Source organism: Lolium rigidum, chromosome 3 (assembly GCF_022539505.1).
Source record: "Lolium rigidum isolate FL_2022 chromosome 3, APGP_CSIRO_Lrig_0.1, whole genome shotgun sequence".
In the NCBI taxonomy this organism is placed as follows: domain Eukaryota; kingdom Viridiplantae; phylum Streptophyta; class Magnoliopsida; order Poales; family Poaceae; genus Lolium; species Lolium rigidum.
The window spans coordinates 87,269,867-87,341,955 of record NC_061510.1 but is presented as its reverse complement, the minus strand read 5'-3'; the positions used below and the strand labels follow the sequence as shown (position 1 = coordinate 87,341,955).

Genomic DNA, 72,089 nt, shown 5'->3' with positions numbered 1-72,089 from the left:
AACAGCTTTATGGCAGTGGAAATAGCGAAATAACAAGAGCGGTGAAATAAAGACAGCGAGTAGTGATTATAGTAAACAGCAGGATTAAAATACCGTAGGCACAGGGACGGATTTAACGGGTGTTGCATGGATGAGAGAAACTCATGTAACAATCAAAGCATGGGCATTTGCAGATAATAATAAAACGGTATCCAAGTACTAATCAATCAATAGGCATGTGTTCCATATTTAGTCGTACGTGCTCGCAATGAGAAACTTGCACAACATCTTCGTCCTACCAGCCGGTGGCAGCCGGGCCTCTAGGGAAACTATCTGGATATTAAGGTACTCCTTTTAATAGAGTACCGGAGCAAAGCATTAACACTCCGTGAACACATGTGATCCTCACATCACTACCATCCCCTCCGGTTGTCCCGATTTCGTCACTTCGGGGCCATTGGTTCCGGACAGCGACATGTGTATACAACTTGCAGGTAAGATCATAAACAACGAATATCTTCATGAATCAATAACATGTTCGGATCTGAGATCATGGCACTCGGGCCCTAGTGACAAGCATTAAGCATAACAAGTTGCAACAATATCATAAAAGTGACATCTACGGATACTAGGCACTATGCCCTAACAATCTTATGACTATTACATGACCAATCTCATCCAATCCCTACCATCCCCTTCAGCCTACAGCGGGGGAATTACTCACACATGGATGGGGGAAACATTGCTGGTTGATGGAGAGGCGTTGGCGGTGATGGCGGTGAAGATCTCCTCCAATTCCCCGTCCCGGCGGAGTGCCGTAACGGAGACTTCGGCTCCCGCGACGGAGTTTCGCGATATGGCGGCTCTCCGGAGGGTTTCGGCGACTTCGACTTCTCCCCGTGCGTTTTAGGTCGAACCCGATAAGTAGTCCAAAGGGGGCGTCGGAGGCCAGCCGAGGGGGCCACACCATAGGGCCGCGCGGGCCCCCCGGGCCGCGCCGCCATATGGTGTGGGGCCCTCGGGCCTCCACCTCCTTTGCCCTTCTGGCTCCGTCAATATTTTGGTAAAATAGGGCCATCTGAAGAAATTCCGAGGATTTTTCCGAAAGTTGGATTTCTGCACAAAAACGAGACACCAGAGCAATTCTGCTGAAAACAGCGTTAGTCCGTGTTAGTTGTATCCAAAATACACAAATTAGAGGCAAAACAATAGCAAAAGTGTTCGGGAAAGTAGATACGTTTTGGACGTATCAACTCCCCCAAGCTTAGCTTATTGCTTGTCCTCAAGCAATTCAGCTTAACAACCGAGCGATAAAAGAACTTTCACGAACACATTTGCTCATATGATGTATATATTCTCATGCTATGGCTAATACTCAAGCAGTTCATAACAAGATACATGCAAATAAGATCATCCAACAGCTATGTCAATCATGGAGAGGTACCAACAATTAATAATAAGCACCATGAATCATGTATATAAGCAGGATTGCAATGTTCATAAGAGAATATGATAAAGTGGTATCTCGCTTGCTCGTATTTGATCGGCAAAACATAAATGCCGAGGCACCTCTTGAGTTCATAGAAGGACTAGAAGCGATGATTGTCAAAGATAAAAGTATCAAAGTTATACCACAATCAATCATATTTTGAGACAAGCATATTATACTAAGAATGACAAGCTTGTGCTCTCAAGATAGTACTCAAAGAAAGAATGGAGACACAACATAAAAGTAAAAGATTGACCCTTCGCAGAGGGAAGCAGGGATTAACATGCGCTAGAGCTTTTCATTTGTAAAGCAGGAGTAAAATTATTTTGAGAGGTGTTTGTTGTTGTCAACGAATGGTAATGGGTACACTAACTACCTCATCAACCGGACTCACAAGAGCGGCTCCCATTTATTTATATTTGGGTGGCACTCCTTCCCACCTTTCTTTCACAAACCATGGCTAACCGAATCCTCGGGTGCCAGCCAACAATCACATACCATGAAGGAGTGCCTTTTTATTTAAGATTTATTATGATGATGACACTCCCCCCAACCTTTGCTTACACAAGCCATGGCTAACCGAATCCTTCGGGTGCCGTCCAACAATCACAAACCATGGAGGAGTGTCTATTTAAATTAATTAATTCGGGACTGGGGAATCCCATTGCCAGCTCTTTTTGCAAAATTATTGGATAAGCGGATGTGCCACTAGTCCATATGAGAGTCCGTCAAAAGTAAATGACAAGGTTGAAAGCTAAACACCACATACTTCCTCATGAGCTATGAAACATTAACACAAATTGAGAAGCATTTCGAAAGTTTTAAAGGTAGCGCATGAGAATTTACTTGGAATGGTTTGAAATGCCATGCATAGGTATTTATGGTGGACACTTATGGAACAACTTGGTTTTCAGGTGTTTGGAAGCACGAGCGGCGTTCCCGCTCAGTACAAGTGAAGGCTAGCAAAAGACTAGGGAGCGACAAATCAAGAGAGCAGTAACTGTCATAATCATGCTTGTGGCAAAATAAATTAACGGAGGCATAAAATTGGTACAAGAACTCTGAAGCAACATAAATCATCGAGGCTTAATTGACTTTTTGTTCAGTCATATGCATGCGTGAGCATGTGCCAAGTCGATATAAATGAATTATTCAGAGGAGGATACCACAATGCCATACTTACTTATGAATAAAACAATGCAAGCAAATATCCATGACATGCTACTCATATTAATAAATTGGAACTAAACATGAGAGATCATGAACTACTAGACTTTCTCAAATAACATATACCTCACATGAACCAACTAAGCATGCTCATATGGATGAGTATATGTACAAAAATGAAAGCAAATAGAGTTCATACCAGCCTCTCACCACAATCGGATTGTCGTAGATCGTCATTATTGCCTTTTCACTTGTGTAGCTTGGATAATATGAAATGAAAACCACGCTCCAGCCACCGAAGACCATTGAACTCATGATGAACTTTACAAACCAAAGAAGAACAGCAAATATTTTTGGTGTTTTCGAATTAGAAACAAGCACGAAAGAAAACAAGCAAACAAAGCAAAATCTTTTTGGGTTTTCTTATAGCAAACTAACGATAGCAAATAAAGCAAACTAAGAGCAAGGAACCAAATAAATAAATGGTGAAGAGAAACAACAGAAATATTTTTGGTCTTTTTGCGTTTTAGGAAAGAAACAAAGCGAAAACAATAGAATGCAAACTAACAGAAACACAGAAAAGCAGGATGACAGAAATCTGCCAAATCCTGACAGCAGTACAGAAATAGAAATTAACAAAAATCTTCCATTGCTCAGACCAAAAAGTGTTCAACTAATGAAAGTTAGATAACAACCTGGGGAACATGCTCAAAAATTGGCAACTCAAAATAACGTTCTGGCTGTGCGTACGAATTTTTTGGTAACAGCCCAGAATCTGTTTTTGGACAGCACTTCCCCAAATATCATCTCCCTCTCATTAGAAAACCACTCTAAGAGACTAAACAAGTATGTACAAGTATCCAGCAACCATAATATGCAAAGAATGAGTGATGCCGGTATACCTCCCCCAAGCTTAGGCTTTTGGCCTAAGTGGAGTTCATTCCCAACGAGGGTCGGAGTTCCACGCCGGTGGATCATACATGGAGTGGTAATAGGGCCCCTGCGCAGAAGAATATCGTGGAGGTTCCACATGCCCATGATGTTGATATGAGGAGCTTGCTGCATCGGATGAAGAGTCGGGATGCTCCTCGGCCTCCTCCACATCTTCCCTTGCACGACGGCTTTCCCTCTCTATGTATGCGTTTAGCTCATTTTCTGTGATCGACCACCCGTCCCTGGCATCAAGGTTAAACAAAGCGGGTGCAGGCAAGCGTACTAATTTTTCAATTTTCTTAGTTATACTCCAACTTTTCTTATACAAAGTTATCCTATAATGCAGGTTGTTCAAACTAGATGCATCTGAAATAAACTCATGCCTGATCATGGAGAAAACATCAAGTTTCTCTATAGAAAGCGGAATATCTAAATGGTGAGGACCTACACCATGCATAGCTAATAAGCGAGAGGCAATAAGACCTCCACAAATTCCTCCTTTCTCACGGTTAGTAGCAAGTCTACAAGCTATTAAAGCACCCAAATTATAAGTCCTATCCTGTTGCAAAGCAGCAGACTAAGAAAGCCAAGTCTGGGACAGATAATTTACCTCCAGTTCTTCTCGCAAGAACGCACTTTGTAATGAAATAGGCAAAATAGCGGATGGCTGGATGTTGAATGCTACTAATCTTACCACCATCATTGGAGAAGCTCCTCCCATTACAAATCCTTGTATAAAGATCTGAGAGCTCCCGCGGTGTTCCCTCGATCTTCTCGCAGGATCCCCACCGCGGCACTCTAATTGCTCGTGCAAAAATCACTGAAAGGCAAGTCAATAGTTTTGTTATAAATTTTATACCGGACCATGGGGTCAGTTCGAGACCGGTGAAATTCGAAATCCTGCACAACCGACACCGTTAGTTTAGCATATTGGTGAGGTTCACCAACAACAAAATTTCCCAATCCTGCATTGGAAATTAGTGTTTGCACATCTTGCAGGATTCCTGCATTCCGCATAAAGTCCGTGCATGGGTAATAAGAGGGGTATACCCCCTCTTCACGATGGACCCTCATAACTTGTTGTACCTCCAACTCTTCTTGGTTAAGTTGGTGCACACTCCCTTCCATTTTCTGAAATTTTTCAACAATCATTATAAAATTTGATTTCAAGGTGTGTAATTGAAGGGAACTACTATAGGAACTTGCTAGAGTACTAAACATGCATCAAAACTAATTTCTTCCACTTAGAACAAGCATGCAAGCTCACTAAACATGTTATCTACAGCAGCAAAATATTCAAGATATACTCAACCAAATGAAATTCTAATTGGACAATCAAAGGAGTCACATACCAAGGAGTAAATGTGCCAAATTTCAGACAGAAATCTGGGCTGAGCAAGGAGATCGAAAAATCGCGAGTTCTTGAGCAGAAACGCGAGTGAGAGAAACTTGGTTCGAGCTTTTTCGGGAGAGAGAAGGTGCTGAGAGAAAGAGATGATGAAGTGGGGCAAGGGGTGGCCCACACCACATGGTGGCGCGGCCCCCTTGCTGGCCGCGCCGGCCTATGGTGTGGCACCCCTGGTGCCCCACAGGTCATCCTCTGGTGCTCCCAGGTGCCTCGTCGATAAATAGGACCAACGGTGTAATTTTTGTAATTTTTAGAGAACTTTGAAAAATGCACATTTCTGGGTATTAAATTAATGATTACTGCGCAGGAAAATGATTTCTAAAATCTTAAATGACTAAAGCATATTGCAAAACAAAAGTGCTACAGCAAATAAAATAGGTGGAAGGAGAAAGAAAGAAAGAAGTGTTGTTTAGCTCTTTTATGCAATAAAATATACTTGTTAACAAGGTTGATCAAGTCTTGCTACCAAATAAATTTTATATGACATAAGAAGAAATAAACCTCAAATCAATCATGTTACCTTATATTGAATTGATATGGATCCAATCACAAGAGTTTGATATTCTTCTTTAGGCTCATATATAGGACAATCAATGGATCCCACTTTGATAGTTTTCACATTAAAAATTGTATTGACTCCACATACTTTATCAATCCTCTTGGGAAAATAAACAAGTGTGTTCCTTACCATCAACATTGAAAGTAACCATGCCTTTATTGCAATCAATAACAGCCCCTGCAGTATTAAGAAAGGGTCTTCCAAGAATAATGGACATATTATCATCTTCGGGCATTTCCAACACAACAAAATCAGTTAATATCAAGCAATGCCGAGTAACTTGAACAGGAACATTTTCACATAAACCAACAGGAATAGCGGTAGATTTATCAGCCATTTGCAAAGATATATCAGCTTGGTATCAATTTATCTAAATCAAGTCTCTTATAAAGAGAAAAAGGCATCACACTCACACCTGCTCCCAAATCACATAGAGCAGTTCTAACATAATTATTCTTGATGGAACAAGGAATAGTCGGTATACCTGGGTCTCCAAGCTTCTTTGGAATCTTACCATTGAAGGAGTAATTAGCGAGCATAGTGGAAATTTCCTCATTGGGGACTTTCCTTTTGTTAGTCACAATATCTTTCATATACTTTGAATAAGGAGGCAATTTAATAGCATCAGTCAAAGGAATTTGCAGAAATAAAGGTTTCATCCAATCACAAAATTTATTATAATGTTCCTCCTCCTTTGATTTAAGTTTCTTAGCAGGAAAAGGCATTTGCTTTTGAACCCAAGGTTCTCTTTCATTACCATGTTTCTTTGTAATAAAATCTTCTTTAGTATACTTTTTATTTTTAGCATGCTTTTCAGGTTCTTTTTCAATTTCTTCTTTATCAGGAGTATCATTCTTATCATTATCTTCCTCATGTTCATTACCACTTTCAGTTTCAAAGCATCGAAATAGAAATACTATTAGGATCATTAACATGTTCAGAGGATTCTACAACATTCTTATGTTTCTTTTTCTTTTTCTTAGATGGAGCACTAGTTTTAATTAGTTGAGAATCTTGTTCAACTCTTTTGGGATGCCCTTCAGGATATAGAGGATCCTGGGTAGAAACACCACCTCTAGTTGTTACTTCACAAGCATGTTTTTCTTTAGAATTATTTCCCAACAAGTCATTTTGCACTTTGGTAAGTTGATCAATTTGAGTTTGAACCATTTGAAAATGTTTAACAAGTATCTTAACATCATTGGAGGTTCTCTCCACAATACCATGCAATTCACTAATAGCTCGGGAATTTTCCATTAAATGATTCTCTACTCTCATATTAAAGTTTTCTTGCTTAACAATATAATTATCAAATTCATCTAAGCATTGAGCAGGAGATTTTGAATACGGAATATCTTCTCTAGTAAAGTGTTGAAGCGAGTGTACCTCAATCATGGATGAAGGGGGAATTGTCTCACATATATCTTCTATAGGAGGTAAATTCTTCACATCTTCGGGTTTAATACCCTTCTCTTTAAGAGACTTCTTGGCTTCCCTCATATCTTCATCATTCAATTTAATCATACCCTCTTCTTCACTATCGGTGTCGGGGTTGGTTCGGGTGTAGACCAATCATCATGATTCCGTCCTATTTTAGCCAATAATTCTTCAGCGTCGTCCGGAGTTCTTTTCCCGAAAACACAACCAGCACAACTATCCAGGTATGCCCTAGACTCAATAGTTAGTCCACTATAAAATATATCAAGTAAATCATGCTTTTCCAAATCATGGTCAGCTGAGCTCTAATAAGAGAACAAAATCTCGCCCAAGCCTCGGGCAATTTCTCTCCATCTTCCTGGTCAAAATTATAAATTCTTCGCAAAGCGACATGTTGAGCACTAGCAGGAAAGTATTTTCGAAAGAAAACATCACGTAAGTCGGTTGGACTTTTAATAGAACCAGGAGGCAAATTATTATACCAAGTTTTAGCATCATCCTTTAATGAGAAAGGAAAAATTTTAGCGACAAAATAAGTACGCATCTTGACATCATCAGAAAACACGCCACTAAGAGTAGATAACTCAGTCAAGTGTTCAACAACACTTTCTTTTTCAGTACCACAAAAGGGTGTTTTCTCAACAATAGCTATATGAGATAGATCAAGAGAAAAATCATAATCTTTATCCCTAATGTTTATAGGAGATGTGGCAAATTTAGGATCGGGAGATGGTGTATATCTAACGACGATGTTCGCAAGTAACTTTTTAATTTTTCTTACATCAGTAGTAGCCTTGCATTTTTCAATAAAATCATTATCAAGCTCTACATAATCTTCATCAAGATCATCACTAGAATATTCAACGGACTCGAGTGAATTAACAGGTGTAGCAAGCATTAGGAGTTTCGGTATTTTCAATTTGTCTAGACTTAGCAATTGTAGCATCTAGAAAAGATCCCAATGAACCACTATCATCAAGCACAAGCGGAAACATTATCAGTATTATGAGAATTTTCAGATTCAGCAGAAGTACCAAGACGCGAAGCATGTGGCGGTGAAACAAGTTTATCAATCACGAGAGGGTGAATCAAGAGCAAGCAGAGGTACTCGCAGTTGTACCTTTTCTTGTAGTGGATGGTAATATGGCGATCTTAGTATCGCGAGGTTTACCCATAATGGAGAATTTGCAGCGAACAATATCAATCCAAGTGAACTTCCAAATAAAGCTATGCTCCCCGGCAACGGCGCCAGAAAATAGTCTTGATGACCCACAAGTATAGGGGATCGCAACAGTCTTCGAGGGAAGTATTACCCAATTTATTGATTCGACACAAGGGGAGACAAAGAATACTTGTAAGCCTTAACAATGGAGTTGTCAATTCAGCTGCACCTGGAAACGGACTTGCTCGCAAGAGTTTATCGATAATAACAGCTTTATGGCAAGTGGAAATAGCGAAATAACGACAGACGGTGAAATAAAGACAGCAGTAGTGATTATAGTAAACAGCAGGATTAAAATACCGTAGGCACAGGGACGGATTTAACGGGCGTTGCATGGATGAGAGAAACTCATGTAACAATCAAAGCATGGGCATTTGCGGATAATAATAAAACGGTATCCAAGTACTAATCAATCAATAGGCATGTGTTCCATATTTAGTCGTACGTGCTCGCAATGAGAAACTTGCACAACATCTTCGTCCTACCAGCCGGTGGCAGCCGGGCCTCTAGGGAAACTACTCGGATATTAAGGTACTCCTTTTAATAGAGTACCGGAGCAAAGCATTAACACTCCGTGAACACATGTGATCCTCACATCACTACCATCCCTCCGGTTGTCCCGATTTCGTCACTTCGGGGCCATTGGTTCCGGACAGCGACATGTGTATACAACTTGCAGGTAAGATCATAAACAACGAATATCTTCATGAATCAATAACATGTTCAGATCTGAGATCATGGCACTCGGGCCCTAGTGACAAGCATTAAGCATAACAAGTTGCAACAATATCATAAAAGTGACATCTACGGATACTAGGCACTATGCCCTAACAATCTTATGACTATTACATGACCAATCTCATCCAATCCCTACCATCCCCTTCAGCCTACAGTGGGGGAATTACTCACACATGGATGGGGGAAACATTGCTGGTTGATGGAGAGGCGTTGGCGGTGATGGCGGTGAAGATCTCCTCCAATTCCCCGTCCCGGCGGAGTGCCAGAACGGAGACTTCTGGCTCCCGCGACGGAGTTTCGCGATATGGCGGCTCTCTGGAGGGTTTCTGGCGACTTCGACTTCTCCCCGTGCGTTTTTAGGTCGAACCCGATAAGTAGTCCAAAGGGGGGCGTCGGAGGCCGGCCGAGGGGCCACACCATAGGGCCGCGCGGGCCCCCCGGGCCGCGCCGCCATATGGTGTGGGGCCCTCGGGCCTCCACCTCCTTTGCCCTTCCGGCTCCGTCAATATTTTGGTAAAATAGGGCCATCCGAAGAAATTCCGAGGATTTTCCCGAAAGTTGGATTTCGCACAAAAACGAGACACCAGAGCAATTCTGCTGAAAACAGCGTTAGTCCGTGTTAGTTGTATCCAAAATACACAAATTAGAGGCAAAACAATAGCAAAAGTGTTCGGGAAAGTAGATACGTTTTGGACGTATCAGCCCCCAATGCCAGCCCATTCTTCATCAGCCTCCAAACATGCACCTTCACTTTACCCGGGATATTGGCGCCCCATAGTTTGAGCCATCCTCTATGTGCTTCCACCGTCGACGAACTCTCCATACGCCCCTTTTTTCCTCTCATGATCTACATCTGCAAATGGTAGGCAGACTTGACCGAGAACAGTCCATTAAGTGGTAGGCAGACTTGACCGAGAACAGTCCATTTTTTGTGAAATTCCAGGCAGCCACATCTTGTTTCATTGGGCCTCCAATCATGATCTTTTTGATATCTGCCACATCAAACTCTGCCACATCAAACTCGAAGAAGACTTGATTCAGTTTTGCTTCATCCCATCCTGTACCATCCAAATTCAAAAGATCCGACACTTTCCGGACCATGTTCGCCGGACTATCTGGTCTACGACCCAGTGGTCGCTGCGTCCCAGCTCTTGGGATCCAATTGCTCAACCAAACGTCCACATGCGTGCCATCCCCTATGCGCCAAATTAATCATTTCTTAAGCAGGTCCCGGCCATGCAAGATGCTTAGCCAAGAGAACGAACCCCGCCCAGGACAACCTGCATGAAGGAGATCAGAATGTTTGAAGTATCGGGCCTTGAGGACTCGAGCACACAACGACTCAGGGACTGTAAGAATCCCCCATGCCTACTTCGCGAGCAGCGCCAAATTTAAAGCTTCAAAATTTCTAAAGCCCATGCCACCTGAGCATTTTGGCTGGCACATCTAGTCCCAAGAAATCCAATGCACCTTTCGTGAGCCGTCAGCGTCTCCCCACCAAAAGTTGGCCGAAATAGAACCCAGCTTTTTAAACTGAGTCTTATTGAATTTGAAACAACTCATTGGGTAGGCTGGTGTAGCTTGTAATACTGACTTCACCAGAATTTCCTTGCCCTTTTTTGATTGGCCTTGCCCTTTCCATCCAGACACCTTCAGCCATGACCTTTCATTGATATACTGAAAACAGCCCTCCTTCGACTGCCCTACTGCAGTTGGTAGCCCCAGGTACCTCTCACTAAGAGCTTCCGTGTCCACTTCCAAAACTTGTTTTGCCATATCCTTAGTGTCAGGAACACAACCCTCCCCAAAGAAGATACATGATTTTTGCAAATTAACCTTCTAGCCTGAAGCCGCCTCATAGTCCTGGAGGACTCCTTTCAATGCGGTCATGCTTTCCATCGAAACTTCAAGAAACACAATGTTGTCGTCTACGAAAAGTAGATGGGTGATATGAGGCCCATCCGTTCCAAAATTAACGCCCTTCAGCATACCATCAACCTGAGCTTTCTTAAGCAAGGTAGAAAAGCCTTCCACACAAAAAAGGAATAGGTAAGGAGAAAGAGGGTCGCCCTGGCGCAGCCCCCTCGTGGGCCAAAAATGATATGAATTACCCCCATTTAACCTAATAGAGAATCGCACCGAGCTGACACATCTCATGACCATATCAATCCAGATCTGAGAGAAACCCATCTTTAACATCATCTGTTCTAGAAAAATCCATTCAACCCTATCATAGGCCTTCATCATATCGAGTTTAACCGCACAAAGAGGTTTCTTCTTCTTCCTTGTCCTGATAGAATGAACACATTCATAAGCTATAAAGACGTTGTCGGTGATCATCCTACCAGGCACAAAAGCACTCTGCTCCTCTGAGATCAGAATAGGGAGAATTAGCTTTAGTCTATTTGTCATCACCTTTGACGCAATTTTATAAAGAACATTACACAAACTTATTGGTCTGAACTGAGTGAGAAGCTCCGGTGAATTGACTTTTGGAATCAACACAATAACTGTGTCATTGAAATCCTCTGGAATAGCAGCGCCATTTAAAAAACCCCGCACAGCGCGGCAGACCTCCTCCTTCAAAAACGACCAGTGTCGTTGATAGAACAAAGCGGGCAGTCCATCAGGCCTAGGCGCCCTTGTTGGACCCATCTGAAACAGGGCTTTTTCGATTTCCGAATCAGAGACGGGAGCCAGTAGTTTACTATTCATTCCATCTGAGACCAGTGTCTCGACGTTGTCCAGAATCTCCTGCATATTGTTGGCACCCTCTGAAGCATACAGATTGGAATAGAAAGATTGGAACCTTTTGAGGATGAGCTCCATTTTAAACAATTCATGTTTTTACAGATTCATATATGAGATATTGCTCCCATCGTTGTGCCATCTTATTGGTATTACCATCTTTTATCCGATTTTCAATTGTGCCTCAATGTTCTATGTAATGCAAAATCGATATCAGCAAGAGCACACGCCTAAGCATAGTGATCTTCCATGTTTAAGTTTAATTTGTTGCACGTCTTCATTAGTCCATCGTCGGTTATGTAGTCATATGTGTCTTCTGCTTACGTCTTCTATTTTCCAATCGACTACTTTAAGGGTATTACGATACGGAGGAGCCATTCGTGCCTACCAATGGCATATTATATGATGAGATATAGAAGAAACACACCAGTGAGTGCGAACCAGAACCTCTAACTTAAAGGAGCAAAGTCAGGTAACCTACAGTATCCTAACTTTCCTTCCTCATATCCATATAATTAGGAATAATTTGATCTAAATTAGCATGCATAACATAAATATGTGGTATCTATTTAAAATAATTACTTTCAAACAAAATTATGATGTGCTAATTTTTTTGTTTAGAAGATTTACATCAACAATAACTATGCACAGTAATTACTACAGTACTGGACATATATTTCCTACCATGTCCTGACTTTGCTTCTTCAATTTGCATTAGCTCAACACTGAGTTTCCTGACTTTGCTCTTTCGCGTTAGAGGATTAGAATAAAAACTTCTCTCCATAACTAATGAACTCCATCATCTTTTCAGTTTTTACCATCTCCATCGTTTACTATGATTTGCATTTCATGTGTGTTGACTGTTGTGTCCACATCTTTCAAGTGCATTTCAGACCTGGATCAGAAGAGACTCGCATGCAAGCAAATAAATCTACTGGCCGAATTGTTAGCATTTAGTCGTGAGATAAAAATACAATGACACAAGCAGCTAAGTTTTGAAAAAACGAAGCACACAGCTCTGCATTACCGAAAACAGTAAGTGTAGTTGTTAGACACACTACAAGCCCACAAATATTTAGCACTACCAAAAACTTCATCAGTCAACATCTTACTAGCGCGGCGTGCCGCCGCGCCGATCATTGCTAGTTTCTATAAGCATGGGACGAAATAATCAAATCGTAGCAATCGTCTTGCACATGCCTAGTGACTTACCAATAGAAATAAAAAGCCTGGGAGCTAATCTGGTCCTCTCTCACCGGTAGCCGCCACGCCCCGGCCGGCACGCAGCAGGCAACGCCCCGCCCGTCCATATCTTGCTCATTTGTCTGCCCCTGCCTGCCCCGCTTTGATGGACACTCGTGAGGAACATTATTTGACATTTTTATTGGTCTATCGGCTTATTACACTTGTACTGATATTGCATGTGGCAACAACATCAGTTGAGAGAATTTTCTCGGCCATGAATATTATAAGGAAAACGCTTACGATCCGGTGACCGATTCTCGCTCGCCAGCGATCGTCGTCCGGCATCGCTCCCGCTTCGGCTTAATGGGCCTGTTTTTTCGGCCCAACAATGGTTTCGCTGCAAAATACATAAGTGAGATGAACTTTTTGTTGTAAACAATCCGTAATTTTTGTAGAATTTGTTGTTAACAATTGTTGTAAAGAGACAACATTTTTTTATTTTTTTTTGTTGATGCTAATAAAGTGATTTTTTGTTGTAACCATTTATGACTTTTGGATAAAATAGTAGGTGATTTTTGTTGTAATTCAATCTGTAGCAAATTAAATATCGCTTGACCACTTTGCATCATTTTTGCAAACATATTGATTTTTTATTGTAATCGTTTGTGACTTTTTGTAAAAAAAGTTGGTGACTTTTGTTGTAATTCAATATGTAACAAATTAATATTTTCTTCTTTTTTTGTAAACATATGGATTTTTGTTGTAATAGTCTCCGGTTTTTGTTAATAATAATGGCTACTTTTGTTGTAAATTGATCTCCAACAAAATAATTTGTTGGTTTAACCACTTTATTTGTGACATTACTTTTTAAAAATGTTGCGACTTTTTGTTGTAATAGTATATATTTTTTGTACGCGGAGAGATGATTTTTGTTGTAATACTCTTCACATTAGGGAGGTAGTGCGGGTTGGTTTCCAGAAAAAGGAGGGTGGCAAATGTAAAACTGCATTTAAACTATTATCTGAGAAATATAGTATTGCGGGTTGATTCTCCACAAAACCGGGGGCTATAATGTAAACTTCCTAATGCGACTGATTCTGCCCGTCGGATCGCCATCGGACGGCGCGGAGGACAACCGATTTTTGTCCCCAGATCCACCGCCCGACGCGTAGCGTTGGCCATATTATAAAGCCAAATCCTCGAAACGGAATGGGGGATGATTGGCTCAATGATTTGATGATTTGCTATGTTGAGAAAAATATATTTGCAAAAATTGATGACAAGAAGATTATGATACCTTTCCTTTCGTACAGTAACCGTAGAGGTCATCTTCCTCGACAGTTGATTTGCCAACATTGATACAACTTAATGGTATGCTACTATCTTATCAAAATGTAGCTTTATTTTGTATGTTCTTGTTCTTGATAGTTATTTTGTAAGTCTACTTGATGAAATATGAAAATTGAATCGGTTAGAACTTTTTTTTGGTCGAATACATTTCCTTTTCTATCAAATGTTTTTTAAAGCTTATTACTCCGACCCGATTTAGTTTAATTCCTGGCTCCACCACGGCAGGGAGCGACGTCGTGACCGTGCGCGACGCCACAGCGGGGCAAAACGGAAACTCCAAAGTTTACGTAGGGTAAAAAAAGTTGAACGTAAAACTCCAACGTCTTAGAGCATCTTCACCGGCGGCCCCCCAAATAGGCGCCGGCAGGGGCGCCGGCACCGCCGTATGGGGGCGCCGACAGAGCATCCTCTATTTGGGGATGCTCTTCCCACACCGGAGTGTTGGAGATATGCCCAAGAGGCAATAATAAAATGGTTATTATAATATATCTTTGTGTTTATGATAATGTTTACATACCATGCTATAATTGTATTAACCGAAACATTGATACATGTGTGTTATGTGAACAACAAGGAGTCCCTAGTAAGCCTCTTGTATAAACTAGCTTGTTGATTAATAGATGATCATAGTTTCATGATCATGAACATTGGATGTTATTAATAACAAGGTTATGTCATTATATGAATGATGTAATGGACACACCCATTTAAGCGTAGCATAAGATCACGTCATTAAGTTATTTGCTATAAGCTTTCGATACATAGTTACCTAGTCCTTTCGACCATGAGATCATGTAAATCATTTATACCGGAAAGGTACTTTGATTACATCAAACGCCACTCGCGTAAATGGGTGGTTATAAAGGTGTGATTAAGTATCCGGAAAGTATGAGTTGAGGCATATGGATCAACAGTGGGATTTGTCCATCCCGATGACGGATAGATATACTCTGGGCCCTCTCGGTGGAATGTCGTCTAAATAGCTTGCAAGCATATGAATGGTTCATAAGAGACCACATACCACGGTACGAGTAAAGAGTACTTGTCAGGAGACGAGGTTGAACAAGGTATAGAGTGATACCGATGATCAAACCTCGGAAAAGTAAAATATCGTGTGACAAAGGGAATTGGTATCGTATGTGAATGGTTCATTCGATCACTAAGTCATCGTTGAATATGTGGGAGCCATTATGGATCTCCAGATCCCGCTATTGGTTATTGGTCGGAGAGAAGTCTCAACCATGTCTACATAGTTCGCGAACCGTAGGGTGACACACTTAAGGTTTGATATCGTTTAAGTAGATATGGAATATGGAATGGAGTTCGAAGTTTTGTTCGGAGTCTCGGATGGGATCCAGGACATCACGAGGAGTTCCGGAATGGTCCGGAGAATAAGATTCATATATAGGAAGTCATATTCCAAGTTTGGAAATGATCCGGTGCATTTATGGCAGGTTCTAGAAGGTTCTAGAAAAGTCCGGAAGAAATCACCATGGAAAGTGGAGTCCCGGAGGGACTCCACCTTGCATGGCCAGCCAACCCTAAAGGGGAGGAGTCCAAGGTGGACTCCCCAAGGGTGGTCGGCCAACCCCCCAAGGAAGGGGTGGGAGTCCCACCTTGAGTGGGATTTCCCCCTTGAGTAGGTTTCCCACCTTTGGGAAGTTTTGGTGTTGGGGTCTTATTCGAAGACTTGGACTACAACTCTTGGGGCTTCCACCTATATAATGAGGGGCATAGGGGAGGGGGCCGGCCACCACAAGCCCTCAAGGAGGCCGCACCCCATAGTGGCCGGCCACCCCCTCTCCCAAACCCTAGCCGCCCCTCTCCTCCACCTCTCCCGCAACGCTTAGCGAAGCTCCGCCGGAGTTCTCCATCGCCACCACCACCACGCCGTCGTGCTGCCGGATTCAAGGAGGAGCTACTACTTCCGCTGCCCGCCGGAACGGGGAGAAGGACGTCGTCTTCATCAACACCGAACGTGTGACCGAGTACGGAGGTGCTGCCCGATTGTGGCACCGTCAAGATCTTCTACGCGCTTTTGAAAGCGGCAAGTGATCGTCTACCGCAGCAACAAGAGCCTACTCTCGTAGGCTTTGGAACTCTTCAAGGGTTAGTCCCGTTCATCCCCTCGTTGCTCCCATCTTCTAGATTGCATCTTGGCTTGGATTGCGTTCTCGCGGTAGGAATTTTTTTGTTTTCTATGCAACGAATCCCTTCAGTGGTATCAGAGCCGTGTCTATGCATAGATGGTTGTACGAGTAGAACACAATGGTTTTGTGGGCATTGATGCTCTTGTTGTCTTTAGTTTGATTACTTTGCATCTTTGTGGCATAGTGGGATGAAGCGGCTCGGGCTAACTTTACATGACCGCGTTCATGAGACTTGCTCCTCGTTCGACATGCAACTTGTATTGCATAAGAGGCTTTGCGGGTGTCTGTCTCTCCTACTATAGTGAAGATTCAATTTACTCTTCTATTGACAACACTAGTATCACCGTTGTGGTTCATGTTCGTAGGTAGATTAGATCTCTCTCGAAAACCCTAAACCACATAAAATATGCAAACCAAATTAGAGACGTCTAACTTATTTTTGCAGGGTTTGGTGATGTGATATGGCCATGATATGATGATGAATATGTATGAGATGATCATTATTGTATTGTGGCAACCGGCAGGAGCCTTATGGTTGTCTTTAATTTTCATGTTGAGTAGTTTTTCAAAGTAGTTGTAATAGTTGCTACATGAGGTGAACAACCATGAAGACGGCGCCATGGACCTTGACGCTACGCCAACGATGATGGAGATCATGCCCGTTGATGATGGAGATCATGTCCGTGCTTTGGAGATGAAGATCGAAGGCGCAAAGACTAAAGGGCCATATCATATCACATATGAATTGCATGTGATGTTAATCCTTTATGCATCTTATTTTGCTTAGAACGCGACGGTAGCATTATAAAATGATCCCTCACATTAATATCAAGATAATAAAGTGTTCTCCCCTCGTATGCACCGTTGATATAGTTCGTCGTTTCGAAGCATCTCGTGATGATCGGATGTGATAGACTCAATGTTCACATACAACGGGTGTAAGCCATGTTGCACACGCGGAATACTTGGGTTTGCTTGACGAGCCTAGCATGTACAGACATGGCCTCGGGACAACGGAAACCGAAAGGTTGAACACGAGTCATATGGATGATATGATCAACATGTTGATGTTCACCATTGAAGCTACATCATCTCACGTGATGATCGGTTTTGGTGTAGTGGATGTGGATCGTGTACCACTTAACAACTATGAGGGATGTTGTATTAAGTGGGAGTTCATTAGTAATTAGATTAAAACATGAACTAATTATCATAAACATAGTCTGAGTAGTATTTTGAATTAATTTGTAGTATTGGCATCCGTTTTTCTACCAAGCGCTAGTCTTGTTATTGAGATAGAAATTCTGTTAAAATCTGACAAGAAACTTTACGGACTGGTACCGTATTGTTAAAGAATCAAAATATAACTAAGTCCTATTGCAAATTTTTAGTAAACCTCACATTGTTGATTCAAAGAACTATGGTTTCAATTAGTATCTAAAGTTATCTTGTCTCCGTGAAACTTGAAGTTCAAATCTGTTTGAAAAGTTAGGAGCTGAAAATTTAGTTTTCAGAAATAATCAAGGTACGAGATATATGTGATATCTAAGACCTTATTGCAAGATGATAGAATATAATTTGGTGAGACTACATAAACTCATAAGTTTTATGGGAATGTACGAAGGTTGAAGACGCAAGGTGTCCCAATCCTCCAACTATTGGGGCACTAACGATATTCGCATATCCATGAAGTGATTGTCCTTAGTATGCACCGTTGCTAAGACTCGTTGTTTCGAAGCATCACGTGATGATCGGGTGTTATAGATTCTATGTGTGCTTACAACGGGTGCAAGCCGATTTGCACATGCGAATGCGAGGTTAAACTTTACGAGCCTAGCATGTACAGACATGGTCTCGAAAAGTCGTCATGATATAATGGATAAAATTATGAGTGAAATTATTCATCATATTACAAAGTTACTAATAGTGAAATCTGAAACACTTGTCATATGATGATCAACTTTAAAGTAAGAACCTCAAGGTTATTGGTATTTGACCAACAAACCTAGAAGTTATTGAAGGAGAAATGTTTTCTGAATAATGAGGAAAGCTAAAAGAGAAATTACAAAAGATATTTTGGCAGAAAGAAAAGAAAAGACTAGAAAGTCTAGCTCAGGTGTATATAAATGATATACATGTTATGGATGTATTCCTCGTTTGGTCACACAATGAAATTCTTGGGTGTTTGTACCATATTGGTTGGTATGAAATGTCATACAAAACCACTGTTGGACAAGGCGACGCCTAGGCAGCGCTTAAGCACGCTTAGGCACTAGGCGACGGACAAACGCCTCGCCTAGGGCATAAGCGAAAGTCTAGGCAGTGTAACCAAGAAATTGTCTTCCACAATAACAAACCATGCCATACTTTATGATCGAGCTAGATGGGCATTATTCTAAAGGTAATTATTAGAATTTTCACATTTATATGCTCTAAATTAATATTTATTCACATATAATAACCCACATCCACACTTGATGGTATAAACTATGCCCGCCTAGGCTACGCCTAGGTTGCTTAAGCATCGCCTAGGCACTAGGTGGATGCCAACCGCCTCGCTTACGCCTACCGCTTTTTCCAACCTTGTACAAAACAACGCAATACAAGAATACAATGGCCTAAGTGACTGACAAGGAATATGATAGGAAATGCACGTCTGGAACAAAAATAAAGTGCTATTATGTTCATCGTTGGCATTCTATCTAGCCCTTAGAATTTATAATAAAGAACTTAATAATTGTTATTTTGCTCTTGTCAAATAAAAACAATGAGTTGTTCAAATTATGACATTACTCCATGTACGATGGATAAGTTATTATAAATCTTAATGGTGAAACACACACACATAATACTGACGCTAAAATGCCATAAGGCAAATGATTTGAATACCACTTATTTGTGGAACCGCAATTTAGGTCATGTTGGAAAGGAACGCATGAAGAAACTTCATGCAAATGGATTATTGGAGTCATTTGATTTTTGAATCATTTGGTGCTTGCAAATCTTTTCTAAAAAGAAAATGACTAAAATACCGTTCATAGGCCAAGAGTTGAACGGGCAACTAACTTAGTGAAAACATACATGATGATGTATGTGGTTCACTGGACATAGTTGTGTGCGGGAGATTCTTCTACTTCATGAAAACTTCAAACAATGAATTGAGTATATATATGTGGATATATTCGATAAGGAAGAAGTTTGAAACATTTGAATAGATTCAAATAAATTTTGGCATGAAGTGGAAATCATCATAATAGAAAAGACAAATATCTATGATTAGATCATAGTGGAAATATTTGAATTACTAGTTTTAGCGAACGTCTAAGAGAGTTATGAAATTGTTCTACAACTGTAACACCCCAAATTTCAAAACAAAGCGAAAATGAATTTACTTTTTCCAAAAATGAGAACCAACAAAAACTTTTCAAAAATAGAGTGCTATGCTTGGTGCTCATATCTAATATTTGTGTTTTGCCATGATGAGTGTTATTATGCTTATGTGGTAAACCCTAAAACCCTAAAGTGATCAAGTAAGGATCACAAACCAAATGAAATTAAAAGAGAAAGAAATCAAATAAGAAAAACCCTAAACCCTAACCTTCTCAAAAATCATTTGGATCTATTTTGAGAAACTTAAATTAAAGAAAAAGCCATATGTGGGCCTATAGCCTTAATTTGTAAATCTTGAACCCTACCTTTCCTTATTTTGCTAAATGGTGGTGAACCATTGCAAAACTTATTAAACCCTAAACCTCATCCCTCTTGTCATCAATCTTTGAGAAATAAAATAAAAGGGAAAAATCTTATTTAAGAAAGAGGCATATGTGACACATAGCCATCTTCACCAATTCTTGTCCTATGCACTTCTACCTTGACCAAATGGTGTGAAACCATCTCTAAACCTAATCTAACCCTAAATTGACCCTCAACCTTGCTCAAGTAAAGCAAGGGGAGCACCTTACAAGAATAAGAAGAATTGACATGTCACCTCTCATGTGTTTGGCCAATTTTGCAAATCTTTGAGATAGACCTTTTGGAATGGTTTCAATGGTTGGAAAATGTTTCTAAACTAATAAGAATCACATTAGAGTCAAGAAAAGTCAAGTCAAATGGAGAGAAATCAAATAGTGAGATAATTCCATTTTCACTCACATACACATAGGGCCAATTTATCAAACCTTGACCTAGGCACCAACTTTGTCTCAAAATGGTTGGAACCTTTTATCCCACTCAATCTAACACCAAATAAACCTCACTCTTGTCAAATTGAAGCAAAGAAAAATAAAAGAATAAAAGTTAAAAAATCACAAAACCCTCACATAGGGCTTATGCCATTTTTTATAAATGTTGACCCTAGACCATTTTGATCTTCACCATTAGTTGAATAATGTTACTAAACACTTATTACAACTTTTGGAATCAAAGGAACACAATTCAAATCAAATTCAAACTCAAAATTTGCTCACATACAATAATGGTCAAAACTGCCATTTATATTCTGGTCACTACTTTGAGCCTCTCTATTTCAAGTTTTTCAAACTAAACTTTCCCAACTCTTTGCATGTCATCCAAGAGCACATCAAGGTGAACAACTTTGGTGAAGAGCACCATGCCAAAATCATCTTTGATCAATAACTATGCTCATGCAAAGTTGAGACTTTTTAATATGAACAACAATCTCACTTTGTCAAATTTTGCTATTCTTTGATTTTTAAAATTCCACCACCACACATAGTTGTCTCTGGTCATTTACAACTCAACCAAACCAACCACTCTCAGTTTTTGAAACTATTTGAGCTCAACCAAAATTTGGCAAAGTTTGCAATTTGCAAATAGGGAATATTTTCAAACACTATTTGTATAGTGTTTGGCCTAACTCCACTTGCCCCATTTCACTCCACCTTGCTCCCTGGTCCCCTCTCTCTCTAACCATGCACAGCAACCCTAGAGGAGGAGGCCAACACATGCCTAGACCACACCATGCCGGCCATGTTCCCCTCCCCTTTCTCCCCCTCTTCTACAACCCTGGCCACCATGTCACCTGACGCCACCTCACCCTACTCGACCTACTGGAACGCACCATCGTCGAAGAGGAGCCCTGCCCGCGCCAGACAGCTCGCGCCCATGGCGGCCAAGCCATGCCGCTGGCGTCGCACCACGCGCGCGTCACGGGCAGCACAGAGCACGTGTAGCCTCGCCGCTCGACGCCACCCCTGGACCCCCTGACTACGCGTTGAGCATCACCACCATCCCTGCAACCCGCCAGACACGCTCCAAGGCTCGCGCAAGCCCTGTCGCCGATGACCAGCTCGCCGTTTCCCCGCACCCGTGCCGCCAGAAATCGCCGTCGCTCGCCCTCGCCTGGCCGTCCCCCACCTAGCTAGCAAGCGCTCTAACACCGCCATGATCTCGCCTACCTCGCGCGCCCCCTAGTTTGCCCCTTCGTTCCCTGGAACGACCTCGTCGTCGTCGACCCTTCACAGCACCCGCCGGCCTCCTCGCCCTCCTATAAATAGAGCCGTCCCCGCCCCTTCTTCCTTCACATCATCTGCTCCCCTACCTCTCGTCGACCTCCTCGAGCCCTTACTCCTCCACATTGTCCACTCCACCGCCGGAATTTCACCGGAGCAGCCCGCCAGCACCCTGCACGCTCGCCGACGATCCCGAGCACCTCTGGAGCCGCCACGACCCTCGCTGAGCTCACCGTTGTCTTCCACTTCGATCGCCCGCCTCGCCGAGCCTCGGCGTAGCCCAGGTGAGCCGCCGTCGACCCTCAGTGCCACCGGTAGGGTTTGAGCTCGTCGCCCTTCTGTCGTGGAAGGTGACGACCCTTAGCCGCTCGATTGGCTTTTAATCCAATGGCTCATATCGCTGCGTACCGGTTCGGGTTTTAAAACCCACTGACGCGTGGGGTCCGCTGTCAGGCGGCCCGCTGCGCACTGGAGCACAGCTGGGCCGGCCCGTTTAGTTTCCCGCGCAGCCTTTTCGTTTGAATTTGTTAAAAACAATTAAACCCAAATTTAAATACTGGTGCCTTGCTAGAAATCAAATATCTCCAATTATACTTGGCCAAATTTTACCAATTTTATATATCTGGAAAGCTTAGAGTTTTCTCTACACAATGCCTTTGGATTCAGACCCAGACCTATTGTAGAATTAATGTAGCAAAATAAACAAGACAAGGACTTTTCTGCATTAGAATAATTATTAAAAATCAACCAAAATAGATATAAAGTTAATTCCAACTCCAATAGCTCACATTTGACTTACACTAATTGTTTATGCAAGAAAATGATAGGGTCATTTTGCATGATCATGCCCTAGTTTAATTAAAGGACTATATGGCTATTCTAGTTAGTTGATATTGTCCAAAACTATTATGTAAATTCTATGAAGTGTTCACTTCATTTAAATCTTGTCCCAAATACTTTCATATGAAGTATTGATCCCTGGTCCAATACTCTCAAATGAAATGCTTGGTGAATTTAAATCATAATAGGCACTATTAAATGGTATGAGGTATTCTACCTCATTTAAATCAATTCCTCAAATGATGATGATGAATGGTTGACTTATGTCAACATGATTCATGTAGAATTGTTTGAGGAAATTAAATCTTAAGGGGATTCAATGAGAGGAAATTATTTCTCAAAAACTATATGGAAACTATTATTTACATATGTAAGGAGAGGAAATTATTTTTCCTCAAGCAACACAACCAATGCACCCTAATGGTAGTAATTGTGAGAATAAAATAATTGGTGTAAATACAAGTAATGTTAGAATAGCCAATGAATTGTGGATGATATTAAATCACCTCAATGGTAGTCGTTAAACTAGTTACAACTATGTGTTAAATCATAGGAGAGGTTTTCCTCTCATTTAAATCTTGGTCTCAAGCAATTCAACATGAGGTAGTGACCATGGTCTATATAATCTCATATTGAATATTTGGTGGCATTAAATCACTACCATGTTAGTATTAAATTGCATGAGGTATGGAACCTCATTTAAATCATTTTCTCAGATGATAAGTATGAAGAGGTTGACTTTGGTCAACCTAGGTCATATATTGTTCATGAGAGAAATTAAATCTTAATAAGATAATGAGAGGAAATTATTTCTCTAAGTAATTGAAAGTAACACCTAAGTTAGTATGAGAGGAAATTATTTGTCTTAAAATAAGAAAGGAACACATCCACCCACTTAATAGTAGTGTGTGATGCTAGTTAAGTTGTGTAAAGCTTGTGTGTGCTTAGTTTAGTATGTAAGTTTGGTATGATGATTGTGTACCCCGTATTCGTATTTTAGACGCTAGTACCGGAGACTATCAGGAGGAGGAGGACTTCTACAAAGAGGAAGGAGAAGAGAACTTGGACCCCCACTTCAACCAAGGCAAGCCAATACCAATGCAAGCTAATATTCTTGCAAGCTAATATTCTTGCAAGCTAAACACCAATGCAAGCTAGACTTTTGCAAGTTATATGGTTGCAAGCTAATATTCTTGCAAAGTGCAAAGCCCCTTGGGGCAAGGCACCATGAATCTTACCTTTTCTTACATAAGCCTATCCCAAGTTTATACATTACAAGTTTTTACTTGTTTTCTCAATGAGTTGCTTTTATAGTTAACTTTGGTCAAAGTAAAGAAGTTTACTAGAGTAGTAAAGTTAGCAAGCTATTACCCATGCAAGCTAGATTGATGCAAACCATTTTGGTTGCAAGATAATACTCTTGCAAAGTGCAAAGCTTTCTATGAGCAAGGCATTCCCCTATTTACTTTATGCTTATGATCCTATTTCCCAGTTCTACCTTACCAGCCTTATTTACTTTTGTTTTATCAAAGAACCTTTTTGATTCATGATTCACTTGGTTAGTTTTGGATTAGTACAAAAGTATCGAAGTTAGCCTAGAAGCAAAACAAAGTACTTAGCACCCCATTATACTTAGATGCTAGTGCTAAATTAAAGATGACTAGTCTAGATGGGAACAAGTGTGTATGAAATGACTTTGAAAACCTTGGAATGATGAGTCATTCTATTGAGAGATTTTGAAGGTGAATATGACTGGTGAATGACTTGGTGAATTTTACAAAAACACTGATGGTTGGGTTCGGATGCGATACCATTCCAATTTTACAAGTACCCCCACAATACCTGAATCTGGGTAGGGCTTAACCGGAAGTTTGTGTGTCTTAGTATGGGTTCCCTCTAAACAAGCGTCATCGGGGTTATGCCGAAAGCTGCCTCTACCACAATAGAAATGATATGATATGATGCGAAATGAGGTGAAGGTCCGGCCCAAGCCCTGTGCAGTTCCCAGGTCGACAGTTGGTCTTCACTGGGAGGCCAAGCTCATGGGGAGAGGTGCCTATACTAGGGTATGTAAATGAAAGGTTATGATTGGTAGTTCGCGTACTGCGTACGATAAATCAGGGCCGATTACCCTCGACGAGCTATTGCAATTGTTGTGGCACAAGTGTACAACCTCTGCAGAGTTAAACCTATTCGAATAGCCGCGTCCTCGGTTATGGACAGTTGGAAAGGCCATACTGTTCCGTCATCAGAACTTTTCGAAAACTATGAATGGTGAAGGGTGACTTGTGAATTTGAACTTGAAAGGTGACATTGACTTTGAATCACAACGGAGTTGTGGGAATGACACTAATGTTCCCACTTGAGTTAGTTAGCACAGGAAGAGTTGTTTACAAAAATGTTTGTGAACTAAAATTGGCTTTATGCAAAATAAACTAGAGCTTAGCACCCCTTACTAGAATTGTTAGCACTTACATTAGTATTAGTTTGCGAGTACTTTAAAGTACTCACGTACTGTGTCCCTGGCTATTCAAATGGCCGAGACTATGAAGAGGAGCAGAACTATCAAGATGACGACCAACGGGACGCCTACGACAACTAGGGAATCTTCCGACGTCGGACGTTGGCTCGTGGACTAGCGAGTCCCTTCTACTTTACGCTTCCGCTATGAAACTATGAACTTTGTGTATATTGATCAATAGATCAACTATTTGTGTAATATGGATCATGTGATCTCTATTTGTAAGACGACTATGGTATGTAATGAATGATGACTTATGATATTCAACTGTTATGTCTCGCAACAACAATATTCCTGGGATTGCGATGTATGGCATAACAGGCATCTGGACTTAAAAATCCGGGTGTTGACAACAACTCACGTTTCTTGGAATATCATAGTGATGATGAAGTATCCAAGAGATGTATTCAAACCTTGTTGGGTCAATGATGAAGATAAAATATTAATGCCATTATATTTTTTGTGGATTATGCTTTAGAGACTATCGCTTTTACACTAAATAGAGCATCATCATGATCCGTTGAAATGACACCATACAGGTTATGGCATGGGTATAAACCCTAATAGTTCTTTCTTTAAATTTTGGTCTAAACCAAAATCGGATGAATGTCTTTGTTGGTTATCCCAAAGAATTGATTGGGAATTCTTTCCACTATGAAGTAAACAACAAAAGTGTTTGTTAATGTTACTTGTTTATTTCCAAGAAATTGTTTTCTAGCGAAGTATTTGAGTGGGAGGACAATAGAACTTGATAAGGTTTATGAACCTGAGTATAATGATCAGAGTAGCGCAGCATCGGAAATTGATTCCGGAAGCGGCTGCGACGATCATGGCTCCCATGACTACAAAATGTTTTAGCCATGGAGATCGAAGTTCACATTGAACCTTGTAGGTATGGTTTACTTTGTGATCAAATAAATGATTTGTGGACAAAAGATTGATTTTGAACAATGATAAACCAACTACAAACAAAGAAGTTATGATGGGCCCTGACTCCGTTAAAATGGCTATACGCCATGAAATCCAAGATAGATGAATATTTTTTTTGAAAGTAAATGGATCTACAAAATTGATGGACTTGGATGAAATATCCTTGAAGAAGCTTGACTTGTCAAAAAGTTGTTTACGACAAAGTTCAAAGAGTTGACTACGACAAGATTAGATCTTCCGTAGCAATGCTTATAGTCTATATGGATTATTCTAGTAATCACTACATATTTCTTTTATGAGATATGTTAGTAGGATGGCAAAATACATTACTTATCAGAAGTATGTATTAAAGGTGTATACAAGATACAACCAAGAGTTTAGCTGGTCCATGGAATACTAGATAGGTATACAAACTTCAATTGGATGAAGTGAGTATCACGGAGTTGGAATCTTCACCAGATGAAATAGTCAAAGGTTTTTGATTTCATCAGAGACGATGAAGAGGCTTGTATTTGCAAGAAATTAAGTGGGAGCGCTAAGACATATTTATAATACTTTATGTAGATGACATATAGTTGGTTATAAATAATGTAATTATATACTTGATTAAAAGGTTTCATTGAGAATTAACTTTAATGAAAGGATATGGACTGAAACAAATTTTGTGTCAATATCTATAAAGATAGATTGAAACACATAATAAGTTTAAGTCAAAGTACATAGAATAGATATTGAAATAGTTCAATATAGAAATATTTAGAAAATATTCTTGTCATGTGAAGGTTTAACAAGACTTGAGTGTATCTGACACTCAATGAGTAAAAACACATGAGTGATTATAGATCACGAATAATATGTACACAATCAGATGTCATATGCTATAAAGTGTTATGAGCATATACCAGAATGATTCATATGATGATCATTGGACGACAGTAAGAATATCCTTGAGTACTTTAGAAGAACTAAGGATATATATATAGTTTTGTATGGGGTAATGACAAACAAATCGCTGTAAAGTGTTGCACCGATATTAGTTTGATCACATATAAAAATAAAATTCAAATCTCAAATTAGGCTAAGTATTGTTTAAAAGGTAGCACAATGAGATAGAAGTTGTCTATGCTAGATTTAGAAGAGTTCTAAATATTGTGACGGATTCTACAAACAAAGGCAGAGCATGTCATTGTTTTGACATTGACCGAGGATGTTAAGTCAAAAGGTTCTTTGAGAACTTGGTGTAGTTCCGACAGAGTCAGAACTTTGAAGCTATATTGTGTGTGACAATATTAGTGACATATTTCGGACCGCGGAATTAAGGTTCCACCAGAAGACCAAACATATTTAATGCCGACTCATTTGGAAATGAGTGATGCGTTGAGACGCAAATGAATTACAAAATACATACGTTTATGAGCGTGTCAGATCCGTTGACTAAAACCTCTCCCGTGAGCAAAACATGATAAAGCACCGGAAGGCCAAGGTGTTATATCTTTACAAATGTAAACTAGATTATTGACTCTAGTGCAAGTGGGAGACTGTTGGAGATATGCCCAAGAGGCAATAATAAAATGGTTATTATAATATATCTTTGTGTTTATGATAATGTTTACATACCATGCTATAATTGTATTAACCGAAACATTGATACATGTGTGTTATGTGAACAACAAGGAGTCCCTAGTAAGCCTCTTGTATAAACTAGCTTGTTGATTAATAGATGATCATAGTTTCATGATCATGAACATTGGATGTTATTAATAACAAGGTTATGTCATTATATGAATGATGTAATGGACACACCCATTTAAGCGTAGCATAAGATCACGTCATTAAGTTATTTGCTATAAGCTTTCGATACATAGTTACCTAGTCCTTTCAACCATGAGATCATGTAAATCACTTATACCGGAAAGGTACTTTGATTACATCAAACGCCACTCGCGTAAATGGGTGGTTATAAAGGTGGGATTAAGTATCCGGAAAGTATGAGTTGAGGCATATGGATCAACGAGTGGGATTTGTCCATCCCGATGACGGATAGATATACTCGGGCCCTCTCGGTGGAATGTCGTCTAAATAGCTTGCAAGCATATGAATGGTTCATAAGAGACCACATACCACGGTACGAGTAAAGAGTACTTGTCGGAGACGAGGTTGAACAAGGTATAGAGTGATACCGATGATCAAACCTCGGACAAGTAAAATATCGTGTGACAAAGGGAATTGGTATCGTATGTGAATGGTTCATTCGATCACTAAGTCATCGTTGAATATGTGGGAGCCATTATGGATCTCCGGATCCCGCTATTGGTTATTGGTCGGAGAGAAGTCTCAACCATGTCTACATAGTTCGCGAACCGTAGGGTGACACACTTAAGGTTTGATGTCGTTTAAGTAGATATGGAATATGGAATGGAGTTCGAAGTTTTGTTCGGAGTCTCGGATGGGATCCAGGACATCACGAGGAGTTCCGGAATGGTCCGGAGAATAAGATTCATATATAGGAAGTCATATTCCAAGTTTGGAAATGATCCAGGTGCATTTATGGCAGGTTCTAGAAGGTTCTAGAAAAGTCCGGAAGAAATCACCATGGAAAGTGGAGTCCCGGAGGGACTCCACCTTGCATGGCCAGCCAACCCTAAAGGGGAGGAGTCCAAGGTGGACTCCCCAAGGGTGGCCGACCAAGCCCCCAAGGAAGGGGTGGGAGTCCCACCTTGAGTGGGATTTCCCCCTTGAGTAGGTTTCCCACCTTTGGGAAGTTTTGGTGTTGGGGTCTTATTCGAAGACTTGGACTACAACTCTTGGGGCTTCCACCTATATAATGAGGGGCATAGGGGAGGGGGCCGGCCACCACAAGCCCTCAAGGAGGCCGCACCCCATAGTGGCCGGCCACCCCCTCTCCCAAACCCTAGCCGCCCCTCTCCTCCACCTCTCCCGCAACGCTTAGCGAAGCTCCGCCGGAGTTCTCCATCGCCACCAGCCACCACGCCGTCGTGCTGCCGGATTCAAGGAGGAGCTACTACTTCCGCTGCCCGCTGGAACGGGGAGAAGGACGTCATCTTCATCAACACCGAACGTGTGACCGAGTACGGAGGTGCTGCCCGATTGTGGCACGCTGTCAAGATCTTCTACGCGCTTTTGAAAGCGGCAAGTGATCGTCTACCGCAGCAACGAGAGCCTACTCTCGTAGGCTTTGGAACTCTTCAAGGGTTAGTCTCGTTCATCCCCTCGTTGCTCCCATCTTCTAGATTGCATCTTGGCTTGGATTGCGTTCTCGCGGTAGGAAATTTTTTGTTTTCTATGCAACGAATCCCTTCACGGAGCCCCCGTACGCCAGCCACGATAGAAATTTAAACTTGGAATAACATTTAAAAATGAAATTCATACAAAAGTTGCTAGATTTTAAACTAAAAACTAAAAAAAATCTAGCGGCGTTGTGCGTCGAAGGCGCTGAAGTCGAGGTTGTTGCCGTCATCGCCGTCATCGATGGACGTCCGAAAGGACCAGTCGTCGTCGCCCTCCTCCTCCTCCCTTGGCGTCGGTGGCACGAATGGTCCGGCAAGGTTGACGAAGTTGGCGCCGTGGTCCCTGGCGGACCACACCACCGCCTACCATGGGTCCAGCGTAATCTGCCGGTATTCCTCGTCGACGGAGCGACCGACGATGAAATTTTGGCCAGGGAATTCCACCTCGTCGTCGTCGCTACGGAGGACCGCCAGCGCCTCCACCACCTCCTCCCACCATAGATCCTTCACTGGCGGAAGTGGTGGCGAGGCCGCGACGTCTTCCTCCTTGAGGCGGCGGTGGTGGCTGATACGTCTCCGACGTATCGATAATTTCTTATGTTCCATGCCACATTATTGATGATATCTACATGTTTTATGCATACTTTATGTCATATTTGTGCATTTTCTGGAACTAACCTATTAACAAGATGCCGAAGAGCCGATTCGTTGTTTTATGCTGTTTTTGGTTTCAGAAATCCTAGTAAGGAAATATTCTCGGAATTGGACGAAATCAACGCCCAGGGTCCTATTTTGCCACGAAGCTTCCAGAAGACCGAAGAGTCAACGAAGTGGGGCCACGAGGCGGCCAGACCATAGGGCGGCGCGGCCCAAGCCCTGGCCGCGCCACCCTGTCATCTGGGCCCCTCGTGACGCCCCTTGACCTGCCCTTCCGCCTACAAATAGCCTTCGTCGCGAAACCGCCGATCCGAGAGCCACGATACGGAAAACCTTCCAGAGACGCCGCCGCCGCCAATCCCATCTCGGGGGATTCAGGAGATCGCCTCCGGCACCCTGCCGGAGAGGGGATCCATCTACCGGAGGACTCTACACCGCCATGGTCGCCTCCGGAGTGATGAGTGAGTAGTTCACCCCTGGACTATGGGTCGATAGCAGTAGCTAGATGGTTGTCTTCTCCTTATGTGCTTCATTGTTGGATCTTGTGAGCTGCCGAACATGATCAAGATCATCTATCTGTAATGCTATATGTTGTGTTTGTTGGGATCCGATGAATAGAGAATACCATGTTATGTTGATTATCAATTTATATCTATGTGTTGTTTATGATCTTGCATGCTCTCCGTTATTAGTAGAGGCTCTAGCCAAGTTTTTGCTAGTAACTCCAAGAGGGAGTATTTATGCTCGATAGTGGGTTCATGTCTCCAGTGAATGCGGGGAGTGACGAAACCTCTAAGGTTATGGATGTCTTGTTGCCACTAGGGATAAAACATTGATGCTATGTCCAGAGGATGTAGTTATTGATTACATTACGCGCAATACTTAATGCAATTATCCGTTGTTAGCAACTTAATACCGGAGGGGTTCGGATGATAACTCTGAAGGTGGACTTTTTAGGCATAGATGCATGTCTGGATAGCGGTCTATGTACTTTGTCGTAATGCCCAATTAAATCTCACAATACTCATCATATCATGTATGTGCATGGTCATGCCCTCTTTATTTGTCAATTGCCCAACTGTAATTTGTTCACCCAACATGCTATTTATCTTATGGGAGAGATACCACTAGTGAACTGTGGACCCCGGTCCAATTCTTTACATCTGAAATACAATCTACTGCAATACTTGTTCTACTGTTTTCTGCAAACAATCATCATCCACACTATACATCTAATCCTTTGTTACAGCAAGCCGGTGAGATTGACAACCTCCATTGTTTCGTTGGGGCAAAGTACTTGGTTTGTGTTGTGCGGGTTCCACGTTGGCGCCGGAATCCCTGGTGTTGCGCCGCACTACATCTCGCCGCCATCAACCTTCAACGTGCTTCTTGACTCCTACTGGTTCGATAAACCTTGGTTTCTAACTGAGGGAAACTTACTGCTGTACGCATCACACCTTCCACTTGGGGTTCCCAACGGTCGCGTGCTATACGCGTGTCAAGCTAAATTTCTGGCGCCGTTGCCGGGGAGATCAAGACACGCTGCAAGGGGATTCTCCACATCCCAATCTCTTTACTTTGTTTTTGTCTTGCTTTATTTTATTTACTATTTTGTTTGCTGCACTAAATCAAAATACAAAAAAAATTAGTTGCTAGTTTTACTTTATTTACTGTCTTGCACTCTATATCAAAAACACAAAAAATTAGTTACTTGCATTTTACTTTTGTTACCATGTCTAGTTCTGCACTTGTTACTTCTTCACCTGAAGAATTAGTCTTCACTTTTAAACAAGGGGATGAGGAGAGTTTTAAAGATGCTTGGTCCAGAATTTTTACTTCTTATCGTAAAGCTGAACCTCAAATGACTCTAAGTTTGCTCCTTAGTAATTTTTATTTTGGTCTTATGATTCGCTATAGATATGCCTTGGATGCTTTAGTGGGAGGATATTTCCTCCATTGCAATGGGATCAAGCTTTTAATGCCATAAAGAAGTTGGTTGCATCACATGATTCAGCTAATAACTTTGATTCAGCCCTTATTAGCATTTATAATAGATTAAACAATCTTGAGACAAGTGCATCTCGCTTGAATGACAACTATCGCTACGTTCGTAACCGTCTTGAACAAGTTTTAGTGAACTCTGAACCTTCATTATGGGATCCTACTGTTAAAATTGTTATCGGTGATCAAACTCTTCATGCCAATTGTGATATTAAGTCTGAATTTTGCCTTATGCCTAAGAGTATTCATGAATCTTTGCAACTTTGGGGATTCGTTGAAGGAGGAGAAGAAATAACTCTTATTGATAACTCTGTTATAATTCCAAAGGGAATAGCTGCAGGTGTGCATACAACCATTCTTGGAAGAACAATATCCATTGATTATCTTGTTATTGAATGTGTAGGAACAGGACAAATCACACTCGGAAGATCCCTGCTGAAACTATTGGGAGCAGTCATAGATATGGGAGAAGGCACCCTGAAATTCACCTCTACACCGGGGGGAAGACATGTATTCCCTAAATCAAAGAGTAAGAAAAAGAACAAGAAAGGTAAGGGTAAAGCCCAAGGTAATGTTGATACACCATCTCTTGATAATACTTGATATACACTTTCTGCGCCTAGCTGAAAGGCGTTAAAGAAAAGCGCTTATGGGAGACAACCCATGTTTTTACTACAGTACCGTTGTTTTATTTTGTGTCTTGGAAGTTGTTTACTACTGTAGCAACCTCTCCTTATCTTAGTTTTGTGCATTGCTGTGCCAAGTAAAGTCGTTGATAGTAAGGTTCATACTAGATTTGGATTACTGCGCAGAAACAGATTTCTTTGCTGTAACGAATCTGGGAAAAATTCTCTGTAGGTAACTCAGAAAATTATGCCAATTTACGTGAGTGATCCTCAGATATGTACGCAACTTTCATTCAATTTGAGCATTTTCATTTGAGCAAGTCTAGTGCCTCAATAAAATTCGTTTTTACGAACTGTTCTGTTTTGACAGATTCTGCCTTTTATTTCGCATTGCCTATTTTGATATGCTCGATGGATATTTCGATTCCATTGACTTTCAGTAGCTTTGTGCAATGTCCAGAAGTGTTAAGAATGATTATGTCACCTCTGAACATGTATATTTTGATTGTGCACTAACTCTCTAATGAGTTGTTTTGAGTTTGGTGTGGAGGAAGTTTTCAAGGATCAAGAGAGGAGATGATACAACATGATCAAGGAGAGTGAAAGCTCTAAGCTTGGGGATGCCCCGGTGGTTCACCCTTGCATATATCAAGAAGACTCAAGCTTCTAAGCTTGGGGATGCCCAAGGCATCCCCTTCTTCATCGACAACATTATCAGGTTCCTCCCCTGAAACTATATTTTTATTCCGTCACATCTTATGTGCTTTGCTTGGAGCGTCGGTTTGTTTTTGTTTTTGTTTTGTTTAAATAAAATGGATCCTAGCATTCTTTGTGTGGGAGAGAGACACGCTCCGCTGTTGCATATGGACAAATATGTCCTTAGGCTTTACTCATAGTATTCATGGCGAAAGTTTCTTCTTCGTTAAATTGTTGTATGGTTGGAAACGGGAAATGTTGCATGTGGTAGTGTATAATAAAATACTTGTAGAACATTGAGCTTTGATAACTTGATTCTTTGCAAATGTTTTGAGGTATTTAGATGGTAAGGCTTGCTGGATAAATAAGTTAAAATTAGTAGTGGGTTGTTGTCTTTAAGCTTGTGCCGTACTACAAACTCTATTTAAATAGTTGAAGGCGTAGTTGGACTTGATAGCTTTCCATGTCTGAGAGTTCATCGTAATAACTAAGTTGTGCTGAAGGTCGAGGGAGCTAGCGGGGTACTTGTGCCACCATGAACGGCCCTCCTTGGAGTAAATTTTAATCATGCTCTTAATGATGAACCTGCTAGTTGTTTGCAATAAGCTTGTGAGTTCTTTTTGACTAATGTTAAGCTACGGTTTTTGGCACTTCCACCATCCAAATTTGCTAGCCTCTTCGGTACTTGTGCATTGCCTTTTGCTCATATTGAGAATTGTGCATACTTCGCCAGTACATCCAAACCCGTGGGAGGACTTTCTCTTGTTCTCCTACACATAAGCCCATACATCTCCTCAAAACAGCCACCATACCTACCTACCACAGCATTTTCATAGCTGTTCCGAAATATATTGCCATGCAACATCCATTTTACATTACATGCCATGTTGTCATTTATTATTTATATATTGGTTTGCATGATCATATACAGCTGATGTGTGGTTTACCCATGTTACGCTAGATCATTGCATATCCTGCTACATTGGCAGAGGCATACAGTTTCATACATCATGTTTCATTCATTATGAGTTATTTGTACCAAGAAGTGTGTTGTCATATTAGGATGTTGCCCCTAAAAATGAAAAGAGCCGTGGAGGCCATCAAAAAGAAAAAAAAAAGAAAGAAAAGAAAAATGAAAAGAAAAAAAAGAAAGAAAAAAAAGAAAAAAAAAGAGAAGAAAAAAAAAGAGAATAAAGAAAAAGGAGGCAGCATTACTATCTTTTATCCACACTTGTGCTCATGTTTTAGCACCCGCATTATTCATAGTCATCATTTGTGCTCATATTTAGCACCTACATTCATATGAGAGAGTTTTCATGTTTTACTAGTATAACTATGTGGGGAATTTACATTATAGAACTTGGGTTGTATATTCCAATGATGAGCCTCCTCAAAAGTGCTCTAGGTCTTCATGAGCAACCAAGTTGGATGCACCCCCACTAGTTCCATTGGAGAGCTTTCATACACATATAGCTCTATGTGCATCCGTTGCATGGCAATCACTACTCCTTGCATAGCTTCGATCATAAGGCTTCCTCTTGTCTAATGGTCATTTACAGCTTTGCAAGCCTTTCTTCCATTTGGCCTTCCAAACTCCCATTAACGTTCTTTATGCCATAACATCCTGGTGCTAATATCAAATGCTTGCGCTCACCGGTTGAGTAGACTTCGAAACAGTTGATTCATGACGTTCATGTTTATGTTTACTTGACTGAATTCTTCTTATGTTGTGAAAATTTACTTGATGCTTGGAATGAAGGATAGAACTTCTATGCTGAATACTTAATACATCTTTAATGAACTTTCTACGGTTGCATGTCTTTAAAGCAATAGTTCATGAAAACTTCTAGCTTGTCTAACTCTTGCATTATCATCTCTTATATCAATATAGACACTTGCTTTGAATGATTTGATCTCAGCTCATATGCTTTACAATAGTATGATCAAGGTTATGATGGCATGTCACTCCAGAAATTATCTTTTTTATCGTTTACCTGCTCGGGACGAGCGAAACTAAGCTTGGGGATGCCGATACGTCTCCGACGTATCGATAATTTCTTATGTTCCATGCCACATTATTGATGATATCTACATGTTTTATGCATACTTTATGTCATATTTATGCATTTTCCGGAACTAACCTATTAGCAAGATGCCGAAGAGCCGATTGCTTGTTTCTGCTGTTTTTGGTTTCGAAATCCTAGTAAGGAAATATTCTCGGAATTGGACGAAATCAACGCCCAGGGGCCTATTTTCACACGAAGTTTCCAGAAGACCGAAGAGTCAACGAAGTGGGACCACGAGGCGACCAGAAGGTAGGGCGGCGCGGCCCAAGCCCTGGCCGCGCCACCCGTCTCCCGGGCCCTCGTGACGCCCCTTGACCTGCCCTTCCGCCTACAAATAGCCTTCATCGCGAAACCCCCGCACCGAGAGCCACGATACGGAAAACCTTCCGCAGACGCCGCCGCCGCCAATCCCATCTCGGGGGATTCGGGAGATCGCCTCCGGCACCCTGCCGGAGAGGGGATCCATCTCCCGGAGGACTCTACACCGCCATGGTCGCCTCCGGAGTGATGAGTGAGTAGTTCACCCCTGAACTATGGGTCCATAGCAGTAGCTAGATGGTTGTCTTCTCCTTATGTGCTTCATTGTTGGATCTTGTGAGCTGCCGAACATGATCAAGATCATCTATCTGTAATGCTATATGTTGTGTTTGTTGGGATCCGATGAATAGAGAATACCATGTTATGTTGATTATCAATTTATATCTATGTGTTGTTTATGATCTTGCATGCTCTCCGTTATTAGTAGAGGCTCGGCCAAGTTTTTGCTAGTAACTCCAAGAGGGAGTATTTATGCTCGATAGTGGGTTCATGTCTCCGTGAATCTGGGGGAGTGACAGAAACCTCTAAGGTTATGGATGTGCTGTTGCCACTAGGGATAAAACATTGATGCTATGTCCGAGGATGTAGTTATTGATTACATTACACGCAATACTTAATGCAATTGTTTGTTGTTAGCAACTTAATACTGGAGGGGGTCGGATGATAACTCGAAGGTGGACTTTTTAGGCATAGATGCATGCTTGGATAGCGGTCTATGTACTTTGTCGTAATGCCCAATTAAATCTCACAATACTCATCATATCATGTATGTGCATGGTCATGCCCTCTTTATTTGTCAATTGCCCAACCGTAATTTGTTCACCCAACATGTTATTTATCTTATGGGAGAGACACCACTAGTGAACTGTGGACCCCGGTCCAATTCTTTACATCCGAAATACAATCTCATCGCAATACTTGTTCTCATCGTTTTCCGCAAACAATCATCATCCACACTATACATCTAATCCTTCGTTACGACAAGCCGGTGAGATTGACAACCTCACCGTTTCGTTGGGGCAAAGTACTTGGTTTGTGTTGTGCAGGTTCCACGTTGGCGCCGGAATCCCTGGTGTTGCGTCGCACTACATCTCGCCGCCATCAACCTTCAACGTGCTTCTTGACTCCTACTGGTTCGATAAACCTTGGTTTCTAACTGAGAGAAACTTACTGCTGTACGCATCACACCTTCCACTTGGGGTTCCCAACGGTCGCGTGCTGTACGCGTGTCAGTGGCCCGACCCCATCGTCCGACGTGACAGCCGTGCAGCAGCTTGTATTGTACTGGCACAGGGATGCGCTGCCAGTACCGTACGTCGGCCTCGTCGAGGCTAAGCTGCAATGAGCGGAACACGCCGCCGCTGCTGCTGGCCTCGTGGTTGTGTGCCATCGTCGGTGGGTGCGTGGGAGGTTTGCGCGGCGGTTGCGATGGTGGCAACTAGGGTTGGAAGGCGGTGAAGAAGAGAAGTGCATGCCGGTAGGGTTTTAAGGGAGGCGGGGGACGCACATTGAAGGTGCGTGGGGAAGGTGGGTAGACGTCGCGTGGCTAGTCGCCACCCTCGTCGCCGCTTAGGTTTTCGCGTGGGAGACCATTAACGCTGACGACCAACCTTCCCGCGTCGTTTCTGATGTGAACCGTCGCGTCCTCTCGCTGACAAGGCGTCCCACCCGTGAAAACTGTCGTCTCGCGAGGCACCGACGCACCCGATTCACGCCCTTCGCGTAGGGGCCGGTACGGGGTTGCCGGCGCTTCTATTCGAAAAAACACCGATATTATTTGGGACGCGCCGGTGCGAGCCAATTTTAGATGCCGGACTCCCAAAATGCTATCGGGCGTTATCGGAGCCGACGATGGAGATGCTCTTACAGAACGGAGGTAGTAATCTATATCTTTTATAAAGCAAAACCACGATAAGGTTATTTAAGTTGTCTATCCCAACATGCAAGCTATCCACATCATTCATTCTATTAGCCATCCAATTATCCATGTCGTCCCCCACTAACATTCATTAATACTCTACATGCAAGCCACATCATCTTTTTTTTAAGTCATCCAATTATTCACATCATCAACTTTTAGCCGTCAACTATATAACCATTTTAAGTTGGTTCTTTTAAGTTAGCGTTTTGAATATTTACGCATCCTGCATGTTTCAACAAATAATATCATATTCCAATTAACTTATACTCTTTCACTTTTTTACAAAATAGAGTTATCGAAGAAATTCCCGGTGAAACGGGCGGGGTATGCTTCTGAAATATTCGGAAGAGATGGACAAGGACACTGGACACCAGGTCGAGATGTGCACGGGTAATAAGAAGATTTCTTTCTGCACGGACAAATCTCAACCCTGAAATCCCCATCTCCTCTCCCGTCCCGTCTCCCCTCTCTCTCTCTAGGGTTACGGTCTCTCGCCATGATGCAGCAGCCCCCGCCGTCGCAGCCGCAGCCCGGCATGCCTCCGCAGGGCGCGACCGGGCAGCCGCCGCACTGGGGCGCGATCCCGCCGCCGATGCCGCAGTACGGGCAGCCCCCGCCGCAGTACGCGCAGCCGCCGCCACCGCAGCAGCAGATGTGGGGCCAGCCGCCGCCACAGACGGCGCCCTACGGGCAGGTGCCTGCTCCGCAGCAGTACTATGCCGCGCCGCAGGCTCCTCCGGCCGCCCCGCGTCGGCGGACGAGGTGAAAACGCTCTGGATCGGGGACCTGCAGTACTGGATGGACGAGAACTACATCTACGGCTGCTTCGCGGCCACCGGGGAGGTATGTGTCCCGATCTGATGCGAGATTTCTTCTTCCGTCGCGCCTAATTTTGGTCGCGCTTGTCCCCGAATTAGTGGATGTGCCTGTCCCTGTTTCTAATGCGTCGAACTGTAAGGTTTAGGGTGGTTTTGTTTTGTTAGTAGAACCGCTAAGGAATATTGCTCGAGGAAATTACTTGTTACTCTGTGACGATTTTTTTTTCTAACAAAAAAAAAAAAAACAAAGCTCTAGTTGATTTAGCTGTGATTATTGAGCAGTTAAATGTATCTCAGTACGATTGTATGATGGTATGACTGCAAGTCTCTTCTGAAACATCTCTAGCTAACGCCTAACGTTGGTGTGGAGGTTCTGCAGACCATGTAACATACATGCAAAGTTGCTTAATACGATCTTTGCTTTAACTTCGCAGGTTCAGGCTGTGAAGCTTATCCGTGACAAGCAAACTGGGCAACTTCAGGGTTATGGCTTTGTTGAGTTTGTAAGCCATGCAGCCGCTGAACGAGTTCTTACAACATTCAATGGACAAATGATGCCAAATGTCGAGATGGCATACAGACTCAACTGGGCCAGTGCTGGTGAAAAACGTGATGATACCCCAGATTACACAATTTTTGTTGGGGATCTGGCAGCAGATGTTACAGACTACATGTTACAGGAGACATTTAGGGTCCATTACCCTTCGGTGAAGGGCGCCAAAGTTGTGACTGATAAAATGACAATGCGCTCAAAGGGTTATGGATTTGTCAAGTTTGGTGATCCTACAGAGCAAGCTCGCGCAATGACTGAAATGAATGGAATGCCTTGTTCTTCCCGACCTATGCGCATTGGTCCAGCAGCAAATAGAAAAACAACTGGTGTTCAGGAGAGAGGTAAATATTGTCAATGACATGTCCCTGCAATTGTTATTTGCTATCACATACATTAGTTGCTTCTTATTGGTATCTGATTACTATGCTTGTAGCTGTGGGTGCCTTTACCTTCTGTGATTTTTATCTTGCTGTTTTACTTGTTTGTGTCAGAACAAATTGATATCAAGTCTTAACCTTCTTATGAAAAAGGCAATCTTCATTATTATAATCCCCCTTCGTGAATTTGGATCATTTAATGCAATAGAATTAGAACAATAGAAAACAGTACACTCATGAAACTCATGTTATCTGGAAGCAGGATGTCAACAGGCTCTCTTCATATAGGAACCCTGGAATTGACTTGAGCCGTGACATTTCTTGTGTAATGTGTGGCCTCATTTAGGTCAGTGTAAATCATTTATGTCCTAAATTTGAAATCCATTTCTGGTTCTTCTGTTTATGTCATTCTCCTGGTTACTGCAGGATCTATTGCATTTATATGTATATATCTTTGCAGCACATTTTATTTGTGTGTAATAAACTTTGGTCTGTTTTTTTACTGCTGACTTTATAGTGATTGATTCCCTTTTGCAAAGTGAATTTCATATATAACCAAACAACATGACCTTTTGTCAGTAATTCTTTGTTACCTTTTGGGTTTAATTTGTAATTGCGTTTTGCTAGTAATTTTTTATTTGTCTTCATTGCCATTTTCCAGTCACCATGTCATCTTTATCATTTGAACTAAATGTTTATGCTGCCTTGCAAACTTACTTTTTGCAGTATGACAGTTTTAGCTACATCTTTCCATTTCGCTTGTGATTTCAAATCTTAAGCAGTTCACTATGTTCAATATTTTATGTTATAAACCTAGCCTGTTTTGATGTTTTCTGCACATAGCACTGTAAGTAGGTTTATGCTTATCCTTGCTATGAATATATTAACTTATATTTTGATCTGTATTGACTTATTGTCTTACTAGCAATATTTGGCCACTTTATTGCATTTTTAATTTGGTAATGCAATTTGGCATCTATGTATAGTGTCTATTCGGCTCACGTTCAGCCTGGCGCCTTTTGGCTTCATATTTACTTATTAAATATAATACTACCCTTAAGACATGTTTCTTCTTGTTTGCCAAGCCAATTTTGTTACTCTCAATTTGCTTCTGTGGTGCTTGCTATTCTTCTTAATGATATGATGTAAAATGTATTGGATCCACTTGAATAATACTGTCTAGTGTATTTTAACCTAACCACTTCTTCTTGTTTGTTGAGACAATGTAGTTGCTCCCAGTTTCCTGCTACTGTTCTCATTGTATATGGTGTAAAATGTCTTGATCTGTTTGAATATCACTGTGTAGTGTATGTTACTATTTTGATGAAAACTCCTGCATGATAGCATTCATGTTTACCCTTTGATACTTTACAAGTCTTACATTGTATTTTCTTCACTTTTTGCTTTCATTTACAGTACCAAATACAAATACTCAAGGAGCTCAGTCCGACAATGATCCTAGCAATACCACCGTGCGTTCTTAGTTCTACTTTTCTGTACCATCTTAATTGATTTTCAGTTTTTTGTTGACTTCTTAGTCTGTTTGAGCTCAGATATTTGTTGGTGGCCTTGACCCCAACGTCAGCGAAGATGCCTTGAAACAAGTTTTTACTCCTTATGGGGAAGTTGTCCATGTCAAGATTCCTGTTGGAAAGAGATGTGGTTTTGTCCAGTTTGCTAACAGGTTGATGTTATTTACTGATTCCTTATTTGTTCCCTTCTGCACATGTCTAAAATACTTTATTCTAAGATACTCTTCTCAATACCTATCCAGGCCTTCTGCTGAGCAAGCTCTTCAAATGCTGCAAGGGACCTTGATTGGTGGGCAGAATGCAAGGCTTTCATGGGGACGAAGCCCTTCGAATAAACAGGCTCAGGTCAATTTATCGCATACTGAAAGTTCTTTCCTGTACATGTTGTTTATTCTATCTAAAGTAAGTAACATTGTGATCTTTAAACATCTTCAGCCGCAGCAGGAATCCAACCAGTGGGGGGCAGCTGCTGGTGCTGGTGGTTACTATGGTGGCTATGGACAAGGTTATGAGGCTTATGGTGGCGGTTATGCACAACCTCAAGACCCTAACATGTATGGTTATGGAGCTTATGCAGGGTACCCCAATTACCAGCAACCAGCAGCGGCGCAGCAGCCACCACAACAGCAGGTGAAGTTCCTAGATTGATCTTAGTGCATATCTAGCTCTAGAGAGTTGCAAATTCAACACTGAATTCTATTTCAGCACGATTCCAACATGTCAATAGCAGTGATAACCATGACTTTTACTGACTAATCTAAAGCTGTGCCATGTTTTTGTCATATTTTTTGCAGTGATGTCTGTTGGGTTGTGGAGACACACCGGAACCCATTTCAAGTCACTGTCAAGCTATATCAAGCCCTTGTCAATAGAGAGACGGTACCTAGACTCCAGATTTTGATTGCCCCTGGGCAAGGTTTATTCTCGCTGTATTATGAACTGTTCCATCGTGATTCTGCAGATATGCACCGGAAAACATGCTTTGTTCGCCCTCTCCTTATTTCTATACTTATTATTGTGATCTGCTGTTGAATTATGCTATAATATTGTACCGGCTATTTCCTGTTCCTTCTTTTTTGTTACTTTTGTATTGGATTATCTTTCATTAGACAACCCAGTTTGTTTGAGTTCCCGTCCGTGCTCCTTCGCATTTGGTTCCTCGCCTGGTTTGGTTAACACCTTGGCTCAGGTATTTTAAGTGAAAAATGCCTTGCTCTCGGACAAAACTTGTTTGGGTAATAAATGAAAAGTATATTTGTGAAAAAGGCAAAAGAATTGGTCATTTTTATTATGACGGCAATGAAAGAAAATCTCATCATGATCTGGAGCGGTAATTTGTACTGGCTAGTGGATTAACAGTCTTCTCTCTAGACTGAGCCGCTAGAGCCGTAGCCCCATATATATGATCTTGTAGTACGAAAACACATGCGATGCCCATACCATAGTAATGCCACCGATAGCCAAAGCCATTCGATGCGACACAACAACTGGCAGGGACGTAGACAAGGTGAGACGAGCAGGGGTTGCGCCCCCTATGCTTGTGATTTTCTTAAGAAAAATAAGCACTTAGCGCATCATATATTAATGAAAAGAAAAATAAATTTGTTGGTTTCCGAAGGAAAAATGTTTTGTCATGGATAAAACTTGACTCTCCGATCAGATTATAACAAGCGTAGATATTCCGTATGTCAAAAGCATAACAAAGGCGATGCATGCACTTGGGCCTTTTGGTTGCCTACAAATTTCCAATCAGGTTCCCAACTTTGGCCCATTTGGTTTCGCGTGTAAAAAGATATCTGTACACATAAAGCAATCAAAAGACTCTAATAGGGAGGAACACTCAAACCGGCGATTTTTTCAGGACTAACTTCTAGCGAGTGTAAAAAGGATCTTCCTTGGCAAGTAACTCTATGGAGGTGTTTATGTTTATCTAATCTATTTAAATTTAGTCCCATCTAATCTATCATACAAACCATGCCTTGATGCGAGGTAAGCACTCCTCAAAAAGATGTACATCAATGTTGTAATTTCATTCCCACAATCGGTTCGTAGTTTGGTTGATTTTTCAAAGTTTAGTTTCACGTTGATGTTTGGAGCTTTTTAAGGTGAATCCTAACAAATTCATCGCACATAGTTGATCGTTTAAATTTTTTAAGAAGTACCTTCATCACTATTTTACATAACTTTTGTGTTCTATGTTTTTTGTTATGACATTCAAAGATCAGTAGATCTATATTTCCCTACTATATGCAAAATAAAACTATAACTTTTGCTAATACCATGGTATAAAGTATTGAAGTTTTTCTAAAACTAAACACCGCACCCCCAAAATTAATTAATTAACAAATAAAGCCACACTATTCTTAGAAACCATAATATTGTTAGAATAGTTTCTAAAACATTTTGCTATCAAATGCACCATGTGTTACCATGATATATGATTACATAGTTCTTAAAACGTTAGTTGAGCTGCTCATGGGTTTTATACCATCAACTTGAAAGAAACTCACATAAAAACTTTATGGCGATGAGACAATGAATAGTTGTTGCCGGGTGGTGACTAGTGTTGATGGCCGCTTGCGTTGGTGGGAGGAACGATCTTTCCCTTTGCGTGGATTAGAGGATAACGACATGAGATACTGCATCAAGTATTCTAGCTACTAGTATCGTCAGACAATAAGACAAGTGAAAGGGTGATCGAACTCGCCACACGTAACAAAAAATATTGTTGAGCGAATTTGTTGCAGGTACACGCTTAATTGTTTTACTCCCTCCATTGCTAAAAAAAGTTTCTAAACTTTATTTAGAGGTATATAGACATATTTTAGCTATAGATTCATCTGTATTTAGAAAAAAAGTTACAAAGCTTTTTTTTAGAAAGAAGAGAGTATATAAGAATTCGAATACTTCAGAGTTTCTATTACTCCTACAGTAAAATCATTTGAATCCAATATAGGTCCAAACTCCAAAGCCTCCGTGTACAAATCGCAATCCTGAAATTTCCATATCCTCTTCTCCCCCGTCTCTCTCTCTTTCTCTCTCTCTCTCTCTAGGGTTACGGTCTCTCGCCATGATGCAGCAGCCCCCGCCGTCGCAGCCGCACCCCGGCATGCCTCCGCAAGGCGCCACCGGGCAGCCGCCGCACTGGGGCGCGATCCCGCCGCCGATGCCCCAGTACGCGCAGCCCCCGCCGCAGCAGCCGCATGCGATGTGGGGCCAGCCGCCTCCACAGGCGGCGCCCTACGCGCAGGTGCCTGCTCCGCAGCAGTACTACGCTGCGCCGCAGGCTCCGGCCGCCCCCGCGGCGGCGGACGAGGTGAGGACGCTCTGGATCGGGGATCTCCAGTATTGGATGGACGAGAACTACGTCTACGGCTGCTTCGCGAGCACCGGGGAGGTATGCATCCCGATCTGACTCTAGATTTGTTCTCCTCGCTCGGTCTGATGCGAGGTACAGTTGCGCTGTGTTTGGATTGCGCTTGTCCTAGAATTCGTGGATGTACGCGTCGTTTATCTAGATTTAAGGTTTTGGTTCCCTCAAAATAAGATTTAAGGTTTGGGTGACGAAGGATTTAGTTGTGATGGTAGAGCTGCTTAATAAATTGAGCTCTAGAGAATTGAGCTCCAGGGGGTTAGTTATTTTGTGGCGATTATTTTTCTAACTTTTTTTTCATGCTCTAGCTGAATTAGCTGTTATTCTTCAGCAGTTATGAGTTTTGTTACGATTTGTATGATGTTGCAAGGACAATTGTGTCTTCTGCACATGGGTTTGAATGTTTCTAGACCATGTAACAACAGATGTGAATTTACCAATCTGAGTTTTTTTGTGTCAATTTACAGGTACAGTCTGTGAAGCTTATCCGTGACAAGCTAACTGGACAGCTTCAGGGTTATGGCTTTGTTGAGTTTGTAAGCCATGCAGCCGCTGAGCGAGTGCTTACAACATTCAATGGGCAAATGATGCCAAATGTTGAGATGCAATACAGGCTGAATTGGGCCAGTGCTGGTGAAAAGCGTGATGATAGCCCTGATTATACAATTTTTGTTGGGGATCTTGCTGCAGATGTTACAGACTACATGCTACAAGAGACATTCAGGGTCCATTACCCTTCAGTGAAGGGCGCAAAAGTTGTAACAGATAAAATGACAATGCGTCCAAAGGGTTATGGTTTTGTCAAGTTTGGCGATCCTGCAGAGCAAGCTCGTGCAATGACTGAAATGAATGGGATGCCTTGTTCTTCCAGACCTATGCGCATTGGTCCAGCAGCAAATAAAAAAACAACTGGCGTTCAGGAGAGAGGTAAATGTTATCAATCTCATGTTGCCCTCATGTCGCTGCATTAGCCTTTTGCTATGACATTTATACAGCTATTTCTCATGGCTACCTGATTGTTATGCTTGAGGGTGCCTTTCCCTTCTTTTATATTTTTCTTGTTCTTTTACTTGGTTTATTATTCTGAACAATCGAACATATGTTCTACCTTTTTTCTGCAAGAAGACATTCTTCATCAGTATAATAATGGTCCCTTGCATGAATTTAGATTATTTAACGCAGAATAGAATAATACTACTCCCTCTGTCCTGTAATATAAGGCGTTATTATCAATACTCTCCTCACGTCTGGCAAGTTATCAGGTTGTAATAACGTATTATATTACGGGACATATGTCTGGCAAGTTATCAGGTTGTAATAACGTCTTATATTACGGACATATGGACATGAGGAGAGTATTGGTGATAAAGTCTTATATTATGGGACATATGGAGAGAACAAATTATTCTAATGCTATCTGGAAACAGCATCCAACAGTCTTCCTTCCTATAGGTGCTGTACCAATCGAGTTGAGGTGTTACATTTCTTGCATAATGTGTTGCCTCATTTAGATCAACTGTAAATCATTCATGTTCTAAATTTGAAGTCTGTTTCTGGTTTGTTCATTGTTTTCCTGATTACCTATATGCCGAATATATACGTCTATCTTTAGAACCTCTTTCCTTTGTATATAAAAGTTATGGCCAATGCTCAATCAGGAATGCACACATGCAAAGTAAATTGCCATGCAGACCTTTGGTTTCTTCATTCATCAAGAGAATTGCTAATTACATGCACCGAGAGATAATCGATGATTCCTTATTTATCCTTTCCAATGCTTTAGTCACAATGTTATATTTGTCATTAGAACTTTGTGTGTCTCTTGCATGATATGCATTCATGTTTACTTTTTATATTTATCAAGTCTTACAATGTATTTCCTTCACTTTTTTGCTTTCATTTACAGTACCAAATACAAATACTCAAGGAGCTCAGTCTGACAATGATCCTAACAATACCACCGTGCGTTCTTAGTTCTACTTTTCTGTATAACACTTAGCTGTTTTTCAATTTTTTGTTTGACGTTTTGGTTTCTTTTGTCTCAGATATTCGTCGGTGGCCTTGATCCCAACGTCACTGAAGATGCCTTGAAACTAGTTTTTGCTCCTTTTGGGGAAGTCATCCATGTCAAGATTCCTGTTGGAAAGAGATGTGGTTTTGTTCAGTTCAGTAACAGGTTAGTTTTATTTGTTGAATGCTATGGTTGTTCCTTGTGTGTGTATTTTTGAAGTACATTCCTTCTAAGCTACTCTTGTCACCGTGTACTCAGGCCTTCTGCTGAGCAAGCACTGCAATTGCTGCAAGGTACCTTGATTGGTGGGCAGAATGTGAGGCTTTCATGGGGACGAAGCCCTTCGAACAAGCAGACTCAGGTAATCTCTTGCATATTTTAAATTGCTATCCTGTCTGAGTTGTATGCTAGTGCTAAAGTTGGTAACATTATGAGCTGTCAACATTTTCAGCCTCAGCAGGAATCCAACCAGTGGGGTGCAGGTGCTGGTGCTGCTGCCGGTGGTTACTATGCTGGCTATGGACAAGGTTATAGTGGATATGCACAACCTCAAGACCCTAACATGTACGGTTATGGGGCTTACCCTGGCTATCCGAACTACCAACAACCAGCAGGGCAGCAGCCACCTCAACAGGTGAAGTTCCTCATCATTTATCAACCTCATCTTAGTTCTAGGAAATTTGAACTTAACATTGTATTCTACTCCAACACAGATGGGTATTCTCCTCTGTAGTCCATTGGCATGATTCCGACACGTCAACACGAGTGGCCATATAACCTCTACTTGTACTAATCTAAAACTGCACTGTCTTTTCCTTTTCCAGTGATCTCTGTCAAAACAGCAGAACCCCCATTTCAGTGCGGCACTGTCGAGCTATGATCTAGCGCCTGTCAATAGAGAGAGAGATGGTTTCTGGACTTCGGATTTTGGTGTTGCCTGCTGGCGAGCTTCATTCTATGCGTTGTATTATGAAGAGCTTTTCCCTGCTGCCCCATTTCGGTTCTCGAGACATGTACTGGAAAACATGCTTTGTTTGACCAACCCAACTCTCCTGATGTACTGTTATTTTATTATTACTGTTGTGTTATGCTTTATAAATTATATACTATTGAACTGGTCATTTCCTGTTGCAATTTTTTTTTGCTGTTGCTTTGTGGTCTTGGATTCTCCTTTTTATCACAGGCACACCTCTGCTTTGTTTTTGATAGCATTATCAGGTCATGGCTGCATGTGCTGTGTTTCTGGGCTATGAGAGATGAAGAGTATAATGAGTTCCAGGCTAGGTCCCTGGCGAGGCGCAGGGATGCGGAGCTGCCATGGCCACCACCTCTGCAAGCCACCCCGGCACCGTCCACTACCTCCGCGAGTGCACTGCCTCCCATGGGAACCTCTCCCTTGGCCATGGCCTCAACCTGTGATGCTATACAATATTTTTTCGCTACAAATTGTTTTGTGGTTATACTAATATAGTACTCCCTCTGCCCCATGAAGATTGTCCGAGGTTGTTAAATCTTAGATGTATCTAGATACTATATAACATCTAAATACATCTAAATCTTGACAAATTTCAGACAACCTTGGTGGGATGGAATAAATATAAATTGTTTGCTACAATGTCTCCAACGAAATCTGTTTTTCTACATTTGTTATGTGATTTTGCTATAATATTTTTTTTACTTTATTGCTGCCATGTCTCTAGCTAGTCTACGAAATCAGGCTTTGCTACATTTGCTATGCGATTTTTGCTATAATAATAGTATAATTGTTTCGATTCAAGATCTCCGGTGACATTATCTTTAGAGAGGTCTCCAATCAGATCGGTTTTGCTGCAATTGCAGTTTTTTATTTTTGCTACAATAACATAATATGTTTGGTAGGTGGTCTACAATGGTCTCGGTGAGGTTTTTGCTAAGATGTGTATTTTATGTTGAATTACTTTATTCGACGGTCGAGTTAGTTTTGCTACATTGGTGTTTATTTTGGAAACAAAAGTAGAGATTTAGTTGGAAATAGATTTTAAAAGTTTTTTTTTTTTGCTATTTGGTACATTATATATAGCACAAAAGCGAGATTTGGAATCTTAGAGGAGCAAAAAAAATTGATCTTGGGGATGCCTAGCATTGTGTATTTGTATTTGCAATTATAATAATAAAGAGAATAATAAAATTCCCACGGTCGACGATTCTACCGGAAAACAGATCGTCGACGAACGACGATTGCACCGGAAAGCATTCCGATCGTACCGGAAAAGAGTACTCCGCAGAGATGCCCTCTGCAAGTGCAAGGCGACAAAGCTGACGAGAAAGGCAGCCATAATTCGAGACATGCGCTGTAGCACCTGTACGTACAGCCAGAGATTCCTCGCCATCAGGCAGGGCGCTTTGAGATACGCGCCCGACCCGATCGCGTCACGAGTCCGACCGGTCGGACTCTGTCCCCATTCCGAACCGACCGGACGACCCGTCGTGACACGGCCGCGCACGCACGCTGGGTCCTTTCCTCTCCGCTTTGTCGCCTCGCCTTTCCGCCCGGCTCGTCGCCTCCCCTCTTCCTCTCCACCCATGGCCCGCCCCAAAAAGGCCAAGGCGGCGCCGGCGGCGGCCGCGCCGCCGCCCGCGGTCTGCGAGGCGCTGCTGCTCGCCACGGTCTGCATGGTCGGCCTGCCCGTCGAGGTGCAGGTCCGCGACGGATCCGCCTACGCCGGCGTCTTTCACGCCGCCTCCCTCGACGCCGGATACGGTACGCGCCCGCCCTTCCTCCTCCTCGTTGGTTCCCGTAGGTGTGCCGCTGGGTTCGGGGATCATGGGAACGGGGCCCGGTCCCGTGATCCGGCTGTTGGGTGGACGCAGTGGATGCCGCGAGGCAACTTGGTTGCTCTCCTCTGTTTTTTCTTAGAATGCGTTTGCGATCTGCGTGTTCGTTGTGTGGCCGTGGTCGGCGGCGGCCGCCGTCTTGCTAGTTTTAATCGATGTTGTCGTGGATTTGGGCCGGGTGGTGGAGATCGGCGTGTGCTGTTCCTCTTCTCTGATGCGGCCATGTGCGTCGCGCTCTCCGGCGGCCGCCGGCCGAGATCTCGGTACGTCTCGTTCGGTAGGAAATTGTCCTGGAAATTGTATCCGGATTCCTTCGAGCTACCCTGGTTCATGCAATGAAATTTTAGTTAGTAGCATTACGTTCCTTCACCATCCTCCCATCCTGTACCGTCCACGTCGTGAGTTTAGTTTGAAGCGTCGTTTTGGTGATCTTTTGAGCATTTGGGGTCGATTCAAATGTACGTTGTCGAGATCACAGGGCACCGTTTTTGATTTACTTTCTGGTCTCAAGTCACGTTGCTGCATTCCGTTGGATTACATCGGAGCCATTAGTGTCGATTGAGGGATGAAGTTCCACCTGTATGTTGCTTTTATTTTGTCTACACGTATCGGCAACTATGCTTTCGTTGTGGGATCAAGCGGTTATCCTTCATTGTGTTATCCAATTGTAGACTGTAGTACGTAGCTAATTGTTATGATTGGGTATTATGAAGGGATTGCAGTAGTTAACTTAAAATATTGGTTTATCTCTAGATTTGAGCTGTGATTATGTGCCTCGTGGTGAGTTTCAGAGGAGTAATGTATTTTTATCCGCAGAAAAGCAATTACAGTAGAATTTTCACCTTGGGGGAACGAACATTAGTATATTGTTACTCCTTTTATGCAGGCTGATTCGTGCTTGTTTTGGATCTGCTGTAAGTTCTCTAGAAATTGTACCTTTTCCTTGGCAGATCATGTGCAGTGTCTCTGGATTAGCCTTGATCTTGTGTAGTTTCTGCTGTGATATCTGAACTCCCTTTGTTCTTTTGTTCCTGTAGTTTGAGTTCACCTAGTGCTTCTGCTTATATTGTTCCGACTTCAGAGTTTTGGGCATTATAATTTCTGTACTGTTTGATTTCAGAGAACAGCTTTGAGTTTTCGCGGGAGAAAGAATTGGACTGATGGATTTCTGTTGAGCAGGTGTTGTGCTAAAGAAAGCACGGAAGATTGTGAATGGGAAGGACGATGCCAATCTATCTCTGGGAGCTTTTGTGGATACTCTCATTGTTTGTCCAGATGATCTTGTTCAAGTGATCGCAAAGGTAGGTTTAATGCATTTAGCGTATAATGAAACACATTGCCTTGGGAGTTTATGAACTGTTGTTTTTTCAGGATTTTTCCCTTGCTACTAAAGATGTTGCTAAAAGTACTGCTTGTGGTGTGATGGCAGCATCATTGGAGCCACAAACTTCACATTTGAAAGATCCAAAAGCATCCGGGTCTGTAATTGTGTCTCCATCAAAGTATGTTCTCATTTCAACTATTTTATGTTATTCAGACCCACGTTTTGTCATATGCATGACTCATGATTGCATGGTTCTGGTTCAAAATATACATTTCAAGATTTCAAGCAATCTATTCTACTTATTTTTACTATATCCTATTCATTTTTGACCTTTATTAATGCTATTTCTGTCACAGACAGGTTGAGAAGTGCAGCAGGCAGTGTCAGAATAGTGATATCTCCATTGGGAAAATTGCTCCAAGTATTAACTCTAGTTCTTCAGATGTTAAAACATCTGAACCAGTCAACAATTCATCTACTAAAGTTGTCTTGTCAAGCAAAAGCACTACTAAGGTGAGTTCCTTTGGTATGCTCTGACAGCAACAAGTTAGTCTACTTCTTACCTAACTGTACAGAGTTCTTATTTCAACTCACCTTATGCGATCGATGCCTTTGGACTAAAACATACTATTTTACTGTACAGAGTTCTTATTTCAACTATATGTACATTGTGCTGGTTTATCTGTTATGTCAGCTCTGTTGTGAATGTTTTTTTTTTGTTTTTTTAGTATTTAAAAAATACATGATATTCTCATGCCAAACGTAATATTATTGCAGGAAACTGGGTTTACAAGGAAAATGATTAGAATCTAGTCATAAAGTTAAGGTCCAGCTATGTCTCAGTCAATTGAGATTTTCTAAGTCTCATTCGATTCAGAAAAGTGCAATTTCAGTGTACTGACAAATGAAGTTGCATGTTTCACTAAATTGAAGTTGCACTTTTCTGAATTGAGCGAGACTTAGAAATGTCAGTCGAGACCCAGGAAAACCGTAAAGTTAGATACCTAAATATGCTCAGCCGAGGGTCAATGTTCTTCACCAGTATTGCTCTTACTACTAGTGATTTCTTATTTTGGATTATCACTGTTACAAGTTACATTTAGAAAAATTGAAGGGCATGTGTAACACAGGTGCTTTGTAAAAGAAGTGTATTTTCTTGCCGCAAGTACATAGGTGCTAATGTTGTACCATTGATGCTTAAAGAAGAAAGTCCACTTCTCGTCCTTGAACTTGGAAGTTCACTTTTCGTCCTAAAATTTATCTTTGGTTAGAACGGGCCTTGAACTCTCGAAATAGTTCACTTTTCATCCTTTTTTGGTTTAATTGAGAAAATCGCTGATATGGAAAGAAGAGACAATAAGCCAACCAAATTGTTTTTAAACTAGACCAAGCCCAAGCTAGTTGAGATGTCGAAATCAACATCTTAATGAAAAAATAGAAACCCTTGCGTCCCCGAACCAGTCTCTCGCTCGATATATCACACACACACACACACACACACTCTCTCTCTCTCTCTCTCTCTCTCTCTCTCTCTCTCCCAATTCACTTGAAGGCATGCTTGCTTTGCCTATCAACATCGTCATGCCTCTGTGCTCATGCAGCGTCGCCTTGAGTCTTATGCCACCCGTGGCAGATAATTGCCTAGCTCAACCGAGGTAAGGATTAAAAGTGAACCATTCTTAGAGTTTAAGGGCCGTTTTGAACCAAACAAAAGTTCTAGGACCAAAAGTGAACTTCCACTAGAATTCAAGGACCAAAAGTGGACTTTTTTCATGCTTAAATAGGCACGGACGTGTCGTAGGTGCTTGTGCACACAGCCTATATATAATAATACAACAACCTAAGCATGCAGAAAGTGATACTTGTACGAGGAGATGTCTCTTATATGGGTGCTTTGCCTCTCTTTGAGCACTCATGTAAAAGTATCTTGCATTGTACATGTATTAATACTAGTACTGCCGTTTTTTACTTGTCTTCACAAGCCTTCATAACCTTCCAATGCTTTATTATCTTCACTACTACATTGTATATATTACATGCAGTTCATTCTTATCTGTCCTCATTTGTCGTTTTAAACAATATTTCAGGAATCGAAACTCAATCCACATGCTAAGGTCTTTGCTCCATCTTTGGCAAGTACCAAACCAGTACATGTAGCTGCACCCCCTGTTAACCCAAACTATATCTCGAACTCTGTCCCTAGAGTTCCAACTGGTATACCTGTATTTCAAAGTCACTCTCTGCCAGGCAGTTCATCTCTACCCAGCAAGGTTGTTCATTATAATAACCTGGCTCCTGGAAACTTTGGCATTTCACCTCAATATGTTCAATCAGTAAGTACATCGATTTACTCCTCGTACGATTCTGATTATTTTATCTTGTAGTTGGATCTAATACCATATTATACCAAGTGAAATATGACTTAATATATTAATTTCTACGCCCAGCATGTAGCATCAAGTTGATAGTACGCACAAACTTCTGCATTTACTTTATGTTGGGTCTAGCTCTGCTCTTACCCTGAAAAGCCACTATCTGAATACTAGCTATGTTTTATTGTTCTGTAATGTACTGTATACACCTGGCTTTGATCTTGTTTGCTGCCTTAGTATATCATACATTTTTAAATCTAATAGATTATTATTCTGAATTCTGATAGATGCTGTCTACACTTTTTGCATGACAGATTATGGGGCATAATGTGGGCAGGCTAGATCCTGCAAGACTTGGTACACCATATCACCCCTTGCAAACGGGATCAACCTATATCAGCCCTAGTCCTCAGCCTGTAAGTAATTGCAATTTAAAAGATCTGTTCATTTGTGTCTATTTATTGTACCTGAAACCTATTGTCATTTGGGAGTCAACTGAACCCAGTCATTTATAATTTGTACATTATAGGTGCTTGATGGGAAGTTCAGTCCTGTTGTTTATGTTCATCCAGTTGCTCAGGTGAGCCATTGCTTTTTTTACCAAGGGTTCAAGTGGATCTTTTTTTTTCAGTAGGAGGATGGTTCAAGCAGAATTGTAGAAGCATGTCTTAGCTAGAACAACTTTGGAAATGAGATTTTTTTAGAAATAGACATTTTACTGCTTCAATAAACTTTGGCTGTAGGTAATTAAATATTAGCATCCACAATTGAGGCTTTACTGTTTGTGACCCTGATGTTGCTTAGACTCTTAAACTGTAGTTCCAGATCACTTGCTAATCAAATGATTGTTTTCCTGTAAGTTTCTTAACCAGCCAGCTTCTTAAAAGCTCTTCCATGTAACAAACCTTTCTCCATATAAGTGATGTTTACTGTAAACATAAACTGAACTGGACACAGAATTTTGAACCAAAACTGGGCTGCACGCAGAATTAAATAATAAACTGGCATGGACACAAATTTCCGGTTGCTCATTTTGGCTGATCTATTTTTCGGTTTTCGTTGAAGGATGCTATGCATGGAACACCTGTTATTTCCCAAGGTTGGCCTCGTCCTGTGTTGTTGAACTCATATCAAGCTAGCTTGCAAAAGTTTCAAGGTAACACATCCTACTCATGATCGTGACTTGTGTGAACATTGCAATCTTCAACCTCGATGTTTTCGATTGATGAGAAAGTCTTTTTAAATTTCAGTCACTCATAACATACCCGCTTATCTTTTGTTCACGCTCCAGGCACTAGCCCATTCTATGGGGCTCCAGCAGTCATGGCAAGTGGGAACCTGCCTATGATGGTACCAAGCCCTGCACAGCTTGTGCAGCCATTCCAGGCCATTCATCTGATCATGCTTCCTTCTGCAACCAGCATGTTTCCAGGCAAATACATGTAAAGTGTCATACCAATTTGATTATCCGCTTCCGTTGGAAGAATCTTGGCTTACCCCTTGGCTTTCGGGGTACACATCTAAGAGGACTCGCAGTTTTTCCTACCCTGTTAATTCACCTACTAGTTGCTGGTCACTGTCCGTCTTTTTATTGGGAGGACTTGCAACGTTTGCTATAAACCATACTTCGGTGTGGGTTATGGATTAATTTTTGGGGGGAGTTCATGGGAGCAGTTGATATGAAAATAGAGAGGAGATTGAAGCAATTCTTTGAGTGCCTTGGCAACACATTTTACCTGTTCTTTTGCCTTGCGGAGCAGTATGTACAATGAAACATTGTAAAAGAGTAAGATAGTGAAGGGCCTTTTTCGTTTTTCCACCATGAAAGTGTAATCTTGCTGTTATGAATGTCATCTTCTGTGGCAAGTGTAATTCTGGTAGTACTATTCTTATTATTATCACGTCTAGCCACTACACAATCCATTATCGCAAAGTTTTCAATAATATTGATGACAAGTCCTATCTGCGGAGTACACGACATCAAAGCAGAAATGATCTCAAAATTTAAGGTCTTGTATTTGTTGTCAAACGATACGAAAGCGATACAAAATCATTATCATTATAACCTGATACGTTCCTAGATATGTTCAATGAAAAGAAGTGTTAGATCCTGGAGCCGGTGAACCGAATAGTACACATCACCTATCACGAACAGAATAGGCCTTTTGCGTCTGAATATGGGACGTGTTAGCTGATGCTGATTCTTGACATCAAGCTGGCCCTTTCTTAATTAAGAGTCCATGCATTACAAATTCTAAAAAAAAAGAGTCCATACATTACTTTTGAGTCCTGCAGTTATATATTGTCGTAGGTCTTAAAGAGTCCATGCATTACTTCATATATATATTAACGTCCTTAATTAGGTCTCAATCTTAAATAAGAGGCCTATGCTGCTACGACGCACGCGTGCAAATTCTGACCGATTAACTACATACACGTTTGCTCTCATACGAACGTACCTAGACGTCCGCCATGGCTGACAGCAGCTGGACCTCACCGGAGATCACGTCGAGATGCATCATGGATCACGTGACCGCGACTTTCGATTACAAGGTGAGCAACTACCTGGAGCTCAAGGGCATGGGCGTCGGCAAGTTCGTTACCTCGCCCGTCTTCAGAGTCGGCGGCTACGATTGGGAGATCATGTTCTACCCGGACGGGAGCAACACGGACAATCACCACGATCAAGCCTCATGCTACTTGTCCTATCTCGGCCAAGCCAATGGTGTGAGCGCCAAGTTCGCGCTCAGCTTGGTGAGGACGGATGTCCAGGAACAGGTACGCAGCTACAGCTTCGACGACTTGGTGTTTAATCCGAGTCCGGGGTCAAACAGTTGGGGCCATGCCCCGTTCGCGGACAGGTCAGAGCTGAAATCGATGTCGCGCGTCGGCGACGGCTGCTTCACGATCCGGTGCGTCCTCACCGTCAGAAAGGAATCTCCGCCGCTGGAGCTTCCCGGCCACCTCGAGCGTATGCTCGGGGACGGGAGAGGAGCGGACGTCACGTTCAGCGTGGGCGGCGAGGAGTTCTGCGCGCACAGGTCCCTTCTGGCCGCGCGATCGCCAATCTTTGCAGCGCAGTTATTTGGTCCGATGGCAGAGAAGGATATGCGGCACGTAGAGGTCATGGACATGGAGCCTACCATCTTCGAGATGATGCTTCACTACATCTACACGGACTCGATGCCGCCGCGCAGCGACGACGATGGAGGGGGCTACAACGCTCCGGTGATGCAGCATTTGCTGGTGGCGGCGGATAGGTACGCCATTGATAGGCTGAAGCACATGTGCGAGGAGGAACTGTGCAAGAGGATGGATGCCGAGACCGTCACCAACACACTAGCGTTGGCAGTCCAGCACCAGTGCGAACGGCTCAAGAAGGCATGTGTAGCCTTTATGGCGTCCGCGAAAGTGATGGCTGCTGTCGTAGAGACCCACGGGTTCAAGAAGCACCTCAAGACATGTTCCCGTCCACTGAGTTTGGAGGGGATCCCCAATGAGAAAAGGCAACCATCGATCCGAAGGAAGTACTTGCTTCGTTCCCGTCCACTGAGCGTGGAGGGGAGGATCCCCCAAGGAGGCAAGGAGAAAAGGCAACCATCGATCCAGAGGAAGTACTTACTTCGTTCCCGTCCACTGAGCGTGGAGGGGAGGATCCCCCAAGGAGGCAAGGAGAAAAGGCAACCATCGATCCAGAGGAAGTACTTACTTCGTTCCCGTCCACTGAGTTTGAAGAGGAAGTACTTTCTCCGTTCCTTGAAACAGGACATATAAATGTTGTTAAAATCAACATGAAGTTTCATCATCAATCAAGATTTTAGATAAAACCTAGTATTAATTTGTACAGTTCAAAGTCAATATATAAGATAAATCATCAAATATATTTTTACTAGGAAGCATGGGCGCGGCGACACGCCGCACCTGTGGTGTTAACCAATTTTGCGTGAGTGTTTAAATTATCTATTTTAGTTTAGAGTTATCTAGTATTTTAGCTTGGACCGTGATTCTGGTAGGTGTAGATCCGAAGAATGACAGTGGAAGATGTGCCGTAGAGCAGTTTCCTTTCTTTCTATGGAGGCTTTGACGTGAGTGGTTGCTGAAGACTGATTTAACCAGACAGTAGAAGAAGCAGCAGGCAGGATACCATGGCTACGTACATCCAAATATATAGCGGAGATAGCCGGCGTCGACACATTTTAACACTGGAAAGAGCCAGCCGGTACTGGCTATTGTTGCACTAGACTACTTCATACGTGAGGCAGACGTTACGTGTACATACACTAATCCAATCACAATCAGAAGGATATTGTTGTCCTGCTCGTCCGATGAGAGGATGAAGGCCAGCGGCAAGCCGCACCATTGGAAGGATATTGATGTAGTCCAGTAGTATTGTTATTATATATCATTGTTTTCAAGATCATATTACCGAAAGCAAAATTTGTCGGGCTGCACATATTTGTAGAGGTCTGTGTGAGGAAACATATATGGATAGGCATTCTGGTATGTACGTGCCTTAGTTTTGCGGTGTTAGGCTTTGCTAAGAGGATAACTGGTAGCACGCTGCGAGGTTAACCAAGTCTGACATTGCAGCTCATGTAGGAGTACACAGCAAAGTGAAAAGAAATACTACTAAATTACTTCTATTTTACATAAAACCGAGGACAGACTTGGCAAGTGCTTATTAGTTATGTGAAACTTGCCAGAAGGAAATTATACAGATCCAACATCTACTACTGCTGCACAACATAAGGAACTGTAACTAGATATCAATCTCTGCCTGAAATGATGGCCTGAACTTCTCTCTCTCTCTCTTTCTGAGAAAGTTCAGAATGTATCACATGAAGCGATGCCAACCATTAGTGAAAGAGATAAAAAAAATCTAAACGATTACATCATACCTGAGCTGCCGATTATCCAATATTCCAAATATATGCTGTCATGTGCAGTTGTGCACTGCTCGCAGCTTCCACGGATTATCCATGACACTGTCCTTACAGCTACTGCATGGGCGGTGGTGGAGGCGGCACTGTGAGCTCTGCATCAAGCTACGGCCATATTAGCAACCGGGTATTAATATTGGAATTTCCACTAACTGCCATTTTAGATGGGATGCAAGATATAAATAACAACTCCAAAATAAAATGCTAACATGGATGCATAAAGACGTGGTAAATGTTGCACAATTGTCCATTTAGTAAAGGAATATAAGAATTACTCAAGAACTTGCAGCAGGATTATTTTCTTCATTTGCACCAACGATAAGCCATAATAGCTTCAGATTCTCCCTTGTAAATGTAAAAAACAGCATGTACCTTGAACATATAAGAACATGTACCTGAACTAAGACATGGTTAGATCATCATCTTCAATTTGTGTACATGTATATCCGAAAGTAAGGTCTTGGCTTCATCCTGAAGTAAATAAAGTCAGCAGCACAAGCACAATACAATACCTTTGGTTCACTTGTTTCAGATTTGCACCTCTAACCTGAAAAAATAAAAGATAAGCCAATATTCCAAATATGAAGAATGAAACATCTTGTTACCCAGTTGATGAGTGCACCTTGGGAATTGGGATAAGCTTTTCAATCTCAGAATGAGACACTACGTTTGTAAATATCCATTACTGTGAAAAACTGTAACTATGAATATTAACTTGTACTGAAAAAGGAAGCGCATGTCCTCCCATTTTTATGAACTTCACAATATGTGAAGTGCACAAATAAGCTAGATGTCTTCTTATCAGCAGATTGAATAGAGATTATTGTCTGCTAACCAGAACTTGCATAGATAGAAATAAATGGTTGGATGCGCATAATCGGAAACCCTTGAGAGAAAGATGAGTGAGTATGTACATTATCGGAGTCGACACAGTGGTCATAGTACTGAAAACTGCATGACATAGCAATGTTGCTGTAAATATCAGCAGGCTGTCGCCTGAAGAACATTCGCTGGCTCAGAACCCTCCATAAGAATTGCTAACATGAAAAGGATCTCCATAAGAATTGCTAACATGAAAAGGATCTCCATTTTAGTTTACTGGCTGAACCCTCCATAAAACTTGCTTCCTACCAAAACTCTCAATTTTGACACGCCGGTAGAACGTCTTCTTGGTATTAAACCCAACTTAGAGTCTCTTAGAATTTTTGGCTGTGCTTGCTGGCCTAATCTTCGTCCCTATAACACTCGTAAGCTTGCCTATCGGTCTACCCAATGTGTCTTTCTTGGATATAGTCCTTTACACAAGGGAGTTAAATATCTTGATGTCAAAACAGGCAGGGTTTATGTCTCTCGTGACGTTGTTTTCGATGAGAATGTCTTCCCCTTTGCCTCCCTTCATCCCAATGCTGGTCAACGTTTCAACGTCAAGAGCTTCTTTTGTTTCCTCATGATCCTCCTTCCACATCTTTGAATATTGGGGATGCACCAGTTGATGACCATATGACTATGCATTACATACCTGTTGTTACTAACAATACCTAGAATATTGTTGAGCTTGATGTTACGGATAATTCTACATCAGATTCGGAGCACACTACAACAAATTTGAGTGAAAACGGCGAAGATACGGAATTTTTACAGCATGAATTACCGGTGCCAGAAAATGACAACAGCACTGAACACGATGTTGATTCAGGAGCTGTCTCCCCTGCGCGCGCGGATCCCAAGGAAGATCTGCTGCAGCGCTCTGCCGCGCGTGCGCGTCCGCCCGCCGCGTCGCCGCTCCCTACTGGTCCGTCGGTCGGGCCAAATCCGCCCCAACCGCGCCGTGACACGTCGCCGCCCCAGACTGGCCTCCCGCCCGAACCGCGTCCGGCCCCGCCTACCTCCTCGCAGGCCGCGTCCGCGCGTGCGGCTCCACGCCCGACAGCCGGGTCGGCTGCTCCTCTGCCGCCGTCAGCGCCTGGTACATGATCCTCTGTACCGCCGGCTGCTGCTGCTCCTGGTGTGCAAACACGGTTACAGAAAGGTATTAGAAACCCGAAAAAATATACTGACGGCACTATCTGCTATGGTTTGCTTACTGCTTCAGGCGAACCTCGGACATTGACTGAAGCTCTTCATGATGATCATTGGCGATCTGCTATGGAAGAAGAATATCGTGCTCTTATGCAAAATCAGACGTGACATCTTGTGCCACCCAGTCCTAGCAAAAATTTGATTGATTGCAAATGGGTCTATCGTATCAAGCGTCGTGCTGATGGTACCATTGATCGTTATAAAGCTCGCCTTGTTGCCAAGGGATTTCGGCAACGCTATGGTCTTGATTATGAAGAGACATTCAGTCCAGTTGTCAAAGCTGCCACCATACGTGTCGTCCTTGCTATCTCTGTCTCTAGAGGTTGGAGTCTACGGCAGCTAGATGTAAAGAACGCGTTTTTACATGGTGTTCTGGAAGAGGAGGTAAAGCACTCTATGGTCTTAAACAAGCTCCTCGTGCCTGGTTCTCTCGCTTGAGCTCTAAGCTTCACGAGTTTGGTTTTGTTCCATCTAAAGATGATACGTCTCTCTTTCTTTATTGACGGTCACAGATTACTATCTATGTGCTCATATATGTGGATGATATCATAGTCACAAGCTCCTCTGATGCTGCAATTTCGGCTCTTCTCAAAGATTTGGGTACATATTTTGCTATTAAAGATCTTGGAGACTTGCACTACTTCTTGGGTATGGAAGTTCAGAAAACAGCTAATGGTATTGTTCTCACACAAGAAAAATATGCATCTGATATTCTGACCAAAGCTAATATGACCGATTGTAAATCTGCACCCACTCCTTTGTCTTCTACCGAGTCCCTGTCCCAGCATGAGGGGGAACTACTTGGTCCTGAAGATAGTACACGATATCGAAGTATTGTTGGTGCTCTTTAGTATCTCACATTGACACGTCCAGATTTGTCATTTGCAGTTAACAAAGTCTGCCAGTATCTTCATGCTCCTACGACCTCTCATTGGTCGGCTGTTAAAAGGATACTGTGATATGTCAAAGATACAGTCAACATTGGTATAACGTTTCAGCGGTCATCCTCCACTCTTCTGAGTGCCTTCTCAGATGTTGATTGGGCTGGCTCTCATGAAGACAGACGTTCCACATGTGGGTTTGCCATATTTGTTGGTTCTAATCTCGTTTCTTGGAGTGCTCGCAAACAGGAAACTGTCTCAAGGTCTAGTACTGAAGCAGAATACAAGGCGTTAGCTAATGCTACAGCAAAATTAATATGGGTTGAAGCTCTTCTGTGTGAACTTGGAGTTCAGTTACAAAAGAAACCGAGTTTATGGTGTGATAATCTGGGAGCTACATATCTTTCTGCAAATCCGGTGTTTCATGCTCACACAAAGCACATTGAGATAGATATTCACTTTATACGTGAAAGAGTTGCCCGTAAACAGTTGGATGTTCGGTTTATCTCCAGCAAAGATCAAGTTGCTGATGGCTTCACAAAGGCGCTTCCTGTCAAAAATCTACAAGAGTTTTGTTGTAATCTAAATCTTCTTCGTCGCCCTCCCTAGTTTAGATTAAGGGGGGTGTTAGATGTAATAAGACCTTGACACGTATACTGTATGGAGTAGTACTCCAACACGTCTACGTGTCCTACATGTACACGCCACCGTGGGGCTTTTCCACCTATATATATAACATGCAACACGAGACCCCAACGGGTCATCGTTTCCGCCTAGGTTAATAGCCGACCCTACCAGCAATAAGAGATAAAACAACAGAAAGCTTCCCCCGCCGCCTCCACCTAGAGGAGGCCGCTGCCACCGCCCGCAGCTCCGTTGCTGCCTCCCGCCACCGTGGTCTGCCCCACAACCCATGTGGGACAGGCCATGCGCACGGGCAGCCGGCTGGCCAGCGCGCAGGGCGGAGCTCGTGCGGAAGCCCCTGGCAGGCGACGGAGCGCAGCGCGCATCGAGCGACCAACACCGTTGAGGCGGCCATGGGAAGGATCTAGGGCAGAGAGAAAAGCTCTCGGGGAAACCAACGAAGGTGGAGACAGTTGGGAAGAGTCCAAAGGCATATCTGGAGGAGGCTGTTGGGAAACTTGGGCCTCCGGCGTGGCCCACTTCGGTGGGCACGTTTGACTAAGTCTTTCCCCACGTTTAACGTTAAGTGGGTCTCTTATCCCGTATCCCTCTAGGCCTATAAATAGAAGGAGCTCAATCATTGTACGTACCAGTTGACAGAAAGATCAATAAAGAGCTCTCCTCATATTCTCCCCTATGTCAATTTACTTTACGCATTCGGTGTACCTCCGCTGTTCATCTACTTCATCTACGCTGTGCACCCTCGGGACCGGCCAGCCGGCAGAGATTGCGCAACACGTTATCATCACGATCGCTTCACCGACCCTTCGTCAAGCCTGCATCGAGCAGGCGCCCGGCACCGGATCGCGAAGGTATAATCCGAAATTGATCGCAAAAATGGATTCGTTGTTCGATTTCCTTTCAATTTTTGCGATTTGCGTAATTATTAGATCTTACCTATGGTGTGGATTTCTCTCCCGAGAGTCGAGCTGACATGCTGTCGTCGACCAATGTTGATACTCTCGGATCGGAGGCTTGTTGACTACACTGTAGGGAGACGGAAAGCTGGTAATCCCGCTGATCACAGCACCGCTGCGACGTGCACCCGCTGTGCCGCGCATCGTTCTGATTCGAGAAGAACGAAAAATTGAGATTGACATGGCTGGCTCCGTACACGACATTGGCGCCGTTGTGCACGTTGCTGCACCGCTGCGCGCGCCGCCGCCGCGGCCCTGCTGGCCGCCGCCCGCCGCCCTCGATGGCCCTGCTGGCCGGCGCAACGCCGCCGCGAGCCCCGCTGGCCGCGCGCCCCTGCTGCAGCCTCGCCCGCGTCGCCACACGCACTGCTGCGCTCGCTGCCGGCCCTGCTGGCCGCTGCCCGCCGCCGCGCGTGCTGCTGGCCGCCTCCGCCCCGCGCGAGCTGCTGGCTGCCTCCTCCCCGCCCTCGCCCGCGACCCTGCTGGTCGACGGAGCACCGCGCCGCTCGCCCTGGTGGCCGCCGGCCGGATGCCGAGCGCCAGCGCGGTAGCTGCCGCCGCCTCACCCACGCAGGCGCTAGGGCGCCCCTAACGTCGTTCCTGCCTCGCGGGCTGGGACGCTGTGAGGTGGGCCGGCCCACGCGGTGATGGGGCGGCTGGGCCGAGTGCCAGCCCATGTTGTCTCTCCCCATAAAAAAAAGGGGAGAGGGCCGGACTGGGGGTTGGGGAGTTGGCTGGTGGGCTGCAGGCTCATTTTTTGGCCCAGTTCAGCCTGCTGCTGGACCAGATAAACCAAAAACAGCCCGTGGCGGACATATACAGTTTTTTTTACGAAAATTGTATTTCTGGGCGTTTTTCTAGACTCGGAAAGTCAAATTTAGGGCCATTTTTCACGTTAAGAACGCATTTAATATAGCATCTCTCTGTACATGCTTGTATATTATGTTACTACAGTATTTAATTGATGTATGCTCTTAATACTTAGTGTAGCATAGTTAGCATGTCCATTTTTCTATTTAAATTTTGGAACGTCGTCATATTGTATTTTGTATCAACATCGCATTTATGCAATTGATTACCTTCTGTAATCTTACACACTTTGCATAAATTGCAGATGACGGGAATCATGAACCGTGAGTTTGTGGACTTGGCTCAGAACGGTCTGAACTACCTGACTTGGGCCTCGGACGTTGAGATCGTCCTCGAGGGCAAAGAGATCAAGGGTGCGCTGAGTGCGGGGACCCCGATGGCCCCAAGCACCACCACTCCGGCGCAAAATGCGCAAGCGCTGCACTTCCTCCGCCACCACATGTGTGGTACTCTGAAAAATGAGTACATGGCAGAACGGAGTGCTTCAGCCCTTTGGGCCGTCCTCAAAGCGCGGTTCTCTAGGCTGAAGTACATTGTTCAGCCACAGACGGAGACAGAATGGATGCGTCTGAGGTTTGCGGACTTCAAGACTGTGGGAGAGTACAACTCCGCATGCATTACACCGGATTTGTACCTCGTTTCTCCTTTGTGGTACTACTATCACAGACAAAGAGAAGATAGAGAAAGCCCTCTCTACCATTCATCCAACTGCTATTCAGTCTTCGCGGAACTATCGCCAGGAGAAATTTCAGCAGTATGCAGCGCTCATTGATGCCCTCCAGGCTGATGAGGCGTGATACGTCTCCGACGTATCGATAATTTCTTATGTTCCATGCTACATTATTGATGATATCTACATGTTTTATACACATTATATGTCGTATTTATGCATTTTCCGGCACTAACCTATTAACGAGATGCCGAAGAGCCGATTCTTTGTTTTACTGTCGTTTTTGGTTTCGAAATCCTAGTAAAGAAATATTCTCGGAATTGGACGAAATCAACGCCCGGGGTCCTATTTTTGCACGAAGCTTCCGGAAGTCCGAAGGAGAGTCGAAGTGGGGCCACGAGGTGGCCGGACACCGAGGCGGCGCGGCCCAGGCCCTGGCCGCGCCGGCCTGTGGTGTGGGCCCCTTGTGACGCCCCTTTACCTGCCCTTCCGCCTACAAATAGCCTTCGTCACGAAACCCTCTGTACCGGGAGCCACGATACGGAAAACCTTACTGAGACGCCGCCGCCGCCAATCCCATCTCGGGGGATTCTGGAGATCGCCTCCGGCACCCTGCCGGAGAGGGGAATCATCTCCGGAGGACTCTTCACCGCCATGGTCGTCTCCGGAGTGATGAGTGAGTAGTTCACCCCTGGACTATGGGTCCATAGCAGTAGCTAGATGGTCGTCTTCTCCTCATTGTGCTTCATTGTCGGATCTTGTGAGCTGCCTAACATGATCAAGATCATCTATCTGTAATACTATATGTTGTGTTTGTCGGGATCCGATGGATAGAGAATACTATGTTATGTTGATTATCAATCTATTACCTATGTGTTGTTTATGATCTTGCATGCTCTCCGTTATTAGTAGAGGCTCCGGCCAAGTTTTTGCTCTTAACTCCAAGAGGGAGTATTTATGCTCGATAGTGGGTTCATGCCTCCATTAAATGCGGGACGATGACGAGAAAGTTCTAAGGTTGTGGATGTGCTTGTTGCCACTAGGGATAAAACATTGATGCTATGTCCGAGGATGTAGTTATTGATTACATTACGCACCATACTTAATGCAATTGTCCGTTGTTTTGCAACTTAATACCGGAAGGGGTTCGGATGATAACCTGAAGGTGGACTTTTTAGGCATAGATGCATGCTAGATAGCGGTCTATGTACTTTGTCGTAATGCCCAATTAAATCTCACTATATTTATCATATCATGTATGTGCATTGTTATGCCCTCTCTATTTGTCAATTGCCCGACTGTAATTTATTCACCCAACATGCTTTTATCTTATGAGAGAGACACCTCTAGTGAACTGTGGACCCCGGTCTTATTCTTTACATCGCATACAATCTACTGCAATACTTGTTTTACTGTTTTCTGCAAACAATCATCTTCCACACAATACGGTTAATCCTTTGTTACAGCAAGCCGGTGAGATTGACAACCTCACTTGTTTCGTTGGGGCAAAGTACTTTGGTTGTGTTGTGCAGGGTCCACGTTGGCGCCGGAATCCCTGGTGTTGCGCCGCATTACATTCCGCCACCATCAACCTTCAACGTGCTTCTTGGCTCCTCCTGGTTCGATAAACCTTGGTTTCTTTCTGAGGAAAAACTTGCTACTGTCTGCATCACACCTTCCTCTTGGGGTTCCCAACGGACGTGTGTCAACTGCACGCATCAAGGTCTTTTTCTGGCGCCGTTGCCGGGGAACGAAGAAAAGTTACACCACAAAGATTTCTAACTCCCACGTCAACTACGCGCCAGCTCTTTTTCTGGCGCCGTTGCCGGGGAGATCAAGACACGCTGCAAGGGGAGTCTCCACTTCCCAATCTCTTTACTTTGTTTTTGTCTTGCTTTATTTTATTTACTTTCTTTGTTTGCTGCATTATATCAAAACACAAAAAAATTAGTTGCTAGCTTTACTTTATTTACTGTCTTGCACTCTATATATCAAAAAAAAAACACAAAAAAATTAGTTACTTGCATTTATTTTATCTAGTTTGCTTTATTTACTACTGCTAAAATGGGTACTCCTGAAAATACGAAGTTGTGTGACTTCGCAACCACAAATAATAATGATTTCTTATGCACACCTATTGCACCACTCGCTACTACGAGCAGAATTCTTTGAAATTAAACCTCGCTTTACTTGAATCTTGTCATGAGAGAGCAATTTTCCGGTATTAGTTCCGATGATGCTCGCTGCCCATCTTAATAATTTTGTTGAACTATGTGAAATGCAAAAGTATAAGGATGTAGATGGTGATATTATTAAATTTAAATTGTTTCCTTTCTCATTAAGAGGAAGAGCTAAAGATTGGTTTCTATCTTTGCCTAAGAATAGTATTGATTCATGGACTAAATGTAAGGATGCTTTTATTGGTAGATATTATCCTCCCGCTAAAATTATATCTTTGAGAAGTAGCATAATGAATTTCAAGCAATTAGATAATGAACATGTTGCTCAAGCATGGGAGATAATGAAATCTTTGGTAAAGAATTGCCCAACCCATGGACTGACTACTTGGATGATCATCCAAACCTTCTATGCAGGACTAAATTTTTCATCGCGGAATTTATTGGATTCAGCTGCTGGAGGTACCTTTATGTCCATCACTTTGGGGGCGGCTACAAAGCTTCTTGATGATATGATGATAAATTACTCCGAATGGCACACGGAAAGAGCTCCACAAGGTAAGAAGGTAAATCTCGTTGAAGAAACCTCCTCCTTGAGTGATAAGATTGATGTGATTATGTCTATGCTTGTGAATGGTAGATCTAATGTTGATCCAAATAATGTTCCTTTAGCTTCATTGGTTGCTCAAGAAGAAAATGTTGATGTGAATTTCATTAAAAACAATAATTTCAACAACAATGCTTATAGGAACAATTCTGGTAATAACTATAGGCCATATCCTTCTGCTAATGGTAATGGTTATGGTAATTCTTATGGGAATTCTTACAACAATAATAGGAACATACCCCCTGGACTTGAAGCTATGCTTAAAGAATTTATTAGTACACAAACTGCTTTTAACAAATCTGTTGAGGAAAAGCTTGATAAAATTGATATTCTTGCTTCTAGAGTTGATAGACTTGCCTCTGATGTTGATCTTTTAAAATTGAAAGTTATGCCTAATAGGGATATTGATAATAAGATTACTACTACAGCAAATGCCATCCAAGTTAGAATTAATGAGAATACAAGATTAATGGCTGAATTGCGTGCTAGGTGGGATAGAGAAGAAAATGAAAAACTAGCTAAAGAGAATAATGTAGCTAAAGTTTGGACTATTACCACCACAAGTAATGTTGATTCCTCACATGTTGCTGCACCTCCTACTATCAATGGTAAAATATTTGGTGTTGGCAATGTTTCTGCTCCTAGTGCAAAGCGTACAAAACTGCTCGAAATTGCTAAAGCTAGCTGAAATTGCTTGTGATAAAACTGCTGAAATTTTTTCCAACCTTGGGGACAATGATCCCATTGCTGTAGCTCATAATGATTTAGATTTTGATGATTGTCACATCTCTGAAGTTATAAAGTTCTTACAAAAATTTGCTAAGAGTCCTAATGCTAGTGCTATAAATTTGGCCTTTACAAAACATATTACAAATGCTCTCATAAAAGCTAGAAAAGAGAAACTAAAACTTGAAACCTCTATTCCTAGGAAGTTAGAAGATGGTTGGGAGCCCATCATTAAAATGAGGGTCAATGATTTTGATTGTAATGCTTTATGTGATCTTGGTGCAAGTATTTCTGTTATGCCTAAGAAAGTCTATGATATGCTTGACTTGCCACCATTGAAAAATTGTTATTTGGATGTTAATCTCGCTGATAATACTAAAAAGAAACCTTTGGGGAGAGTTGATAATGTTCATATTATGGTTAACAATAACCTTGTCCCCGTTGATTTTGTTGTCTTGGATATTGAATGCAATGCATCTTACCCCATTATATTGGGAAGACCTTTTCTTCGAACCGTTGGTGCTACTATTGATATGAAGGAAGGTAATATTAAATATCAATTTCCTCTCAAGAAAGGTATGGAACACTTCCCTAGAAAAAGAATGAAGTTACCTTATGATTCTATTATTAGAGCAAATTATGATGTTGATGCTTCATCTCTTGATAATACTTGATTCACACTTTCTGCGCCTAGCTGAAAGGCGTTAAAGAAAAGCGCTTATGGGAGACAACCCATGTTTTTACTACAGTATTTTTGTTTTATATTTGAGTCTTGGAAGTTGTTTACTACTGTAGCAACCTCTCCTTATCTTAGTTTTGTGCTTTGTTGTGCCAAGTAAAGTCTTTGATAGTAAGGTTCATACTAGATTTGGATTACTGCGCAGAAACAGATTTCTTTGCTGTCACGAATCTGGGCCTAATTCTCTGTAGGTAACTCAGAAAAATATGCCAATTTACGTGAGTGATCCTCAGATATGTACGCAACTTTCATTCAATTTGGGAATTTTCATTTGAGCAAGTCTGGTGCCATTTTAAAATTCGTCTTTACGAACTGTTCTGTTTTGACAGATTCTGCCTTTTATTTCGCATTGCCTCTTTTGCTATGTTGGATGAATTTCTTTGATCCATTAATGTCCAGTAGCTTTATGCAATGTCCAGAAGTGTTAAGAATGATTATGTCACCTCTGAACATGTTAATTTTTATTGTGCACTAAACCTCTAATGAGTTGTTTCGAGTTTGGTGTGGAGGAAGTTTTCAAGGATCAAGAGAGGAGTATGATACAATATGATCAAGGAGAGTGAAAGCTCTAAGCTTGGGGATGCCCCGGTGATTCACCCCTGCATATTCTAAGAAGACTCAAGCGTCTAAGCTTGGGGATGCCCAAGGTATCCCCTTCTTCATCGACAACATTATCAGGTTCCTCCCCTGAAACTATATTTTTATTCCATCACATCTTATGTACTTTGCTTGGAGCGTCGGTTTGTTTTGTTTTTGTTTTCGTTTGAATAAAATGGATCCTAGCATTCATTGTGTGGGAGAGAGACACACTCCGCTGTTGCATATGGACAAATATGTCCTTAGGCTTTACTCATAGTATTCATGGCGAAGGTTGAATCTTCTTCGTTAAATTGTTATATATATGGTTGGAATCGGGAAATGCTACATGTAGTAATTCTAAAATGTCTTGAATAATTTGATACTTGGCAATTGTTGTGCTCATGTTTAAGCTCTTGCATCATATACTTTGCACCCATTAATGAAGAAACACATAGAGCTTGCTAAAATTTGGTTTGCATATTTGGTCTCTCTAAAGTCTAGATAATTTCTAGTATTGAGTTTTGAACAACAAGGAAGGCGGTGTAGAGTCTTATAATGTTTACAATATGTCTTTTATGTGAGTTTTGCTGCACCGTTCATCCTTGTGTTTGTTTCAAATAACCTTGCTAGCCTAAACCTTGTATCGAGAGGGAATACTTCTCATGCATCCAAAATCCTTGAGCCAACCACTATGCCATTTGTGTCCACCATACCTACCTACTACATGGTATTTCTCCGCCATTTCAAAGTAAATTGCTTGAGTGCTACCTTTAAATTTCCATCATTCGCCTTTACAATATATAGCTCATGGGACAAAATAGCCTAAAAACTATTGTGGTATTGAATATGTACTTATGCACTTTATCTCTTATTAAGTTGCTTGTTGTGCGATAACCATGTTCCCGGGGACGTCATCAACTCTTTGTTGAATATCATGTGAGTTGCTATGCATGTCCGTCTTGTCCGAAGTAAGAGAGATCTACCACTTTAATGGTTAGAGCATGCATATTGTTAGAGAAGAACATTGGGCCGCTAACTAAAGCCATGAATCATGGTGGAAGTTTCAGTTTTGGACATATATCCTCAATCTCATATGAGAACACTAATTGTTGCCACATGCTTATGCATTAAAGAGGAGTCCATTATCTGTTGTCCATGTTGTCCCGGTATGGATGTCTAAGTTGAGAATAATCAAAAGCGAGAAATCCAAAATGCAAGCTTTCTCCTTAGACCTTTGTATAGGCGGCATGGAGGTACCCCTTTGTGACACTTGGTTAAAACATGTGTATTGCGATGATCCGGTAGTCCAAGCTAATTAGGACAAGGTGCGGGCACTATTAGTATACTATGCATGAGGCTTGCAACTTGTAAGATATAATTTACATAACTCATATGCTTTATTACTATCGTTGACAAAATTGTTTCATGTTTTCAAAATAAAAGCTCTAGCACAAATATAGCAATCGATGCTTTCCTCTTTGAAGGACCTTTCTTTTACTTTTATGTTGAGTCAGTTCACCTATCTCTCTCCACCTCAAGAAGCAAACACTTGTGTGAAGCTGTGCATTGATTCCTACATACTTGCATATTGCACTTGTTATATTACCTTACATTGACACTATCCATGAGATATACATGTTACAAGTTGAAAGCAACCGCTGAAACTTAATCTTCCTTTGTGTTGCTTCAATACCTTTACTTTGATTTATTGCTTTATGAGTTAACTCTTATGCAAGACTTATTGATGCTTGTCTTGAAGTACTATTCATGAAAAGTCTTTGCTTTATGATTCATTTGTTTACTCATGTCATTACCATTGTTTTGATCGCTGCATTCATTACATATGCTTACAATAGTATGATCAAAGTTATGATGGCATGTCACTCCAGAAATTATCTTTGTTATCGTTTACTCGCTCGGGACGAGCGAAACTAAGCTTGGGGATGCTGATACGTCTCCGACGTATCGATAATTTCTTATGTTCCATGCTACATTATTGATGATATCTACATGTTTTATACACATTATATGTCGTATTTATGCATTTTCCAGCACTAACCTATTAACGAGATGCCGAAGAGCCGATTCTTTGTTTCTACGCTTGTTTTTGGTTTCAGAAATCCTAGTAAAGAAATATTCTCGGAATTGGACGAAATCAACGCCCAGGGTCCTATTTTTGCACGAAGCTTCCATAAGTCCGAAGGAGAGTCGAAGTGGGGCCACGAGGTGGCCAGACACCAGGGCGGCGCGGCCCAGGCCCTGGCGGCGCCGGCCTGTGGTGTGGGCCCCTTGTGATGCCCCTTTACCTGCCCTTCCGCCTACAAATAGCCTTCGTCGCGAAACCCTCTGTACCGGGCGCCACGATACGGAAAACCTTACTGAGACGCCGCCGCCGCCAATCCCATCTCGGGGGATTCTGGAGATCGCCTCCGGCACCCTGCCGGAGAGGGGAATCATCTCCCGGAGGACTCTTCACCGCCATGGTCTCCTCCGGAGTGATGAGTGAGTAGTTCACCCCTGGACTATGGGTCCATAGCAGTAGCTAGATGGTCGTCTTCTCCTCATTGTGCTTCATTGTCGGATCTTGTGAGCTGCCTAACATGATCAAGATCATCTATCCGTAATACTATATGTTGTGTTTGTCGGGATCCGATGGATAGAGAATACTATGTTATGTTGATTATCAATCTATTACCTATGTGTTGTTTATGATCTTGCATGCTCTCCGTTATTAGTAGAGGCTCCGGCCAAGTTTTTGCTCTTAACTCCAAGAGGGGGTATTTATGCTCGATAGTGGGTTCATGCCTCCATTAAATCTGGGACAGTGATGAGAAAGTTCTAAGGTTGTGGATGTCTTGTTGCCACTAGGGATAAAACATTGATGCTATGTCCGAGGATGTAGTTATTGATTACATTACGCACCATACTTAATGCAATTGTCTGTTGTTTTGCAACTTAATACTGGAAGGGGTTCGGATGATAAACTGAAGGTGGACTTTTTAGGCATAGATGCATGTTGGATAGCGGTCTATGTACTTTGTCGTAATGCCCAATTAAATCTCATTATATTTATCATATCATGTATGTGCATTGTTATGCCCTCTCTATTTGTCAATTGCCCGATCTGTAATTTGTTCACCCAACATGCTTTTATCTTATGGGAGAGACACCTCTAGTGAACTGTGGACCCCGGTCCTATTCTTTACATCGCATACAATCTCATCGCAATACTTGTTTTACTGTTTTTCGCAAACAATCATCTTCCACACAATACGGTTAATCCTTTGTTACAGACAAGCCGGTGAGATTGACAACCTCACTTGTTTCGTTGGGGCAAAGTACTTTGGTTGTGTTGTGCGGGGTCCACGTTGGCGCCGGAATCCCCG

General features: G+C 42.3%; 3 protein-coding genes across 3 annotated transcripts; all 3 read left to right on the top strand.

Annotated features, from left to right (window-relative positions):
* Positions 1-38,120: 38,120 nt before the first annotated feature.
* LOC124701904 (RNA-binding protein L-like) lies at positions 38,121-41,603 on the top strand. The gene is given in 7 exon segments (XM_047234002.1): positions 38,121-38,397; positions 38,400-38,503; positions 38,913-39,372; positions 40,825-40,880; positions 40,962-41,092; positions 41,183-41,285; positions 41,376-41,603. Coding segments are annotated over 7 exon segments (1,308 nt in total). The 5' UTR covers positions 38,121-38,156; the 3' UTR covers positions 41,589-41,603.
* A 2,395-nt stretch (positions 41,604-43,998) lies between these two features.
* On the top strand, positions 43,999-47,458 carry LOC124701906 (RNA-binding protein L-like). The gene is made up of 7 exons (XM_047234004.1): positions 43,999-44,337; positions 44,781-45,240; positions 46,220-46,275; positions 46,359-46,489; positions 46,583-46,685; positions 46,776-46,958; positions 47,149-47,458. The coding sequence occupies exons 1-7, from the start codon at positions 44,011-44,013 to the stop codon at positions 47,149-47,151; spliced, it is 1,263 nt and encodes a 420-aa protein (XP_047089960.1). The 5' UTR covers positions 43,999-44,010; the 3' UTR covers positions 47,152-47,458.
* A 1,428-nt stretch (positions 47,459-48,886) lies between these two features.
* On the top strand, positions 48,887-54,651 carry LOC124695146. The gene is made up of 9 exons (XM_047228035.1): positions 48,887-49,064; positions 50,318-50,439; positions 50,510-50,640; positions 50,819-50,975; positions 52,550-52,795; positions 53,149-53,250; positions 53,364-53,414; positions 53,900-53,990; positions 54,126-54,651. Exons 1-9 carry the CDS (start codon positions 48,887-48,889, stop codon positions 54,278-54,280), a joined length of 1,233 nt encoding a protein of 410 aa, XP_047083991.1. The 3' UTR covers positions 54,281-54,651.
* The last annotated feature ends 17,438 nt before the right edge of the window (positions 54,652-72,089 follow it).

Coding starts and splice junctions, on each gene's coding strand:
- LOC124701906 (XM_047234004.1), top strand. CDS start 44,011: ATGATGCAGCAGCCCCCGCCGTCGCAGCCGCACCCCGGCATGCCTCCG. Junction 46,276..46,358: donor ATGATCCTAACAATACCACC/GTGCGTTCTTAG, acceptor CTTTTGTCTCAG/ATATTCGTCGGTGGCCTTGA. Junction 46,490..46,582: donor TTTGTTCAGTTCAGTAACAG/GTTAGTTTTATT, acceptor CCGTGTACTCAG/GCCTTCTGCTGAGCAAGCAC.
- LOC124695146 (XM_047228035.1), top strand. CDS start 48,887: ATGGCCCGCCCCAAAAAGGCCAAGGCGGCGCCGGCGGCGGCCGCGCCG. Junction 52,796..53,148: donor CACCTCAATATGTTCAATCA/GTAAGTACATCG, acceptor TTTGCATGACAG/ATTATGGGGCATAATGTGGG. Junction 53,251..53,363: donor TCAGCCCTAGTCCTCAGCCT/GTAAGTAATTGC, acceptor TGTACATTATAG/GTGCTTGATGGGAAGTTCAG.